The sequence below is a fragment of the Hyla sarda genome, chromosome 13 (assembly GCF_029499605.1).
Source record: "Hyla sarda isolate aHylSar1 chromosome 13, aHylSar1.hap1, whole genome shotgun sequence".
Classification (NCBI taxonomy): domain Eukaryota; kingdom Metazoa; phylum Chordata; class Amphibia; order Anura; family Hylidae; genus Hyla; species Hyla sarda.
In genome coordinates, this window is record NC_079201.1 from 3,783 (window position 1) to 75,871 (window position 72,089).

The window sequence follows — 72,089 nt, forward strand, 5'->3', positions numbered from 1 at the left end:
TAATGTGTGATGTATAATGTGTGATATATAATGTGTGATGTGTATAACGTGTGATGTGTATAATGTGTGATGTGTATAACGTGTGATGTGTATAATGTGTGATGTGTATAATGTGTGATGTGTATAATGTGTGATGTGTATAATGTGTGATGTATAATGTGTGATATGTATAATGTGTGATATGTATAATGAGTGATATATAATGTGTGATATATAATGTGTGATGTATAATGTGTGATATATAATGTGTGATGTATAATGTGTGATGTATAATGTGTGATATATAATGTGTGATATATAATGTGTGATGTATAATGTGTGATATATAATGTGTGATGTGTATAACGTGTGATATGTATAACGTGTGATGTGTATAACGTGTGATGTGTATAATGTGTGATGTGTATAATGTGTGATGTGTATAATGTGTGATGTGTATAACGTGTGATGTGTATAATGTGTGATGTGTATAATGTGTGATGTGTATAACGTGTGATGTGTATAACGTGTGATGTGTATAACGTGTGATGTGTATAATGTGTGATGTATAATGTGTGATATATAATGTGTGATGTGTATAATGTGTGATGTGTATAATGTGTGATGTGTATAATGTGTGATATGTATAATGAGTGATATATAATGTGTGATATGTATGATATAAGGAGCTGCTGATGGGTGGTGAACCATGGATGGAGGCACATGTGTGATAGAGAAGATATCCATCATACATATCACAGATCATACATATCAAATATATAATACATCATACATATCACAGATCATACATATCAAATATATAATACATCATACATATCACAGATCATACATATCAAATATATAATACATCATACATATCACAGATCACACATATCAAATATATAATACATCATACATATCACAGATCACACATATCAAATATATAATACATCATACATATCACACATATCAAATATATAATACATCATACATATCACACATATCAAATATATAATACATCATACATATCACACATATCAAATATATTATACATCATACATATCACACATATCAAATATATAATACATCATACATATCACAGATCATACATATCAAATATATTATACATCATACATATCACAGATCATACATATCAAATATATTATACATCATACATATCATACATAGCAAATATATAATACATCATACATATCAAATATATAATACATCATACATATCACAGATCACACATATCAAATATATTATACATCATACATATCAAATATATAATACATCATACATATCACAGATCACACATATCAAATATATTATACATCATACATATCACACATATCAAATATATAATACATCATACATATCACAGATCACACATATCAAATATATAATACATCATACATATCACAGATCATACATATCAAATATATAATACATCATACATATCACAGATCACACATATCAAATATATAATACATCATACATATCACAGATCACACATATCAAATATATTATACATCATACATATCACAGATCATACATATCAAATATATTATACATCATACATATCATACATAGCAAATATATAATACATCATACATATCAAATATATAATACATCATACATATCACAGATCACACATATCAAATATATTATACATCATACATATCAAATATATAATACATCATACATATCACAGATCACACATATCAAATATATTATACATCATACATATCACACATATCAAATATATAATACATCATACATATCACAGATCACACATATCAAATATATAATACATCATACATATCACAGATCACACATATCAAATATATTATACATCATACATATCACAGATCATACATATCAAATATATTATACATCATACATATCACACATATCAAATATATAATACATCATACATATCACAGATCACACATATCAAATATATAATACATATCACAGATCACACATATCAAATATATTATACATCATACATATCAAATATATAATACATCATACATATCAAATATATAATTCATCATACATATCACACATATCAAATATATAATACATCATACATATCACATATCAAATATATAATACATCATACATATCACATATCACACATATCAAATATATAATACATCATACATATCACATATCACACATATCAAATATATAATACATCATACATATCAAATATATAATACATCATACATATCACACATATCAAATATATTATACATCATACATATCACAGATCACACATATCAAATATATAATACATCATACATATCACAGATCACACATCAAATATATTATACATCATACATATCACACATATCAAATATATTATACATCATACATATCAAATATATTATACATCATACATATCAAATATATAATACATCATACATATCAAATATATAATACATCATACATATCAAATATATAATACATCATACATATCAAATATATAATACATCATACATATCACATATATAATACATCATACATATCACAGATCACACATATCAAATATATAATACATCATACATATCAAATATATAATACATCATACATATCACATATCACACATATCAAATATATAATACATCATACATATCAAATATATAATACATCATACATATCACACATATCAAATATATTATACATCATACATATCACAGATCACACATATCAAATATATAATACATCATACATATCACAGATCACACATCAAATATATTATACATCATACATATCACACATATCAAATATATTATACATCATACATATCAAATATATTATACATCATACATATCAAATATATAATACATCATACATATCAAATATATAATACATCATACATATCAAATATATAATACATCATACATATCAAATATATAATACATCATACATATCACATATATAATACATCATACATATCACAGATCACACATATCAAATATATAATACATCATACATATCACATATATCGAATATATAATACATCATACATATCACAGATCACACATATCAAATATATAATACATCATACATATCAAATATATAATACATCATACATATCACAGATCATACATATCAAATATATAATACATATCACAGATCACAGATCACACATATCAAATATATTATACATCATACATATCACACATATCAAATATATAATACATCATACATATCACACATATCAAATATATTATACATCATACATATCACAGATCACACATATCAAATATATAATACATCATACATATCACAGATCACACATATCAAATATATAATACATCATACATATCACACATATCAAATATATTATACATCATACATATCACAGATCACACATATCAAATATATAATACATATCACAGATCACAGATCACACATATCAAATATATTATACATCATACATATCACACATATCGAATATATAATACATCATACATATCACACATATCAAATATATAATACATCATACATATCACAGATCACACATATCAAATATATAATACATATCACAGATCACAGATCACACATATCAAATATATTATACATCATACATATCACACATATCAAATATATTATACATCATACATATCACACATATCAAATATATAATACATCATACATATCACACATATCAAATATATTATACATCATACATATGTGGTATGGCAGGGTGTGCGGTGCAGGGCAGATGTTGTTACCCTAGGGGTAGATGGCATTAACCCCTTGTATTTGTGGGCTAAGCACGGGGGGCAATAAAGACTCTGTCGCCAAGTTACGGACAACGGCAGCTTCACTGAGGGTAGACAGATGGTAAAGTCTATACAGTTCAGCCAGGGCCCAAGGAGGTGACCAGTGACTCAGAGACCTTAAGGGCTTGCTGGGACTTGTAGTAGGACTGGACAATTGAATGCAGACCACGCTGACAGATGACAGGGACTGACTTGACTTGACTCATTAGGCAGTGACTTTATCTTACTTGACTTGATGGCGGCTGCAGGACTGGACTATGGGGTCTCCAACACTCTGGACACACACACTAGACAAGACTGCACTGGACCTCAGCAGAAGAGAGAGAAGCTCCACCCAGGGCTTATATGGGGGAGACCAGCAGGGAGCCCATAGGTCATTATATGGGGGAGACCTGCAGGGAGCTCATAGGTCATTATATGGGGAGACCAGCAGGAGCCCATAGGTCATTATATGGGGGAGACCTGCAGGGAGCCCATAGGTAATTATATGGGGGGAGACCTGCAGGAGCCCATAGGTCATTATATGGGTGAGACCTGCAGGGAGCTCATAGGTCATTATATGGGGGGACTAGCAGGGAGCCCATAGGTCATTATATGGGGGGACTAGCAGGGAGCCCATAGGTCATTATATGGGGAGACCAGCAGGGAGCCCATAGGTCATTATATGGGGGGACTAGCAGGGAGCCCATAGGTCATTATATGGGGGAGACCAGCAGGACCCCATAGGTCATTATATGGGGGAAACAAGAAGGAGCCCATAGGTCATTATATGGGGGAGACCAGCAGGGAGCCCACAGGTCATTATATGGGGGAGACCAGCAGGAGCCCATAGGTCATTATATGGGGGAGACTAGCATGGAGCCCATAGGTCATTATATGGGGGAGACTAGCAGGAGCCCATAGGTCTTTATATGGAAGAGACCAGCAGGGAGCCCATAGGTAATTAATATGGGGGAGACCTGCAGGGAGCCCATAAGTCATTATATGGGGGAGACCTGCAGGGAGCCCATAAGTCATTATATGGGGGAGACCTGCAGGGAGCTCATAGGTCATTCTATGGGGGGACTAGCAGGGAGCCCATAGGTCATTATATGGGGAGACCTGCAGGGAGCCCATAGGTCATTATATGGGGGGGACTAGCAGGGAGCCCATAGGTCATTATATGGGGGAGACCAGCAGGAAGCCCATAGGTCATTATATGGGGGAGACCAGCAGGGAGCCCATAGGTCATTATATGGGGGAGACCTGCAGGAGCCCATAGGTCATTATATGGGGGAGACCTGCAGGGAGCACACAGGTCATTATATGGGGGAGACTAGCAGGGAGCCCATAGGTCATTATATGGGGGAGACCAGCAGGGAGCCCATAGGTCATTATATGGGGGAGACTAGCAGGAGCCCATAGGTCTTTATATGGAAGAGACCAGCAGGGAGCCCATAGGTAATTAATATGGGGGAGACCTGCATGGAGCCCATAGGTCATTATATGGGGGAGACCTGCAGGGAGCCCAAAGGTCATTTTATGGGGGAGACCTGCAGGGAGCCCATAGGTCATTATATGGGGGGAGACCTGCAGGGAGCCCAAAGGTCATTTTATGGGGGAGACCAGCAGGGAGCCCATAGGTCATTATATGGGGGAGACCTGCAGGGAGCCCATAGGTCATTATATGGGGGAGACCTGCAGGGAGCCCAAAGGTCATTTTATGGGGGAGACCTGCAGGGAGCCCATAGGTCATTATATGGGGGAGACCTGCAGGGAGCCCAAAGGTCATTTTATGGGGGAGACCTGCAGGGAGCCCATAGGTCATTATATGGGGGAGACCTGCAGGGAGCCCAAAGGTCATTTTATGGGGGAGACCTGCAGGGAGCCCATAGGTCATTATATGGGGGAGACCAGCAGGGAGCCCATAGGTCATTATATGGGGGAGACCTGCAGGGAGCCCATAGGTCATTATATGGGGGAGACCTGCAGGGAGCCTATAGGTCATTTTATGGGGGAGACCTGCAGGGAGCCCATAGGTCATTATAAGGGGGAGACCAGCAGGGAGCCCATAGGTCATTATATGGGGGAGACCAGCAGGAGCCCATAAGTAATTATATGGGGGAGACTAGCAGGGAGCCCATAGGTCATTATATGGGGGAGACCAGCAGGTAGCCCACAGGTCATTATATGGGGGAGACCTGCAGGGAGCCCATAGGTCATTATATGGGGGAGACCTGCACGGAGGCATGGTGACTGTCCATACATGCTCTTTAAACATGTGGGGTTTGACTTTGTAATTGCTTTCTGTAAACACTCAAGACAACAATATACATATCAATATATATAGATTCACGGATTGGGCTGCTGGAGGCTATCTACCCAATGCCTTTGCTGCTGGGGCCCTTCGGTTCTCAACTCTTCTCCCCAGAACTTAATATACGTTGTTACCCTATACAACAGTTTATTTATCAATTCTGTTGCTCTAAGTGCATTATCTAGATATCAGGGCCACCCTCTGGCCAGTAGAATACCCTGTACACGTGGACAGCAGAGAAACATTGGACATTAACTCTATATATTTAGTACTTTTGGACTGGGACGAGAAATAATGTTACAGTCCTATCTTAACTATTTGCATATGTGTGGACTACTTTTACCATATGTGACCTGACTATGTGTGGTACATAACTTACATTACATTATAAGTTAATCTTCGTACCTGGCAGGAATTTGTCCTTGTATCAACCGTTGGGGCCTACGCAACACCCATTCGAGGTAATCTGGAACTCTTGCGTCTTCGGGAACCCTTGGAGCCTCTGAAGCTGCAGCTAACTCTTCCTTGACGAATTCAAGAGCAGGTATTGGTGCAGGGCTGGCAGGATCCATAGTTGCTGGCATCTGCTCTGGAGAGGCTGGAGAATATAGGCCGCAGCCAATGGTGACAAGACTGGGACTGGTGTGGAGACTAGTGTTGGTTGAAGTGGCCTTGGGGTTGGTAAGATACAGAAGATCGCAGGCTGCTTCGGTCTTGTGTACTCCAAAGTGTCTCGACTGATCATGGTAGGTGTTGAGGACCATCGCTGCGTCTCTTCGGAGAACCAGAATCTGATGAAGTCGATCACCAGACACCGGATCCAAAGAATTTCGGCACAACAGGCTGTTGTGCACAAACAGTGGCTTCCTCTGTCGCCACAGACGTTTCAGCTCATAGTCACACTGGGCCCGGCGTAGACGGGTTGGTACCTTTTTCGCCAGAAGGTAGTCGAACAGATCCCCCATGACTGGACTTTCATCTTGAAGAGTCTTCCAGGTGTACAGTTCTTCTTTAACCCTTTTGGACCTTCAGGGCGGTCACAACATTCTGGTTCACGAACCATTGATAAAATGGGGGCATCTCCACGTCCTCCCACACGTCTTCAACAGGTGGTTCTTCAACGGGGGTCATCCAAGACGGTACATCGGCATTGACATTCAACTTGCTTCTGCACTTGATGGTGAAACTGTAATTGGCTAATCTTGAAGCCCAACGTTGTTTGATGGCACCCAACTTGGCAGTGTTCAGGTGTGCCAATGGGTTATTATCCGTGTAGACAGCATGGCAGCTAAGTAGTCTTGAACTTTTCGGTCACGGCCCACACCAGGGCAAGAAGTTCTAACTTAAATGAGCTGTAATTTGCATCATTCATCTCTGCTCCTCGCAGGTTACGACTGGCATAGGCAACGAATCGCTCTTGCCCTTCCTGGACTTGGGACAAGACAGCTCCCAGACCTTCGAAACTGGCATCGGTATGTAACCGGAACGGCTGACTGTAGTCTGGGTACACCAGGATGGATGGTTCTGTCAGAAGACATTTAAGACCTCTGAACGCTGTCTCTTGCTCTTCAATAGATACTCTTCCACTGTAGTTCTCCTTTGCCGTATTCCGTAAGAGAGCTGTGAGGGATTCTGCAATCTGGGTGAAGTGGGGAATGAGGCAGCGGTAGTAGCTGGTAAGTCCCCGGAAACTTCTGATGTCTTTTACCGTGCGCGGGGTAGGCCAGTCCTTGACAACTTCCACCTATTCAGGATTGGGCTGGACTCCCTCAGTGCTGACAACAAGACCGAGGTAGTATACCTGGGGTTTGAGCAAGTGACACTTTGATGGTTTGATCTTAAGTCCATGCTGGATCAGGACTTGGAAGACGTCTGACAGATGACTGAGGTGTTCCAGGTAGGACTTGGAATACACGATAACATCGTCCAGGTACAATAGGACACTTTGAAAATTTAGATGACCCAGGCTCCTTTCCATCAGATGCTGACCCCTCCCCCGCTCCTATCCCTATTAACTATTCTAACCCCTCCCCCGCTCCTATCCCTATTAACTATTTTAAACCCCTTCCTTCGCTCCACCCCCAGGTACATTAATAAGTCCCCCCTCTCTATCTACACTATCTTCCACCTCTATTTATTTATTTTTTTAAGAGCCGAGGCAAGTGCTCTATATCACCCAAAGTGCAAACGTGTCACTAAAAAAAAACGTGCACAAAGGATGCGGTCAATCACTAAGCTCTTCTCCAACAGGAGAGAGGCCCCCCAACAAACCTACCCTTTACCTCCGGGCCAAAAGGCACCTGCAAGGATCCAGGTTCGATGCCCCTTTTTGCCGAAGCTACTAAGGGACCGAAAATGCTCCTGGCTTCAACTAGGCGTTAACCAAGGTATCAGCCAAGGAGCCGTATACTGATGGCCTCTTGATCGAAGCCAAGATGCCCAGGGGTTGCAGGGAGGTGAGGAACCTAATGGCCACTCACACCTCCCCTAGACCGCCAGGAGGGACATCCATAAGGGCTACCGCATCCTGACAATCCTGTGTACAAAGAAAAACACGAAAAGTGGCACAGTGACATACAAAAAAAAAATAAAAATAAGTGAATGTGTGCAGATATACTGCCCGGTCATCCGGCCGGATCTATAAAAATTTCCCCGATCCTCAGAAGGCCGGGATACCAAGGGTGAGTGCCAAAGGTGAAGAGTAATGGTGCAGTGCTTTCACTCAGTTAGTTATAACAGCCAGTGAGTTTCGGCACCTCAGGGTCACCACTCCCCGAGGCACAGATGTACCTCGGCTCTACACCCCTCTACCTCATGGCGAAACCCCGAGGGAACAGGTCACATCAGGACAGCCGTTGAGCTGGTTACGTGGCACAGCGCCCCCCTCCCCTTTGAGGTGCAGCCCGTCCCTACGGTAGAGCCGGTATCTGACAGCGAAGTCAGCCCAGTTCTCCATGAACCCAAACCCTTCCTTCCTACACCAGCTTCTGAGCCCCTTGTTTACCTCCCTGATCTCCCGCTGCCTCTCTGGTGCGGCTCGTGGTACTGGTAATATTTCAGATATTACCTTGGAGGTCCTTGCCTTAAGCTTGTGGCCTAAGTCCATGAAATCATTTTTAAGGACACTCCACCTACCTCTTACTTTGTCATTGATGCCAATATGTACCATGACTGCTGGGTCCTCTCCAGCCCCGCCCAACAACCTGTCAACCCGATCCGTGATGTGCCGAACTCGAGCGCCAGGAAGACAACACACTGTTTGGGGATCCCAGTCTTTGTGACAGATCACACTGTCTGTCCCCCTAATAATTTAGTCCCCCCCACTACCAGTACCTGTCTGTGTCTTATATGACATGGTTTGGTCCCTGTGTCTTATATGACATGGTTTGGTCCCTGTGTCTTATATGACATGGTTTGGTCCCTGTGTCTTATATGACATGGTTTGGTCCCTGTGTCTTATATGACATGGTTTGGTCCCTGTGTCTTATATGACATGGTTTGGTCCCTGTGTCTTATATGACATGGTTTGGTCCCTGTGTCTTATATGACATGGTTTGGTCCCTGTGTCTTATATGACATGGTTTGGTCCCTGTGTCTTATATGACATGGTTTGGTCCCTGTGTCTTATATGACATGGTTTGGTCCCTGTGTCTTATATGACATGGTTTGGTCCCTGTGTCTTATATGACATGGTTTGGTCCCTGTGTCTTATATGACATGGTTTGGTCCCTGTGTCTTATATGACATGGTTTGGTCCCTGTGTCCTTATATGACATGGTTTTGGTCCCTGTGTCTTATATGACATGGTTTGGGTAGTTGGGTCTTATATGAAATGGTTTGGTCCTCCACTTTAGTTAGGTGTCACTGTGGTGGCAGCTCAGTCATACATGGTACTGTAGCTGGTGGTCTGGTCTTGTACTATTGTACAGAGGTGGTTGCATGGTGTTATACAGAGGAGCACCACCACCATCACTCACCAGTGTTCTGGGCCGATAATATTTACTGCAATTACATAAACTGCATCAGTCTTACCAGTTTCCTGTCCACCCTCAGTTCATCAACCCTCATGGGTCTATTCCCCCCATCATAGACTGGTCTATTCCCCCCATCATAGACTGGTCTATTCCCCCCATCATACACTGGTCTATTCCCCCCATCATACACTGGTCTATTCCTCCCATCATACACTGGTCTATTCCTCCCATCATACACTGGTCTATTCCCCCCCATCATAGACTGGTCTATTCCCCCCAATCATACACTGGTCTATTCTCCCCAATCATACACTGGTCTATTCCCCCCACATACACTGGTCTATTCCCCCCCATCATACACTGGTCTATTCCTCCCATCATACACTGGTCTATTCCCCCCCCATCATACACTGGTCTATTCCCCCCCATCATACACTGGTCCTATTCCTCCCCATCATACACTGGTCTATTCCCTCCCATCATACACTGGTCTATTCCCCCGAATCATACACTGGTCTATTCCACCCCATCATAGACTGGTCTATTCCCCCCCATCATACACTGGTCTATTCCCCCCAATCATACACTGGTCTATTCCCCCATCATACACGGGTCTATTCCCCCAATCATACACGGGTCTATTCCCCCCCAATCATACACTGGTCTATTCCCCCCATCATAGACTGGTCTATTCCCCCCCATCATACACTGGTCTATTCCCCCCATCATAGACTGGTCTATTCCCCCCATCATAGACTGGTCTATTCCCCCCATCATACACTGGTCTATTCCCCCCATCATACACTGGTCTATTCCCCCCATCATACACTGGTCTATTCCCCCCATCATACACTGGTCTATTCCCCCAATCATACACTGGTCTATTCCCCCCAATCATACACTGGTCTATTCCCCCCCAATCATACACTGGTCTATTCCCCCAATCATACACTGGTCTATTCCCCCAAATCATACACTGGTCTATTCCCGCCAATCATACACTGGTCTATTCCCCCCAATCATACACTACACTGGTCTATTCCCCCCAATCATACACTGGTCTATTCCCCCCAATCATACACTGGTCTATTCCCGCCAATCATACACTGGTCTATTCCCCCCAATCATACACTGGTCTATTCCCATCATACAAGTATAAGACGCAGTTCACACCTTTCTATTGTGGACTTCCAGTAACATCCTCCATGTCTTATCCAGGTCTGTACAAAGGAAACTGCTTCAGGATCAATCACTTTCCAGAGGACAACGACTACGACCATGACAGCTCCGAATATTTGCTGCGTAAGTACCGCCCGGCTATTATATCAGTGATATCATACAGGGGGCGGGGCTGTGATCACATGTCATTATATTATTATTATATTATATCAGTGATGTCATACAGGAGGCAGGGGTGTGATCACATGTCATTATATTATTATTATATTATATCAGTGATGTCATACAGGAGGCGGGGCTGTGATCACATGTCGTTATATTACTATTATATTATATCAGTGATGTCATACAGGGGGCGGGGCTGTGATCACGTCATTATAATACTATTATATAATATCAGTGATGTCATACAGGGGGCGGGGCTGTGATCACATGTCATTATATTACTATTATATTATATCAGTGATGTCATAGAGGGGGCGGGGCTGTGATCACATGTCATTATATTACTATTATATTATATCAGTGATGTCATATAGGAGGCAGGGCTGTGATCACATGTCATTATATTACTATTATATTATATCAGTGATATACAGGAGGCGGGGCTGTGATCACATGTCATTATATTATTATTATATTATATCAGTGATGTCATACAGGAGGCGGGGCTGTGATCACGTCATTATATTACTATTATATTATATCAGTGATGTCATGCAGGGGGCGGGGCTGTGATCACATGTCATTATATTACTATTATATTATATCAGTGATGTCATACAGGGGGCGGGGCTGTCATCACATGTCATTATATTTCTATGATGTTATATCAGTGATGTCATGCAGGGGGCGGGGCTGTGATCCCATGTCATTATATTTCACTAAATTCCGGTTATACATTCACGTCATGAATTAACCCTATGTGGTGTGGTTTCGGAATCTCATATGCAATGGATTTCTATTGTTGTTGGAGAAGATTGTGACGGGTTTGTTCTGTTGCATTTGGAATTGTGAATCGTCCCTTGTTTGGTTGCGGCTCTGACATCTACCATTCCTCTATGGACCACACCCCTTCCCCACAGATGGTCCCCCATGATTTCTTGATTATATTGTACCTGTTCCAGACACAGCGCCCCCCTTTGGTGTCCCAGGTTCAGTCTGGGCGGCCTCCATTTTGGACACAGTGGTGGCTGTAGCTGAGACCTCATAGATGATAGAAAAACCATTGTCTAGAAGTGTAGGGACCCCGTCTGCTCTGACTGTTCCTATATACACAATATTCTACATCATTTAGTGCCCCCCCTCCAGAGATCTCCTGCTACACATGAAATGAACATAAAAAACATGAAAGGCTTACTGGCTGTCAGGAAAAAGAAAGTAGTCACCACCCCCCCCCCCCCCCCCCCGCCTAATTACTTTCCCCCGCAGACAGGAAGCAGCACAAAAGGAAGGAAACAGCAGCGCAGCAATGAAGGGGTTACACTAAGCACTGAACTGCTGCTGATTGAAAGACAAGGCAGCAGACTTCATGGGGGGCAGCAGACTACAGGGGGCAGCAGACTACATAAGAGGCAGCAGACTACATGGGGGGGCAGCTTTACAGACCTGGCCCCTTGTACCCCACCATTTACACTCACATCAACCTGATTGTTCTCAACATTGGCCTTCGTCTCCCATCTACCTGCTCATCAGCCCCTCTGCGCCCTCCGGAGCTCCTCTTCTCTCTTTTATTCTGTCCCTGTCCCCCAGGGCCATGCAGTCCCCCCCAGTACAGACTCCAGGGCCTCCATATAGCACTCAGTGGGTCTGATTGTTACAAGGAGCTGACACTCTACCCCCTCCGGGATGCGGCGGCCATCCTTGCCGTGTACATTTTCCGCCCTGGTGATCGGCGCTCCTCATAGATTGAAGCTGATGTTACGTGACGGCCCCAGAGCCGTAACCCTCGAATCACTGAATCCCTGCCGGGCGCCTGTCACTCTCAGTCAGGGGGTGATGAGCAATTACAGCGCACTGGGCTGCGCAGCCGCAGTGTTTACTTGTGTCCATACAGATTAACCCCCATGTAAAGTAATGCACGCAGTTGTTCAGATGCTGTGATGTCTTCTGTATATATACTAACCATGATGGGGGCCCAGTCCCGTCCCTGCAGCTACGACCCCTAATACTCTCCCCATTACATCCCCCACAGGTATTGTTCGCGCCTCCAGTGTCTTCCCAATCATCAGCACCATCTTACTGCTTCTGGGAGGACTGTGTGTTGGGGCAGGACGCATCTATAACCGGAGGAATAACATCATCCTGAGCGCCGGAATACTCTTCGTGGCAGCCGGTGAGTACCATTATATTCTGTACCACGTGACCTAGTTGGCAGATAAGTTTTATGCTCTCATTGCAGTTGTTGAGCCCTGGAGAGCCTCCGCCATGGAGCACCGATCTCTCTTACTTCCTACATATCATGTTTGCCAGCACGCTAGAAGAAGAAAACTTGCCACTCAAGGTAGGTGAAATATAGGTGAATTTTTATTGCTAATAACAATTTACTTATATTTCACCTACCTTGAGTGCCAAGTTTTCTTCTTCTATCTTGACAAGACGGTTTGGGAACCTACTTGTGCACCAAGAAATTGGATAGTGTCATATTTCTCTCTTTGTATGTTTGCCAGCACTACACATACCTGAACTTTCTTTCCTTATCAATCACAGCCCAGCACCCAGTCCTCTCTGCTATGCCATGACATAGTGGGGGAAAGGGGGAGGATTTCTACAGTGCACTACTATAGCGGTTATGGGGAAAAAGGGGTTACTGATAGGTTTGCAAGGTGATATGTGAGCAGGAAGGGAAAGAAACTACAGCAGCACAGCAAGGAAAGTGTTAAACTAAGCACTGAACTGCTGCTGATTACGATGATTTATAGTGTTTCCCAAGCAGGGAGCCTCAAGTTTTTGCAAAACTACAAATCCCAGCATGCCCAACAGGCTTCTACTGTCAGAGCTTGCTTGGAGTTGTAGTTTTGAAATAGCTGGAGGCCACATGATTGGAGCTCCCAGTTTTAGAAGCTCCGCTCATTGCTCTCACCTCCACCCAAAATTGCATTTAATAGGGTACAGCTATAGTCAGGGACCCCCACTCATCTACATGGTCTCCTGGAGTCTGAAATAGTCCAAACCACCTCCAGTTGCAGAACCTGTTACAGTCCTACCCCCAATGCTTTAAACTGCAGCTCCGCTCAATTTTTTATCCTCTCTTCACAGGTCTAAGCAACATCATTGGGATCATCGTCTATATATCCAGCAATGCCGGGGACCCAAGTGACAAAAAGGATGAGGATAAGAAGAACCTCTACAGCTACGGGTGGTCCTTCTATTTTGGGGCGCTGTCCCTTTATCGTAGCAGAATCCATAGGGGTCCTGGCCGTAAATATCTATATAGAACGGAACAAAGAGATCAGATTTAAGTCCAAGAGGGAATTCATCCGGAGCTCCATTTCCCCGTATGCCAGGATGCCAAGCTACAGGTATCGGAGGAGACGCTCCCGCTCCAGCTCTAGGTCTACTGAGGCGTCTCCGTCCCGGGAAGTGTCTCCAGCCACCATCAAATATGCCAGCACCATCCCCATGGCGGACATATCAATGTACACTCTTACCAGGGAACCCCTGAAGATCACCACAGCGGCTAGCTTTAACCCGGATCAGGACGCTAACTTCATGCAGGTCCACAACTGCTTCCAGAAAGAACTGAAGGAAGGGCTGCAGATCAGCATGGTCAACCGGAGGACCACCCCAGTGTGACCATGGATATAACCTGTGGGTTGGGGGGGGGGGGGGGTGAGAGGATAGCCATGGTGGGTGGGCCATGAGGCAGCTATACATGGATGATGACAGAGGGAGATTGGATTTCACATACATGATGTACGAAGTGGCACAACCATGGGGTAGACAATCGCCCCACACTGTGTAACATTCTACCTCCCCCCCCCCCCCCCCCCCCCCAACTATACCGTATTGCACTTGGGTCAGATGTAAGCAGGGAAGGTCCAGGAGGAGCAAAAGCCTGTGGAAATTTCCTATGGTACCCAGAAAAAAGGAAAAGAAATCTCAAAAGGAAAAAGTGGTGCCACCATGGGGTAGAGGATCAGACCACACCTCTTCTGTGTAACATTTCCCCCTAACTATACATTATTGCACTTGGTTTTTTAGGTCATATATAGGCAGGGAAAGTCCAGGAGGAGCAAAAACGGTCAGAAGTTTCCTAACATTTCCAAAAGAATAAAGCGTTTGTATCGAGAACCCCAAAATTACATGGAAAATAATGGTCCATGTTATCCAGGAAAGGATAGCCATGGTGGGTGGAGCATGAATCCATTATATGTACATGATTATACAATACACCATATATCTTCTGTATAAAGCAAAGGGGAAAAAGTGGCACCGCGATGGGATAAACGATCGCCCCACACCTCTTCTGTGTAACGGTTTACCCTTTCCCCCCCCACACCAGGCCAGGTATAGGCAGGGAAGGTCCAGGAGGAACAAGAACAGGTGAAAATTTTCTAAATCCCCCTAAATCAGGCATAGGCAACCTTGGGCACTGCAGATGTTTTGGACTACATGTCCCATGATGCTTTGGAAGCATTTTGGCTGTAAAAGCATCATGGAAGATGTAGTCCACAACATCTGCAGTGTCGAAGGTTGCCCATGCCTGCCCTAAATTGTTCTGCTAAATGAGTGATTTGTAACGAAAAACCCCAAAAACTTCAGGTCAGATATGGAGAATTTATTTATGTCTTAAAGGCCTTTTATTATTATTGGATGAGCGTCTGGTGAGACACTGGAAGTCTGGCAAGAAGGTGGCACCGACCCTCCACGTTGCGTACAAAACTGTTGTAGGGGCAAAATGTCTACAGGAAAGGGTGTGAATAGTTTTGCAGCCGTGTTTTTTTATCCTGTACAGGTCACGTTAGATGGTCACATGATCCACTAGAATCAACGATAATGCAGATGGAGAGACACAGCTTTGAACGGGAGCTGCATGCACACAACGAGAGATCACTTCATTTCAGCTAAATGTGAACTTAAGTATTCATACCCCTTCAAGTCATCTTCATTCTTCATGATTGGAGAACAGACCACTATTGATGCTTTACCTGCAGCCTCCAGACCCTGGTATTCAGGATTACAGAACCATTGCAAAGTGTCACCACGACTATCAGTGTCACCCTAAAATAAGCCCCTCACCTGGTAGGGCTCTCATGGGCATGACTGACATGTTGGCCGTGACCCTACAAGGTTGGAGGAACTACCCGTATGGTTAACTAATACTTCAATAGGTATCAGGCCGGGGGTTTTATAGTGGTCCGGCGTCCCGTCCATGCCTTAAAGGGGTACTCATCCCCAAAACTTCTTATCCCCTATCCAAAGGATAGGGGATAAGATGTCTGATTGCAGGGGTCCCACCACTGGGACCCCCTGCGCTCTCCGTGCAGCACCTGGCGTTATAAACAATGGGGTTTTATTTACTAACGTCATCCCGACTCTTTTTTGTCGTGTTTCGCGCCCAAATTGTGTCGCACGTCCCTTGCAACACAATTTGCGACCAAAAAAAAAAAAAAAAAATCCTCCATTTTACAAGAAAAATCCTAAAGGGGGGGCGTGGCCGTGGTCCCGACAAAAGGGGTGTGGCCCCGCCAGTTTTGAAAAATCCCAACATATTTACTAAGGTTTCCACAGAAAATGTGGTGGATTTAAGCTGAGGAGAACCGGACAGATCAGAACAGGTGTAAAAAAAAGCAAAACGTAGGGAAAAGTGCAAAATGTAGGGAAACCTTAGTAAATACCGTGGAAAATACCTGTCGGGAATCAAAACCCACAAAGAAACCTACACAACACTCTTAGTAAATAAACCCCAATATGTTTAAAATGATGGGTTCTTGCAGCGGGGGTCGTGATGTCACACCACGCCCCCTCCATTCATGTCTATGGGAGGGGGCGTGACGGCCAGATTTTGGATCCTCACCACCCAACCAACTCCAGGGTCTCCATCATCAGTGTTAGCCAGATGATGGGTTTGGACCAACAATGAGAAGTTTTGCTTGTGAAACTCAGGAACCCCACCACCACCACCCTAGGTCATGTGATACTTTGTAGCCTCCATTTGGTAGATACGTCCTACACTGTGATTTTCTAAAAACTTAGTGAAACGATTAAAAGTGGCTGTGAAACCCCAGAAGTGTCCTCCATGATGTTCTAGATCTATGGGACACCCCAGACGTGTCCAGCATGATGTCCTAGATCTATAGGACACCCCAGACGTGTCCAGAATGATGCCCTAGATCTATAGGACACCCCAGACGTGTCCTCCATGATGTTCTAGATCTATGGGACACCCCAGACGTGTCCAGCATGATGTCCTAGATCTATAGGACACCCCAGACGTGTCCAGAATGATGTCCTAGATCTATAGGACACCCCAGAAGTGTCCTCCATGATGTCCTAGATCTATAGGACACCCCAGACGTGTCCAGAATGATGTCCTAGATCTATAGGACACCCCAGACGTGTCCAGAATGATGTCCTAGATCTATAGGACACCCAGACATGTCCAGAATGATGTCCTAGATCTATAGGACACCCCAGAATTGTCCTCCATGATGTCCTAGATGTATATGACACCCCAGAAGTGTCCTCCATGATGTCCTAGATCCATAGAACACCCCAGAAGTGTCCTCCATAATGTCCTAGATGTATAGGATACCCAAGAAGTGTCATCCATGATGTCCTATATCCACAGGACACCCCAGAAGTGTTTTCCATGATGTCATACATCCATAGAACATCCAAGAAGTGTCATCTATGATGTCCTAGATCTATAGGACACCCAGACGTGTCCAGAATGATGTTCTAGATCTATAGGACACCCCAGAAGTGTCCTCCATGATGTCCTATATCCACAGGACACCCCAGAAGTGTCCTCCATGATGTCCTATATCCATAGGACACCCCAGAAGTGTCCTCCATGATGTCCTAGATCCATAGGACACCCCAGAAGTGTCCTCCATAATGTCCTACATCCATAGGACACCCCAGAAGTGTCCTCCATGATGTCCTTGATCCATAGGACACCCCAGAAGTGTCCTCCATAATGTCCTTGATCTATATGACACCCCAGAAGTGTCCTCCATGATGTCCTAGACCCATAGGACACCCCAGAAGTGTCCTCCGTGATGTCCTAGATCCATATGACACCCCAGAAGTGTCCTCCATGATGTCCTAGATCCATATGACACCCCAGAAGTGTCCTCAATGATGTCCTAGATCCATATGACACCCCAGAAGTGTCCTCCATAATGTCCTTGATCCATATGACACCCCAGAAGTGTCCTCCATGATGTCCTAGATCCATAGAATACCCAGGAAGTGTCCTCCATGATGTCCTTTATCTATATGACACCCCAGAAGTGTCCTCCATGATGTCCTAGATCCATAGGACACCCCAGAAGTGTCCTCCATAATGTCCTTGATCTATATGACACCCCAGAAGTGTCCTCCATAATGTCCTTGATCTCTATGACACCCCAGAAGTGTCCTCCATGATGTCCTAGACCCATAGGACACCCCAGAAGTGTCCTCCATGATGTCCTAGATCCATGACACCCCAGAAGTGTCCTCAATGATGTCCTAGATCCATATGACACCCCAGAAGTGTCCTCCATAATGTCCTTGATCCATATGACACCCCAGAAGTGTCCTCCATGATGTCCTAGATCCATAGGACACCCCAGAAGTGTCCTCCATGATGTCCTAGATCCATATGACACCCCAGAAGTGTCCTCCATAATGTCCTAGATCCATAGGACACCCCAGAAGTGTCCTCCATGATGTCCTAGATCCATATGACACCCCAGAAGTGTCCTCCATGATGTCCTAGTTCCATATGACACCTCAGAAGTGTCCTCCATAATGTGCTAGATCCATAGGAAACCTCAGTACAGGAGAAGAGAAGAACCATCTGTGCCTCTGCCTACAGAGTGGAGGTGGTGGACATCACATATAGACCATGGAGAAGCTGCAGAGGACATTGGTCTGGATCTCGGGAGTCTGTAGGAACATTCCTCGTATTCTGGTTCTGCGGGGGTCAGGTCCATGATGCCTCCAGTTAAGAAGTGCTTCCTAATACCCGGCCCCTACCTCGCAGACCCAGACGGCTCCAGAAGGGTTAACACCGCAATATGTCTCCACATAGACCTGTGATCATGTTTTTCCTAAAATGTGTTTTTTGTAAAAGAATATTTCCCAAATCTGTGCATCCAGACAATGGTTATTTACTGCATCTGTATCAAAGCCGGGCATGTGTGATACTATCTGCTGAGCTGTGTATCTAATCCTATTATGTGTGATACAGTCTGCTGAGCAGTGTATCTAAGCCGGGCATGTGTGGAACTGTCTGCTGAGCTCTGTATCTAATCCTATTATGTGTGATACAGTCTGCTGAGCAGGGTATCTAAGCCGGGCATGTGAGGAACTGTCTGCTGAGCTCTGTATCTAATAGTAATATGCTCTGTATCTAATTCTATTATATTTGGTACTGTCTGCTGAGCTCTGTATCTAAGCCGGTCATGTGTGGTACTGTCTGCTGAGGTCTGTATCTAAGCCGGGCATGTGTGGTACTGTCGGCTGAGCTGTGTATCTAAGCCGGGCATGTGTGGTACTGTCGGCTGAGCTGTTTATCTAATCCCCTATTGTATCACTGATTGGTGTAAGTTGTGTCATGTGACATTCAGTGACATCATTGTGCTGTGTGATGACATCACTGCCGCCTGATCCCGTCCGGGTGAGCTTGAGGTGAGTTTTGGGTCCTCACAGCTGTTCCCTGGAGGGGGAGGGGGTTACTCAGACTCTCGGCCTCCGGGAAGATGTCATCAGATTACAAGAGGAATGTGGCGAAGACACGACTGCAACCTCATCATACACAGCTGCTGCAGAACCTCATAATACACACCCCAGCTGCTGCAGAACCTCATAATACACACCCCAGCTGCTGCAGAACCTCATAATACACACCCCAGCTGCTGCAGAACCTCATAATACACACCCCAGCTGCTGCAAAACCTCATAATATACAATCAGCTGCTGCAGAACCTCATAATACACACCCCAGCTGCTGCAGAACCTCATACTAATATACAATCAGCTGCTGCAGAACCTTATAATATACAATCAGCTGCTGCAGAACCTCATAATACACACCCCAACTGCTGCAGAACCTCATACTAATATACAATCAGCTGCTGCAGAACCTTATAATATACAATCAGCTGCTGCAGAACCTCATAATACACACCCCAGCTGCTGCAGAACCTCATAATACACACCCCTGCTGCTGCAGAACCTCATGATAATATACAATCAGCTGCTGCAGAACCTTATAATATACAATCAGCTGCTGCAGAACCTTATAATATACAATCAGCTGCTGCAGAACCTCATAATACACACCACAGCTGCTGCAGAACCTCATACTAATATACGATCAGCTGCTGCAGAACCTCATAATACACACCCCTGCTGCTGCAGAAACTCATGATATACAATCAGCTGCTGCAGAACCTTATAATATACAATCAGCTGCTGCAGAACCTCATAATACACACCCCTGCTGCTGCAGAACCTCATACTAATATACAATCAGCTGCTGCAGAACCTTATAATATACAATCAGCTGCTGCAGAACCTCATAATATACAATCAGCTGCTGCAGAACCTCATAATACACACCCCAGCTGCTGCAGAACCTCATGATAACATACAACCAGTTGCTGCAGAACCTCATAATACACACCCCTGCTGCTGCAGAACCTCATGATAATATACAATCAGCTGCTGCAGAACCTTATAATATACAATCAGCTGCTGCAGAACCTCATAATATACAATCAGCTGCTGCAGAACCTCATAATACACACCCCAGCTGCTGCAGAACCTCATAATACACACCCCAGCTGCTGCAGACCCTCATGATAATATACCCAGCAGCTGAGGTCATGTATTCCCTTGTAGATGTGTCATGTGACGCCCATAGTGCCCACCATACACCCACTTCATACTCATGTGGCGCCCAGGATTTTATCTGATCTGTGGGTGCGGTGACACCTTATACCCAGTCACCTGACATGAGTCATATCTACAGGAGGGAGCGGGGGCCAAGATTATCCTATACATGGGCAGGGGCCTCAGTAGACGGGGGTCCCTGACTGCAGGTCCAGGCACACCAGGGGGACCCCCAATATCCCCATACACAGGCCGAACAACGAACCCCCGTATAGACGGCCATAACTTAATCTACAGACACTCCACAGAAATGGCGCCACCCCGCTCCTCAGGTTGTGTCTGGAATTGCAGCTTATTGAAGCGAGCAGAGCTGTAATACCACACACAACCTGAAGACAGGGGCGGCGCTGATTCAGGCAGGATATTATTGCGCCATTTCTGTGGGGTGGCTGCAACCCTATGGGTGCCTGTACTTTGGGTGGTGGGCTCCTGAATGGGTTCACTGTTCAGCTGGTGTATGGAAATATTGGGGGGGGGGGCATCATTTTTTTCTTCATTGCGTCTTTATTTTATTTTTTATTAAAATTTCATGTTTTTTCTTTACTTTTTCCGGAATATTATTTTTTTTTCTTGAATCCTTTTCTACTTCATATTTTTTTTTGTTTTGTTGCTATTTTTGTTTTGTGTTTTTTGTTTTGGTTTTCTGGAATTTAGTTTTTCTTTTTCGTGTGTTTTTTTTTTAGCCACAAACAGGGGGCGTTGGCGCGCGGGGGGGAAGCCATAATGTAAATTATTTAAACTTTAGAGAAGCGAGGGGTCCGGCATTAATAGAACTTCCCAGCGTCCCCCGCTCCCCGTGTAACCGACACTGACAGACCCCGACAGCTGCGGCCGCCCGGCCCCTTCTCCAATCTCAGCCGCCACCTCCCAGACACCAGAGCCCAGGAGGCGACAGGACGAAGAGGACGAGACCCCCGGAGCAGAGACCCCTGCGGACCCCACCATGAAGGAGCTGAAGGCCCTGAAGATCCGCGTCACCTTCTGCATCATCCTGGTCGGGGTGTCCCTCATGTTGGCCGCCGTGATGAGCGACCACTGGGCCGTCATGACCCCCATGGTGGACGACTACGACGAGCCCTGCGAGATGGCGCACTTCGGCCTGTGGCGGCTGTGCACCAAGAAGATCTTCGTGGAAGGGATCGACGTGGTCAGCAAACCCTGCGGACCCCTCAGTTCACCGGGAGGTAGGTGGCCGGGGGGGGCGGCGAAGGGCCGCACACTGACCGCCATGGTCAACAGAGAATCCCCATTGGGCTTCCAACTGTAACATTGTGTCCACTTGGTCTCCACGGCAACACTGGATACATTGTATAGTACATCGCACTTCTACTGGATTCTGATTGGTCACTGCAGGGAATGTGCTCAGTTTTTTTTTTATAGTGTAGTTGCAAAACTACAACTCCCAGCATGCCCGGACAGCCGTTGGCTGTCCGGGCATGCTGGGAGTTGTAGTTTCGCAACATCTGGAGGTCCAGTCACTGACCCAGGATCAGGACAGGCCCAATCACTGCTGAGCATTCGTTACAGTTGTATCCACTTATTCGTCACAATGTGCCAGCGCAGGTATGGTCTAGATTGGATACAATAGGATGGGGTCAGGACGGGTTCCTTCTATTCACTGACAGGAAGCAGAAACTAGGTACATGAGTAATGGACGCAGCACAATGCCCAGTATAACTTCCTAAACGTCAGCCCCCCCCCGAAAAACCAATAGAGAAGGTCTGGTGCAATGTGGCCCCGGCCCAGCTGCTGGGAGCGCTCAGAACTCCTGTCCACCTGCCAGACCCCGGGGGAGGGGAGCCCACCTATACACTGCACAGTACAACTACTGGATATACATACACTGCACAGTACAACTACTGTACATACAGACACTGCACAGTACAACTACTGTACATACAGACACTGCACAGTACAACTACTGTACATACATACACTGCACAGTACAACTACTGTACATACATACACTGCACAGTACAACTACTGTACATACATACACTGCACAGTACAACTACTGTACATACATACATACACTGCACAGTACAACTACTGGATATACAGACACTGCACAGTACAACTACTGTACATACATACACTGCACAGTACAACTACTGTACATACATACACTGCACAGTACAACTACTGTACATACATACACTGCACAGTACAACTACTGTACATACATACACTGCACAGTACAACTACTGTACATATACTGCACAGTACAACTACTGTATATACATACACTGCACAGTACAACTACTGTACATACATACACTGCACAGTACAACTACTGGATATACAGACACTGCACAGTACAACTACTGTACATACATACACTGCACAGTACAACTACTGTACATACATACACTGCACAGTACAACTACTGTACATACATACACTGCACAGTACAACTACTGTACATACATACACTGCACAGTACAACTACTGTACATACATACACTGCACAGTACAACTACTGTACATATACTGCACAGTACAACTACTGTATATACATACACTGCACAGTACAACTACTGTACATACATACACTGCACAGTACAACTACTGTACATACATACACTGCACAGTACAACTACTGGATATACAGACACTGCACAGTACAACTACTGTACATACATACACTGCACAGTACAACTACTGTACATATACTGCACAGTACAACTACTGTATATACATACACTGCACAGTACAACTACTGTACATACATACACTGCACAGTACAACTACTGTACATACATACACTGCACAGTACAACTACTGGATATACAGACACTGCACAGTACAACTGCTGTACATACATACACTGCACAGTACAACTGCTGTACATACATACACTGCACAGTACAACTACTGTACATACATACACTGCACAGTACAACTACTGTACATACATACACTGCACAGTACAACTACTGTACATACATACACTGCACAGTACAACTACTGTACATATACTGCACAGTACAACTACTGTATATACATACACTGCACAGTACAACTACTGTACATACATACACTGCACAGTACAACTACTGTACATACATACACTGCACAGTACAACTACTGGATATACAGACACTGCACAGTACAACTACTGTACATACATACACTGCACAGTACAACTACTGTACATACATACACTGCACAGTACAACTACTGTACATACATACACTGCACAGTACAACTACTGTACATACATACACTGCACAGTACAACTACTGTACATATACTGCACAGTACAACTACTGTATATACATACACTGCACAGTACAACTACTGTACATACATACACTGCACAGTACAACTACTGTACATACATACACTGCACAGTACAACTACTGTACATACATACACTGCACAGTACAACCACTGTACATACATACACTGCACAGTACAACTACTGGATATACAGACACTGCACAGTACAACTACTGTACATATACTGCACAGTACAACTACTGTACATACATACACTGCACAGTACAACTACTGTACATATACTGCACAGTACAACTACTGTATATACATACACTGCACAGTACAACTACTGTACATATACTGCACAGTACAACTACTGTATATACATACACTGCACAGTACAACTACTGTACATACATACACTGCACAGTACAACTACTGTATATACATACACTGCACAGTACAACTACTGTACATACATACACTGCACAGTACAACTGCTGTACATACATACACTGCACAGTACAACTACTGTACATACATACACTGCACAGTACAACTACTGTACATACATACACTGCACAGTACAACTACTGTACATACATACACTGCACAGTACAACTACTGTACATATACTGCACAGTACAACTACTGTATATACATACACTGCACAGTACAACTACTGTACATACATACACTGCACAGTACAACTACTGTACATACATACACTGCACAGTACAACTACTGGATATACAGACACTGCACAGTACAACTACTGTACATACATACACTGCACAGTACAACTACTGTACATACATACACTGCACAGTACAACTACTGTACATACATACACTGCACAGTACAACTACTGTACATACATACACTGCACAGTACAACTACTGTACATATACTGCACAGTACAACTACTGTATATACATACACTGCACAGTACAACTACTGTACATACATACACTGCACAGTACAACTACTGTACATACATACACTGCACAGTACAACTACTGGATATACAGACACTGCACAGTACAACTACTGTACATACATACACTGCACAGTACAACTACTGTACATATACTGCACAGTACAACTACTGTATATACATACACTGCACAGTACAACTACTGTACATACATACACTGCACAGTACAACTACTGTACATACATACACTGCACAGTACAACTACTGGATATACAGACACTGCACAGTACAACTACTGTACATACATACACTGCACAGTACAACCACTGTACATACATACACTGCACAGTACAACTACTGGATATACAGACACTGCACAGTACAACTACTGTACATATACTGCACAGTACAACTACTGTACATACATACACTGCACAGTACAACTACTGTACATATACTGCACAGTACAACTACTGTATATACATACACTGCACAGTACAACTACTGTACATACATACACTGCACAGTACAACTACTGTATATACATACACTGCACAGTACAACTACTGTACATACATACACTGCACAGTACAACTACTGTATATACATACACTGCACAGTAAAACTACTGTATATACAGACACTGCACAGTACAACCACTGTACATACATACACTGCACAGTACAACTACTGTATATACATACACTGCACAGTAAAACTACTGTATATACAGACACTGCACAGTACAACCACTGTACATACATACACTGCACAGTACAACTACCATACATACGGACACTGCACAGTACTACTTCTATATACACGGCTGCTACACAGCATCACTTCTGTATGTACAAACAAGACATAGCATACACTGCACAGTAGCACTTCTCTGGCCCTGTATACACTGCACAGTAGCACTTCTCTGGCCCTGTATACACTGCACAGTAGCACTTCTCTGGCCCTGTATTCACTGCACAGTAGCACTTCTCTGGCCCTGTATACACTGCTCAGTAGCACTTCTCTGGCCCTGTATACACTGCACAGTAGCACTTTCTCTATCCCTGTATACACTGCACAGTAGCACTTCTCTGGCTCTGTATACACTGCACAGTAGCACTTCTCTGGCCCTGTATACACTGCACAGTAGCACTTCTCTGGCCCTGTATACACTGCACAGTAGCACTTCTCTGGCCCTGTATACACTGCACAGTAGCACTTCTCTGGCCCTGTATACACTGCTCAGTAGCACTTCTCTGGCCCTGTATACACTGCACAGTAGCACTTTCTCTATCCCTGTATACACTGCACAGTAGCACTTCTCTGGCCCTGTATACACTGCTCAGTAGCACTTCTCTGGCCCTGTATACACTGCACAGTAGCACTTCTCTGGCCCTGTATACACTGCACAGTAGCACTTCTCTATCCCTGTATACACTGCACAGTAGCACTTCTCTGGTCCTGTATACACTGCACAGTAGCACTTCTCTGGTCCTGTATACACTGCACAGTAGCACTTCTCTGGCTCTGTATACACTGCACAGTAACACTTCTCTGGCTCTGTATACACTGCACAGTAGCAATTCTCTATCCCTGTATACACTGCACAGTAGCACTTCTCTGGCCCTGTATACAATGCACAGTAGCAATTCTCTATCCCTGTAAACACTGCACAGTAGCACTTCTTTTGCCCTGTATACACTGCTCAGTAGCACTTCTCTATCCCTGTATACACTGCACAGCAGCACTTCTCTGGCCCTGTATACACTGCTCAGTAGCACTTATCTGGCCCTGTATACACTGCACAGTAGCACTTCTCTGGTCCTGTATACACTGCACAGTAGCACTTCTCTGGTCCTGTATACACTGCACAGTAGCACATCTCTGGCTCTGTATACACTGCACAGTAACACTTCTCTGGCTCTGTATACACTGCACAGTAGCAATTCTCTATCCCTGTATACACTGCACAGTAGCACTTCTCTGGCCCTGTATACAATGCAGAGTAGCAATTCTCTATCCCTGTATACACTGCACAGTAGCACTTCTCTGGTCCTGTATACACTGCACAGTAGCACATCTCTGGCTCTGTATACACTGCACAGTAACACTTCTCTGGCTCTGTATACACTGCACAGTAGCAATTCTCTATCCCTGTATACACTGCACAGTAGCACTTCTCTGGCCCTGTATACACTGCACAGTAACACTTCTCTGGCCCTGTATACACTGCACAGTAGCACTTCTCTGGCCCTGTATACAATGCACAGTAGCAATTCTCTATCCCTGTATACACTGCACAGTAGCACTTCTCTGGCCCTGTATACACTGCACAGTAGCACTTCTCTGACCCTGTATACACTGCACAGTAGCACTTCTCTGGCCCTGTATACACTGCACAGTAGCACTTCTCTGGCCCTGTATACACTGCACAGTAGCACTTCTCTGGTCCTGTATACACTGCACAGTAGCACTTCTCTGGTCCTGTATACACTGCACAGTAGCACTTCTCTGGCCCTGTATACACTGCACAGTAGCACTTCTCTGGCCCTGTATACACTGCTCAGTAGCACTTCTCTGGCCCTGTATACACTGCACAGTAGCACTTTCTCTATCCCTGTATACACTGCACAGTAGCACTTCTCTGGCCCTGTATACACTGCTCAGTAGCACTTCTCTGGCCCTGTATACACTGCACAGTAGCACTTCTCTGGCCCTGTATACACTGCACAGTAGCACTTCTCTATCCCTGTATACACTGCACAGTAGCAATTCTCTATCCCTGTATACACTGCACAGTAGCACTTCTCTGGCCCTGTATACACTGCACAGTAGCACTTCTCTGACCCTGTATACACTGCACAGTAGCACTTCTCTGGCCCTGTATACACTGCACAGTAGCACTTCTCTGGCCCTGTATACACTGCACAGTAGCACTTCTCTGGCCCTGTATACACTGCACAGTAGCACTTCTCTGGCCCTGTATACACTGCACAGTAGCACTTCTCTGGTCCTGTATACACTGCACAGTAGCACTTCTCTGGTCCTGTATACACTGCACAGTAGCACTTCTCTGGTCCTGTATACACTGCACAGTACTACTATCATGATCTTTAGAACATCTTTTTTGAATTGGTCCTAAATTCTGCACCGAATCCTCCTGGGGACACAAAGCTCAAAACCCCCAGCTCATCAGATACACCAGGGGGCGCTCCGGTGACACAGCAGGGCAAATAGTATAATTACTGTGAGGTCACAGGGTGAGAGTTATATAGTGGAGGAGCAGGGTCCACAGCAGTACAGAGTATATCAGGAGAGGAGTGTACTGATCATGTGGAGGTCACAGGGTGAGGGTTATATAGTGGAGGAGCAGGGTCCACAGCAGTACAGAGTATTTCAGGAGAGGAGTGTACTGATCATGTGGAGGTCACAGGGTGAGAGTTATATAGTGGAGGAGCAGGGTCCACAGCAGTACAGAGTATTTCAGGAGAGGAGTGTGCTGATCATGTGGAGGTCACAGGGTGAGAGTTATATAGTGGAGGAGCAGGGTCCACAGCAGTACAGAGTATATCAGGAGAGGAGTGTACTGATCATATGGGTGAGAGTTATACTCTGTACTGCTGTGGACCCTGCTCCTCCACTATATCACTCTTACCCTGTGACCTCCACATGATCAGTACACTCCTCTCCTGAAATACTCTGTACTGCTGTGGACCCTGCTCCTCCACTATATATCAGGAGAGGAGTGTTCTGATCATGTGGAGGTCACAGGGGGAGTGTTATATAGTGGAGGAGCAGGATCCACAGCAGTACAGAGTATTTCAGGAGAGGAGTGTACTGATCATATGGAGGTCACAGGGTGAGAGTGATATAGTGGAGGAGCAGGATCCACAGCAGTACAGAGTATTTCAGGAGAAGAGTGTACTGATCATGTGGGAGGTCACAGGGTGAGAGTTATATAGTGGAGGAGCAGGGTCCACAGCAGTACAGAGTATTTCAGGAGAGGAGTGTACTGATCATGTGGAGGTCACAGGGTAAGAGTGATATAGTGGAGGAGCAGGGTCCACAGCAGTACAGAGTATTTCAGGAGAGGAGTGTACTGATCATGTGGAGATCACAGGAGTGAGAGTTATATAGTGGAGGAGCAGGGTCCACAGCAGTACAGAGTATTTCAGGAGAGGAGTGTACTGATCATATGGAAGTCACAGGATGAGAGTTATATAGTGGAGGAGCAGTGTCCACAGCAGTACAGAGTATACAGGAGAGGAGTGTGCTGATCATGTGGGAGGTCACAGGGTGAGAGTTATATAGTGGAGGGGCAGGGTCCACAGCAGTACAGAGTATTTCAGGAGAGGAGTGTACTGATCATATGGAAGTCACAGGATGAGAGTTATATAGTGGAGGGGCAGGGTCCACAGCAGTACAGAGTATACAGGAGAGGAGTGTACTAATCATGTGGAGGTCACAGGGTGAGAGTTATATAGTGGAGGGGCAGGGTCCACAGCAGTACAGAGTATTTCAGGAGAGGAGTGTACTGATCATGTGGAGGTCACAGGGTGAGAGTTATATAGTGGAGGAGCAGGGTCCACAGCAGTACAGAGTATAGAGGAGAGGAGTGTACTGATCATGTGGAGGTCACAGGGTGAGGGTTATATAGTGGAGGAGCAGGGTCCACAGCAGTACAGAGTATTTCAGGAGAGTAGTGTACTGATCATGTGGAGGTCACAGGGTGAGAGTTATATAGTAGAGGAGCAGGGTCCACAGCAGTACAGAGTATTTCAGGACAGGTGACGATCAGTAAATCCTGATTTTGGTGATGGACGCCCTAGGAATAATAATTTTATGCCTCCATATAAATTCCGGCCATTGCTCCCTGGCACGCTGTGCTCATTAACCCCGTAATGTGAGATGTCTCACACAATGCGCCCATCATTCTATCAGGACTGTGAGTGGCACCTGGCGTTCTGTATAGGATCACTTACACGGCTCCGCCCCCACACGGGTGACTTGGGCCATGGGGTGGTCACATGACCTCGTGCGACCCCTGACACCTGTTGTGTAGTGTAAGACCCCCATCATCCAGGGAAGGGACCCCCAGCCCTGAGAGCTGCAGCTGCCAGAGGAGCAGAATTTATTGCAGCTCTAATAATAATCCCATAAAACGTGGCACGCCACGACTGTGACTGACAGCGACAGAGCGGGGACCCCCAGCCCCCCGACCCCGCTATACACTGAGGGTTATATATAACACATGATAGCTGGGCCACACCACTGGTTACCTCGCTATTGTCCTCTGTTGTCAGCCACCATGATCACACGAATGGTGAAGGGGGATCTGGTCACATGATCAGGAGTGAACACCATAGGTGGAGCAAGTACCCCCCCCCCCTGTTGCAGGCAGGTGCTGCTATATACATAAGGGTTTCCCAGCCTCCAGTGCAGGAGCTCAGGTGTTGTAAATGGTAGAAGCAGAGCCGTCCTTTATAGGGGTTATCAAGGTTTTTTTTTTTTAAATAGGCGCTTTCTCCAAAACAACAGTGTTACAACCCGGTGCCATTTAATGGAACCAGGGCGCCTCCAGCTGTTAAAAAACTACAACTCCCAGCATTCCAGGACAGCAACAGACCATGATGCTTTGCAGTTGTATATATCTTTAAGGCTTAGACCAGTATTTCTCTACCAGGGGGTCTCCAGATTTAGCAAAACCACAACTCCCAGAATGCCAGAAGTTGTACTTTTGCAACAGCTGGGGGTACCTTGGTTGGGAAACCCCGCTGTAGAGGATGAAAAGGTAGCTTACATTAAACAGGCAGTTGCCGGACTACAACTCCCAGCATGCCCGGACAGCATTTGGCTGTTTTGACATGCTGGGAGTTGTAGTTTTGCAACAGCTGGAGGCATACTGGTAGAGAAACACTGGTCTAAGCCCTGACTATAGCTACAGCTGCAAAGCATCATGGTCTCCAATTCATCAATAGTGTTTTACTGATGGTGTAATGCACCAGTTCAGCCACCGGGGGTGCACTTCCATTGCCCGAGTTAGTGTGGACACCGAGGGGAAGAGTTCGCCCATCACAACCCCCCCCCCCCCCGTCAGCGACAACAGCCGGGTGTAAGACAATACCCTGCTAATGAATGGGGATTTGTCCTGATAACATAATGATAATAATGGAGGGGGTCTGGACATGTCGGAATGTGACCAGTCAGCAAATGGGGGGAACCGGCTCCACATTATGTTACCAGAATTCTTATGGGGGGGGCCTTCAGGACTTGGAGATCCCCCCCCCATATTAAGTCCCGCCCATTTATACGGTTTCTATCCGCCATAGAGGCGTTCAGGTGGCCGCGGGTCGATGGCGAAGGTTTAAGACGCCGTTTCTGCCCCTTTAACCTCCTCACATCCCAGTCATGTTGTCATCTGCTCGTTGAAAAAGCTAAAAATATTGCGAGGAGGCGAATCCGAGGGGGAGGGGTGACGTGATGGGATGCGACAGCTCGTGTTTTCTGCGGCCCCGGAATCCTGCAATAGCAGTAATGAAGCAGAAAACCTGCAGGAAATGTGTGAGGATCCGGCAGCTGCTGGGAGCGGTGAGAGTGGCGGTCTGCGCCGTAATACCAGGGACTATTTATACTCACCGCGTAGGAAATTAATCGCTGGACAGATTCCGATCTGGTTTTCATCCCAATATATAAAAAAAAAAGAAGAGAAAAAGCATTAAATCATCGAAGAATTGTGTCAATAATGTATCCACACAAGCAGCAACATTCAACCTAATACAATATAAATCCTGTACTTACCACAAGCTGGAGCAGGGGGCGCTGTGCAGGATGATTCTCCATGCACCACCTCCCTTTGGCCTCTAGTTGTTGCAGTTTCTCTCACCCACAATGCAGCTGGTCAGTCAGTGACTGACTCGTCTTCCTCCAGCTGTCGCAGAACTACAACTCCAAGCATGCCCGGACATTAGTTGTGTGTTCACAAGTTTTCCCTTGGTCCGAACAGCAGCACAATAAGGGGGGGGGGGGGATTCTTAGGACATAAGACCATCCCCTGCAGGTATATACCCGCCCCTTACAGGTATAAACCTGTCCCCTACAGTGTACTGTATACCCACCACTACAGTATATACCCGCCTCTATAGGTATATACACCCAGTTTCTTGCCCTTGGGTCAGCAGGACACACACCATCTCCCCACTTTCTTTTTACCGACCTTCTTTATTCCATTCCCTTACTCCCCGCAGCAGCACAATGATGGGGGGATGGGTGTCTTACTGTGCTGGGGAGAGTAAGGGAAGCTGTAATGTGATGCTGAGATACTTCATGTCAGACTGAGATACTTCTTGTGAGGCTGAGATACTTCCCGTGATACGGAGCCTCTACTTTCTCTTCCAGATGTTAACTGCTCGTACTTCAAGCATTTCACGTCTGGAGAAAACACTGAGATTGTGCAGGTCACCACCCAGAAAGGTAAGTGTGTGTGGGTCTGTGGTACACGGGGTGAGTGTCTGTGGGTCTGGAGTACACGGGGTGAGTATCTGAGGGTCTGCGGTACACTAAGTGAGTGTCTGAAGGTCTGGGGTACACGGGGTGAGTGTCTGTGGGTCTGGGTTACACGGGGTGAGTGTGGGTCTGGGGTACACGGGGTGAGTATCTGAGGGTCTGGGTTACACGGTGTTAGTGTCTGGGGTACACGGTGCGAGTGTCTGAGGGTCTGGAGTACATGGAGTGAGTGTCTAAGGGTCTGGGGTACACTAAGTGAGTGTCTGAAGGTCTGGGGTACACGGGGTGAGTGTCCGTGGGTCTGGGGTACACGGGGTGAGTGTCTGAGTCTGGGGTACACGGGGTGAGTATCTGAGGTACAAGGGGTGAGTGTCTGTGGGTCTGGGGTACACGGGGTGAGTATCTGAGGGTCTGGGGTACAAGGGTGAGTGTCTGTGGGTCTGGGGTACAAGGGGTGAGTGTCTGGGGTACAAGGGGTGAGTATCTGAGGGTCTGGGGTACAAGGGGTGAGTGTCTGTGGGTCTGGGGTACACGGGGTGAGTATCTGTGGGTCTGGGGTACAAGGGGTGAGTGTCTGTGGGTCTGGGGTACACGGGGCGAGTGTCTGTGGGTCTGGGGTACACAGGGTGAGTATCTGAGGGTCTGGGGTACACGGGGTGAGTGTCTGTGGGTCTGGGGTACAAGGGGTGAGTGTCTGTGGGTCTGGGGTACAAGGGGTGAGTATCTGAGGGTCTGGGGTACACGGAGTGAGTGTCTGTGGGTCTGGGGTACAAGGGGTGAGTGTCTGTGGGTCTGGGGTACACGGGGTAAGTATCTGTGGGTCTGGGGTACACGGGGCGAGTGTCTGTGGGTCTGGGGTACACAGGGTGAGTATCTGAGGGTCTGGGGTACACGGGGTGTGTCTGTGGGTCTGGGGTACACGGGGTGAGTGTCTGTGGGTCTGGGGTACAAGGGGTGAGTGTCTGTGGGTCTGGGGTACAAGGGGTGAGTGTCTGTGGGTCTTGGATACACGGGGTGAGTGTCTGCGGGTCTGGGGTACAAGGGGTGAGTGTCTGTGGGTCTGGGGTACACGGGGTGAGTGTCTGCGGGTTTGGGGTACACGGGGTGAGTGTCTGTGGGTCTTGGATACACGGGGTGAGTGTCTGCGGGTCTGGGGTACACGGGGTGAGTGTCTGCGGGTCTGGGGTACACGGGGTGAGTGTCTGTGGGTCTGGGGTACACGGGGTGAGTGTCTGTGGGTCTGGGGTACACGGGGTGAGTTTCTGGTTTAGTCTATAACATACAATTAGGGTCCGGAGCAGGTAAAGGTGACATGATGGGGCATGTAGGAGGGGCAACTACTGAGGGGCTGGGGCAGAACCAGGGGACATTATTGGGCAAAATGGCAGTAAGTGAATATAACAGTGAGGGGTGGGGCCCTCTAGTGGTGGACACTGAGAATTGCGCTGTGTTCCTCCCGGCAGAGTACAGTATCTCCGCAGCAGCCATCGCCATCATCGGGGTGGGCTTCATGGCCATGGGCACCGTCTGCACCCTCCTCGCCTTCAACGACAAGCTGGACTACCTGCTGAAACCCGCCGGACTCTTCTACATGTTCTCAGGTGAGTCCAGCCCCGCCCCCTGCAGGGTCACACCCCCACACCTCATTATATAGACATATAGTCTGCAGAGTATTACACCCCATTATATATAGACATATAGGCTGCAGAGTATTACACCCCATTATATACAGACATATAGGCTGCAGAGTATTACACCCCATTATATATAGACATATAGTCTACAGAGTATTACACCCCATTATATACAGACATATAGCCTGCAGAGTATTACACCCCATTATATACAGACATATAGCCTGCAGAGTATTACACCCCATTATATACAGACATATATCCTGCAGATTATTACACCTCTGAAATCTATACAGATCTGCAGAACATCGCTCTGTCCTCTCTACCTCCTGATAGTGATATATTCAGCAGATTATTACACCTCTGACCTATCTGCAGATCTGCAGAACATCGCTCTGTCCTCTCCTCCTGATACATAATGATATATCCTGCAGATTATTACACCTCTGACCTCTCTACAGATCTGCAGAACATCACTCTGTCCTCTCTACCCAGTAGTGATATATCCTGCAGATTATTACACCGGTTGTGATCTTTCAGGGCTGTGTATGATCATCTCGGCGGAGGTCATCCGTCAGTCGGTGCACCGGATGATTGACAGTAAGGAGACGGTGTGGATTGAGTATTACTACTCCTGGTCGTTCGGCTGCGCCTGCGCGGCCTTCGTGCTGCTCTTCATCTGCGGGATCGCCCTGGTGCTCATCTCTCTTCCCCGGATGCCCAGGAACCCATGGGAGACTTGTATGGACGCGGAGCCGGAGATGTGAGAAGCCCCGCCCCCTGGATGATATAAGGGGAGGAGCTATGGGTGTGAAGGATGTTGTGAAACCCAGAGGACACACCTCCTCCTCACATATCTTCTCACTATAGATGATTTTTTTTACTGTATATAAAGATTGAACCTGATGGACGCCTCCCCCCTCAGCCACATGACGCCAGGGACAACTCCCATCATCCCTGCAGACCGCCTATAGGGCTCTATACAGACAATGACTTCAGCCGGCGCAGATGACAGATCCCCAGGGACTATCTTTTCTGAGGACCATAAATGCCCAGGATTTTTAAAGTGACCCTGCCCAAATCTCCGCAGACACTGACCCCAGGAGGGCGACACTGAGCCAATATAACAAGTGTCCTACAGTAGACTGCCCCCTCAAATATAGTGACAGACCCCTCCCATCTACTAGAAAATGCTACAGGCCCCTCCCACCTAAAGGAAAACACAACAAGCCCCTCCCTATTAGAAAATAAGACAGGTCCCTCCGAAGTGCCAGAAAATACTACATACCCCTCCAAACTTTAAGAAAAATAAAATACTACAAGCCCTCCCAACTAAAAATTAATAAATACTACAGCCCCCTCCACCTACTAGAAAATACTACAGTCTCCTCCCACCAACTTACAAACAAAATACTACAGAACCCTCCCACCTACAAGAAAGCTTAACAGGCCCCTCCCACCTACTAGAAAGCATAACAGGCCCCTCCCACCTACTAGAAAGCTTAACAGGCCCCTCCCACCTACTAGAAAGCATAACAGGCCCCTGCCCCTTATAGGCAAAAAGCCCCGGATGCCCCTCCCAACTGTAACACAACCTGATCATGCCCCTCCCATTTATAGGCCGACAGCCCAGGATGCCCCTCCCATTTATAGGCAGACAGCCCAGGATGCCCCTCCCATTTATAGGCAGACAGCCCAGGATGCCCCTCCCATTTATAGGCAGACAGCCCAGGATGCCCCTCCCATTTATAGGCAGACACACTTAGTGCACTAATGAGAAGTCTTATGAGGAATGAATAGTAAAGGGATGACTTGTGCCTGTATGTAGCAGGTGGGTCTGTCGGCGCCCCCCGCTGGTGTAATATTAACCCTCTCATAATCTTCATTAAACACTTGATGCTTTTGGAACTACTTCTTGTTGTGTCTATGGACCTTAGAGAAAACCATCACCTCCAGGAGAGGCCAAGACTACAGTAGCCTACCTCTCCACTACATAGACCTGTATTCTAATCTGCTGTACAGTAGACTGCCTCTCCACTACATAGACCAGTATTATCTGCTGTACAGTAGACTGCCTCTCCACTACATAGACCTGTATTCTTATCTGCTGTACAGTAGACTGCCTCTCCACTACATAGACCAGTATTATCTGCCGTACAGTAGACTACCTCTCCACTACAAAGACCTGTATTCTAATCTGCTGTACAGTAGACTGCCTCTCCACTACATAGACCTGTATTATCTGCTGTACAGTAGACTGCCTCTCCACTACATAGACCAGTATTATCTGCTGTACAGTAGACTGCCTCTCCACTACATAGACCAGTATTATCTGCTGTACAGTAGACTGCCTCTCCATTACAAAGACCTGTATTCTAATCTGCTGTACAGTAGACTGCCTCTCCACTACATAGACCTGTTTTATCTGCTGTACAGTAGACTGCCTCTCCACTACATAGACCAATATTATCTGCTGTACAGTAGACTGCCTCTCCACTACATAGACCAGTATTATCTGCTGTACAGTAGACTGCCTCTCCACTACATAGACCAGTATTATCTGCCGTATAGTAGACTGCCTCTCCCCTACATAGACCTGTATTCTTATCTGCTGTACAGTAGACTGCCTCTCCACTACATAGACCTGTATTCTTATCTGCTGTACAGTAGACTGCCTCTCCACTACATAGACCAGTATTATCTGCCGTACAGTAGACTGCCTCTCCACTACATAGACCAGTATTATTTGCTGTACAGTAGACTGCCTCTCCACTACATAGACCAGTATTCTTATCTGCTGTACAGTAAACTGCCTCTCCACTACATAGACCAGTATTATCTGCTGTACAGTAGACTGCCTCTCCTCTACATAGACCTGTATTCTAATCTGCTGTACAGTAGACTGCCTCTCCACTACATAGACATGTATTATCTGCTGTACAGTAGACTGCCTCTCCACTACATAGACCAGTATTATCTGCTGTACAGTAGACTGCCTCTCCTCTACATAGACCTGTATTCTTATCTGCTGTACAGTAGACTGCCTCTCCTCTACATAGACCTGTATTCTAATCTGCTGTACAGTAGACTGCCTCTCCACTACATAGACCAGTATTATCTGTTGTACAGTAGACTGCCTCTCCACTACATAGACCAGTATTATCTGCCGTACAGTAGACTGCCTCTCCCCTACATAGACCTGTATTCTTATCTGCTGTAAAGTAGACTGCCTCTCCACTACATAGACCAGTATTCTTATCTGCTGTACAGTAAACTGCCTCTCCACTACATAGACCAGTATTATCTGCTGTACAGTAGACTGCCTCTCCTCTACATAGACCTGTATTCTAATCTGCTGTACAGTAGACTGCCTCTCCACTACATAGACCTGTATTATCTGCTGTACAGTAGACTGCCTCTCCACTACATAGACCAGTATTATCTGTACAGTAGACTGCCTCTCCCCTACATAGACCAGTATTATCTGCTGTACAGTAGACTGCCTCTCCACTACATAGACCAGTATTATCTGCTGTACAGTAGACTGCCTCTCCCCTACATAGACCTGTATTCTTATCTGCTGTACAGTAGACTGCCTCTCCACTACATAGACCTGTATTCTTATCTGCTGTACAGTAGACTGCCTCTCCACTACATAGACCAGTATTATCTGCCGTACAGTAGACTGCCTCTCCACTACATAGACCAGTATTATTTGCTGTACAGTAGACTGCCTCTCCACTACATAGACCAGTATTCTTATCTGCTGTACAGTAAACTGCCTCTCCACTACATAGACCAGTATTATCTGCCGTACAGTAGACTGCCTCTCCACTACATAGACCAGTATTATCTGCTGTACAGTAGACTGCCTCTCCTCTACATAGACCTGTATTCTAATCTGCTGTACAGTAGACTGCCTCTCCACTACATAGACCAGTATTATCTGCTGTACAGTAGACTGCCTCTCCACTACATAGACCAGTATTATCTGCTGTACAGTAGACTGCCTCTCTACTACATAGACCAGTATTATCTGCTGTACAGTAGACTGCCTCTCCCCTACATAGACCAGTATTATCTGCTGTACAGTAGACTGCCTCTCCACTACCCTGGGGTAAGACCCCAACGGATACATTAATTTGTGAGAGGAGAATATCCATTTAACCGAACCATGAAGAGCAACGGAAAACCTACCATCATCCACATCAGCTTTTAATCCCCCCCCCCACCCCCAGTGGCAATAAATAAGTGATTAACATAACCCCCAATGATCAGCTGATTAGCATCCCCTTTATTATGTCACACACAACTGGTAGTGGCTGTGCTTGGTATTACAGATTAGTCCTAATAAAGTTGCAGTACCACTCACGGCCACTAGTGTGGCGCTACCCCTGCTCAGCCACTACCCATCAACCCCAGGGGGTTTCACTCTACATTACTTACCCCACACCAGGGACGGCTCTTCAGACACCCACCCGGATCCCTGGACACCACGCACAAGGTAAATCTGACCCTGAAGCTGCGCAAATAAAACCGCACAGTAATTTCTTGAATAATGTCACATTTTAATGTAAACATCAAATAATGTACCAAAATGTGTACTGGAAAAAAAAAAAAAAAAGAAAAAAAAATGGAAGCGAAACAATAAATTTAAAAAATATTTTTTTTTGATAATTTTTTTCTCTATTTTTTTTAATTTCATATTTTTTTTCCCCAATATCATTGAAGGCGGGGACGAGGAGGAGGAGGAGGTCAAAGCCGGATTACAAACATTAAAGCATGCATAGTGAAAAGAAACAAGAATCTTTACCAAATCCACACTGTTTGCTTCTTGTAAAATAGATATTAAATCTACTGGGCACCAACAGACCTAAAAACATTTTTATTCTTGTCATTCATGATCCGGTTACAAAAAGAAAAAAAAAAATTCTATCAAATCATCGCAACCAACACGCAAAGAGTCTGACATCGCTGGCCAGAAAAAGAAAACTGCAAAACTGATTTTTTTTTTTATATTTTAAGTTACATATTTTTTATTTCTTAAATTTTTTAATTTTTTTTTTTTAGTATGTTATATTTAGACTTTTTTCTGATTTTTTTTAACCTGTTTTCACACATTAAAAATGTGGACACATTATTCGGTACTGAAATCGGTGTTGTACGCCTATGTATCGCCTCGCAGAGGTATGCGTAGAGAGTAACAAACCCAAGCTAAGAGTACAAAAGAAAAAATAAATGAAATATTACAAAAAAAAAAAAAAATAGTAGTTTCTTTTTTTATTTTTTATTTTTTTTGCATCCAATTACTGTGTACAGGCAAAGTACATGCTAAAAAAAAAAAAAAAAAAAAATACAATAATAATAAAAAAAAAAATATATTTCGTATTTATCGCATAGGCCTTCCCCCTCCAATTTTTTTTTTTCCCTCTCAGATTAAAACTATTTGCTATACAATTTGCAGCTTGGTACCATCTGAAAAAATTAAAAAATGTTTCCAATAAATGTACAAATCCCATGATAAGGGAACGCAGCCTCTTTTATCACCATCTCTTATGACACAGGCTCCGCCCACTGCGGCTGTGCAAACACAGGAAAAAAAAATAAAAAATCCCAGTCAAAATTTTGTAGTTCGAGGCTAAAGAGCTTCTGTATTTATTTTCTAAAAAGGTCTCCCACATTGCTGACAAAACTAAAATTAATGGATGTTTTAGTAAGAAAAAAACAAAATAGTAAAACAAAATAAAAAAAACAAAAAAAATTATCTATAGCGAAAACCATTGAATGCATTAATTAATAGACTTTTTACAATAACTGGCTATTTCTGCTACAGAAACCCAGTATTGGATGCCAATGTCAATTGAATAAATGTAAAGACTACTTACATTTTATTTTCTCTTTAAATACAACTTTGACAAAATTTTAATATTTTTTTTTTCTTTTATTTATTTATTTTTTCTTTTTTTTTTGGGGGACTTTTTAATAATTATTTTTTTTATTTAAGTTTTTTTTCTTTCTGTAATTTTTTTTTTCCTTTAAAGATATATAGCCGAAGCTGATAAATGTAATGCAACATTTATGACACGTAAAAAAACTTGTTATACGTAAAACGGTCATAAGCCTGCCTCACTGTAAAATTTTGGGGGAAATAAACAAACCTTTCCTTTTTTAAAATTTTTTTTTTTTTTTTTTTAGTAGGGAGAGGTTTTTTTTTTTTTTTTCTCTGTAACAATTTTGCAGATTTAGCTGTACAGCTACAAACTGTTACTGGCGGATGTATATTCAAATTACTTAAATATACATTCGCATCATTTACATTTTTTTAATTTTTTTTTGACGTGTTTGCACCGATGTCTGTGTGTCCGCGACAAAGTATAATTTTGCAGAAAACATGCGATGATCGCTACCATCATTTTTGTAAAAATTGATTTTTCAGATTATAAATTAAAAATAATTTATATCGTAAATACGGAATAATCTGGATCATTGAGACTGAATCTGATTGCAAGATGGAAATTCTGAGTGCGCACAACGGCCGAAGATGCAAAGACAAAGGCGCAAAAACACTTTCTTTTTTTATGCACACACATAGAATAAAAATAAAACAAAAAAATAGGCAATATAGCTTAAAATTACAGTGAGGCTATAGTTTACTCAATAACCAAAGCTAAAACAGGGTTTTTCTACAAAATAACAAAAAAAAAAAATTATATATATATAAAAACAAAAACACAAAAAGGCAAAAAGTGAGGGGCGGGGTCTACTTAAAATAGGAATAGAAGCCATTGTTACCTGATGAACTCCCTAAGCTAAGTTCCTGAAATAAAGACAAGGGGTCGCTATTCTTTTTTGCCTGTTCGGGTGGGGGCTTGGGTTTAGGTGGGGCCCGCAGGGCACTAGCGTAAGACATGGTGGGCTTGTTGGCGCCAGCGTTCTGTGGGGCGGATCCGGTTCCGTTGGGTTCTACAATCTGTTTGTTGGGCATGAGGGGTGGGAACTGGCCCAGATGCTGCAGAACGTTGTAGTTGAAGGAGTTGGACATCTGCAGGTTCTCCGCCTTGAGATGGTCCTCAGGGGGTTTCACCATTTTCTGCGGAGCAACTAAAACCGAGAGAAGTCAATGATCAATATCAGAAAACGCAAGGTGAGATGAGTAGGATGGAATTTTTTATTTAAAAAAGTCATGATGTGAGGAATTTTTACTTTTTGAAAATTCAACTAAAATTTCCAACATTTTATCCATTTAAAAAAAGGAGTCTGAATTTTTAACAATTAATAGCACAAGGACGAAGTTTAAAATCTATAGGTGTTAACGTTTTGTTAAAAGAATAAACCTTTCTTTTAATTAAAAATACAAAATTGAACCCATGATTGGAAGAAGAATGTGAACTCTTTGAAATTTCAAACTGAAATTTCTAACATTTTATCAATTAAAAAAAAAATAAAAAAAAAGTCGATTTTTAATTTTTACAGCCCAATAATTAAGTTTAAAATCTAAATAAATTTTTTTTGTTCAAAAATAAACTTTTCTTTTTTTTACATTAATAGAAATTTAGAACTCATGATAGGAAGTATGTTAACTTTTTAAAACTCCAACTCTATTTTCTAACATTTTATCAAATAAAAAATAAAAATAAATGTGAGTATTAATAAAAAAAAAAAAATAAACAAGTTAAGAGCCCAATAATAAAAAGTTAAAAATCTATATAGTTTTTTTTATTAAAGAGTAAACTTTTTTTTTAATTAAAATTATAAAAATTTTGAAGTCATGATGGGAAAGTTAACTTTTTGAAAATTTCAACTCAAATTTCTAAACTATTATCAAAAAAAAAAAAAGAAAAAAGAAATTGAGTTTGAATTTTAAAGCGAGAGTTAACAGCCCAATAATGAAGTTTAAAATCTATGTAACAGTGATCGTAAACTGTTGGCTGTCCAGGCATGCTGGGAGTTGAAGTTTTGCAACATCTGAAGGGCCACAGTTTGAAACCACTGCTATATAAAAAGAAAAAAAAAAACTTTAAAGAAAAAAAATCACTTTTTTTAATATATAAATAAAAAATCCTAAAACTGTTTGATAATTTTTAAAAAGTAAAATTTAAAAACAAAAATGTTTAATATTTGTTAAAACTTTTTTTTGTTTAACTGTAAATTTGTAAGTTTGATAAAAAATAGTTGGAAGTTACTTTTGCACCCCCCCCCCCCCCAATTAAAGGGGTACACCAGCCTTAATACTTCTTATCTGATAAGATGTCTGATCTGATCCAGCTGCTGGGGACCCCCGCAATCTCTCATTGTGCACGCACCTTTGCGAGCTCTCCACAGGGTCACACGGGGGCGGAGTCTTGACGTCACGATACTCCGGCCCCGTGGTCGTCACATTACACACTCTAAGCCTCCAGCGCTGCAGAAAGCTCAAAAAGGTGGGTGCGCAATTACAGATTGCGTGGGTTCCCCGCGATCAGACATCTTATCCACTATCCTGTATTAGGGCCATAGTACCCCATTAAAAAACAACAAACAGATATGCCCTTAACCCCCATTGTAAGGTGATAAACCCGAAATGGAATAACCCCACCCCCTAGTATAACTCAAACCAAACGTAAAACCACGGCGGGCTGACGTACCTAACATGTCCCGGGGCGCTCCTGGTGGGTTGGCGCCATTGCACGGAATGTTCTGATACGGGACTGAGGAGGCGGCATTGACCCAGAGCTCGGGGGATGAATAGTTATATGAGGGGGGTTTGTTGGGGTCTTGGATTTCTTTACACTGACCGAGGGGTTCTTGACAAGCGGCTAATTCTTCTGAACCTGGGTGCGCCGAGCTGGCAGAGATTCTTCTTTGGTACAGCGGCCGGCCGGGTCCTCTTGGTTCATACTAAATAAGGAAAGAAATTTACATTTTTATTTTTGAAAAAAAAACAACATTGGCTGAGGAATAAAATAAAACACAAATCAGCTCTATTGTCACCATCCCTGAGAATTACCCTGAATTTTAGTCAAAAGTTTAGAACTATTCATACCCCAGAACAGTAGTGACAATCGGTAGGAACTGGGCATCTGGGGATCAGGCAGGCGAGTACAGGCATTTTCTCCAAAAATATTTATTTACTTATTTTTTATTACAGCCTGACCATAAAACAGAGAAATGCTGGATTAACCGTAAATAAAGAAAATAAATAAAAAAAAAGGTAGATGTATAAAAAAACAAGAACATTTTTATAAAGAAATAAACTAAATATAAAAATAAACTAAAAAACTTAAATATATATGTGTGTAGAGGTTTAAAACAACTAAAAATGTATAAAAAATAATAAAATAAAAAGGTGGAACATAAGAAAAGTAAAATAAAAGTAAAACTAATATGAAATAAAACAGAAGTAAAAATATAAAGAAAAAAATAAAGAAAAATTTACTTAAATTAAAAAAAAAAAACTTATACATTTTTTCAGTATTTAGTTTTTATCTTTTTTTTTTTTTTTTTTTACTTCTTACTTATTGTACTTTTTAATTCTATTCCATAGAAAAAGTTATATAATACACACTATGTATCTACAGTCATGGCCGTAAATGTTGTCCCCCCTGAAATGTTTCTATATAATGAAGTATTTCTCACAGGAAAGGATTGCAGGAACACAGGTTTTACTATACACATGTTTATTCCCTTTGTATATATATATATATATATATATATAGATCTCCTCTCCTCTGTGTATATATATATATATAGATCTCCTCTCCTCTGTATATATATATTGCAGGAACACAGGTTTTACTATACACATGTTTATTCCCTTTGTGTATATATATATATATATATAGATCTCCTCTCCTCTGTATATATATATATATATATATATATATATATATATATATATATATAGATCTCCTCTCCTCTGTATATATATATATTGCAGTAACACAGGTTTTACTATACACATGTTTATTCCCTTTGTGTATATATATATATATATATAGATCTCCTCTCCTCTGTATATATATATATATATATATATAGATCTCCTCTCCTCTGTATATATATATATATATATATATATATATATATATATATATATATATATATATATAGATCTGCTCTCCTCTGTATATATATATATATATATATATATATATATATATATATATATATAGATCTCCTCTCCTCTGTATATATATATATTGCAGTAACACAGGTTTTGCTATACACATGTTTATTCCCTTTGTGTATATATATATATATATATATATATATATATATATATATATAGATCTCCTCTCCTCTGTATATATATATTGCAGTAACACAGGTTTTGCTATACACATGTTTATTCCCTTTGTGTATATATATATATATATATATAGATCTCCTCTCCTCTGTGTATATATATATATATATATATATATATATATATATATAGATCTCCTCTCCTCTGTATATATATATATTGCAGTAACACAGGTTTTGCTATACACATGTTTATTCCCTTTGTGTATATATATATAGAGATCTCCTCTCCTCTGTATATATATATATATATATATATATATAGATCTCCTCTCCTCTGTATATATATATATTGCAGTAACACAGGTTTTGCTATACACATGTTTATTCCCTTTGTGTATATATATATATATATAGATCTCCTCTCCTCTGTGTATATATATATATATATATATATATATATATATATATATATAGATCTCCTCTCCTCTGTATATATATATATTGCAGTAACACAGGTTTTGCTATACACATGTTTATTCCCTTTGTATATATATATAGATCTCCTCTCCTCTGTATATATATATTGCAGTAACACAGGTTTTGCTATACACATGTTTATTCCCTTTGTATATATATATAGATCTCCTCTCCTCTGTATATATGTGTATATATATATATATATATATATATATATATATATATATATATATATTGCAGTAACACATATTTATTCCCTTTGTGTGTATTGGAACTAAACCAAAAAAGGAGGAAAAAAAGCTAATTGGACAAAATGTCACCAAACTCCAAAAATGGGCCGGACAAAATTATTGGCCCCTTTCAATATTGTGGATAAATAAGATTGTTTCAAGCATGTGATGTTCCTTTATACTCACCTGGGGCAAGTAACAGGTGTGGGCAATATAAAAATCACACCTGACAGCAGATAAAAAGGAGAGAAGTTCACTTAGTCTTTGCATTGTGTGTCTGTGTGTGTCACACTAAGCATGGACAACAGAAAGAGGAGAAGAGAACTGTCTGAGGACTTGGGAACCAAAATTGGGGGAAAATATCAACAATCTCCAGGTTACAAGTCCATCTCCAGAGATCTAGATTTGCCTTTGTCCCCAGTGCGCAACATTATCAAGAAGTTTACACCCCATGGCACTGTAGATAATCTCCCTGGGCGTGGACGGAACTGAAAAATTGATGAAAAGTGTCAATGCAGGATAGTCCAGATGGTGGATAAGCAGCCCCAAACAAGTTCCAAAGATATTCAAGCTGTCCTGCAGGCTCAGGGAGCATCAGTGTCAGCGCGAACTATTCGTCCACATTTATATGAAATGAAACGCTATGGAGGAGACCCAGGAGGACCCCACTATGGAGGAGACCCAGGAGGACCCCACTATGGAGGAGACCCAGGAGGACCCCACTATGGAGGAGACCCAGGAGGACCCCACTATGGAGGAGACCCAGGAGGACCCCACTATAGAGGAGACCCAGGAGGGACCCTGCTATGGAGGAGACCCAGGAGGGACCCTGCTATGGAGGAGACCCAGGAGGACCCCACTATGGAGGAGACCCAGGAGGACCCCACTATGGAGGAGACCCAGGAGGACCCCACTATGGAGGAGACCCAGGAGGACCCCACTATGGAGGAGACCCAGGAGGACCTCACTATGGAGGAGACCCAGGAGGACCCACTGCTGATACAGAGACATAAAAAGAAAGAGACTACATTTTACCAAAATGAACTTGAGTAACCAAAATCCTTCTGAGAAAACATCTTGTGGACAGATGAGACCAAGATAGAGCTTTTTGGTAAAGCAAATCATTCTACTGTTTACCGAAAACGGAATGAGGCCTACAAAGAAAAGAACACGGTACCTACAGTGACATATGGTGGAGGTCAATGATGTTTTGGGTTGTTTTGCTGCCTCTGGCACTGGGGGCCTTGAATGTGTACAAGACATCATGAAATCTGAGGATTCCCAATGGATTTTGGGTCACACTGTACAGCCCAGTGTCAGAAAGCTGGGTTTGTGTCCGAGATCTTGGGTCTTCCAGCAGGACAATGACCCCAAACATACGTCAAAAAGCCCCAGAAATGGCTGACAACAAAGCGCTGGAGAGTTCTGAAGTGTCAGCAATGAGTCCAGATCTAAATCCCATTGATCACCTGTGGAGAGATCTTATAATTACTGCTGGGAAAAGGCGCCGTCCAATAAGAGACCGGGAGCAGTTTGTAAAGGAAGAGTGGTCCAACATTCCGGCTGAGAGGTGTAAGAAGCTTATTGATGGTTATAGAAAGAGTGGTCCAACATTCCGGCTGAGAGGTGTAAGAAGCTTATTGATGGTTATAGGAAGAGTGGTCCAACATTCCGGCTGAGAGGTGTAAGAAGCTTATTGATGGTTATAGGAAGAGTGGTCCAACATTCCGGCTAAGAGGTGTAAGAAGCTTATTGATGGTTATAAGAAGACACTGATTTCACTTATATTTCCCAAAGGGTGTGCAATCAAATATTAAGTTAAGGGTGCCAGTAATTTTGTCCAGACCATTTTTGGAGTTTGGTGACATTATGTCCAATTTGCTTTTGTTCCAATAGACACAAAGGGAATAAACATGTGTTACTGCAATCCTTTTCTGTGAGAAATACTTCATTTTCTTGAAAATTTTCAGGGGTGCCAACATTTACGGCCATGACTGTAGACAGACACACTATTTCTCATAAATCCCAGCAGTACTGCATCATATATACAGGGGTGTGGAAAAAAAAAAAGAATACTTGTCCAAGGGACTAAAGCGGAACACAACCCACTTGTCCTGGTAGAAAAATGATAAAATATTCAGTAAATAGGGTCTTTATTAGTTTCTGCACTTTGTTTTTTCCTCCTCGTCCTATAACAGCCATAACTCTTATTTTTCCATCTACAGACCCATATGAGGCTTGTTTTTTGTGGGGCCAATTATACTTTGTAATGACACCTTTCATTTTTCCATAACTTATGCTCTGAAACAAAAATTTTAATTTGTGAGGTGAAATAGAAAAAAAAGCAAATTTGGGGTTTTTTGATTTTTCGCCATTCAACTTGTGGTCAAACTTACATATTATTTGATTAGTTTCTGCCATATTTTTATAATAATAATAATAATTCATAATAATAATTATTTATTTACTTTTTAAATAAAAAAAATCCCAGACACCTATAATATTTTTATTTTTCCGTACACTGGGCCGTATGATGGCTCATTTTTTGGGGGGGCCGTAGTATGCTGCTTGTATCGGTACCATCTTGGTATTGATCGGAACTTTTGAACACTTTTGTTTACTAAATTTTTTCTGGCATATGATGTTATACGAATACGCAATTCTGTGATTTAAACATTTTTTTTAATGTTCACGCCATTTACCGTACGGGATATAAAATGCTAGTTTTTAATAGTTCGACAATTACTCACACGCCAATACCAAATATGTTTATTTTTATTATGTTTACATATTTTTATATGGAAAAGGGGGGTGATATGAACTTTTAATATGGAAGGGGTTAATGGGTGTTTTTAAACTTTTATTAAACTTTTTTTTATTTATTTTTTAAGCACACTTTTTTAGGAGGAATCATTTAGATTCCTCATACAGATCAATGCAGTTCTATTGAACTCCATTGATCTGTTTTCATTTGGTTGAGGCTCAATCAAATGCAGATCTATGGGGACAGCCATGGATGCAGAGGTAAGCCCTCCAGCTACCTCCACAGAGGATCGCCCCCCCGCTATCGTGCTGTGGGACGGGTGGTTGCAATCCACCCCACTAGACCACCAGGGATGGTTAAAAGATCCTTTTAGACACTGCTGTCAACTTTGACAGTGGTGATCTAAAGGGCTAATAGCCGCCCGCTGCGATCGCCGCATGCCGGGCTATAACCGGCGGCCCCCAGCTACTGAAATCAGGCAGGAGCCGCCGAGTATCGAGCATGCTTGAGTCAGAAGCCTGTTCCATACACCCTGAGCACTGCATGAGGTGCAGACTTGCGTCCCATGCAAGTATGCGTCCGCTCATGCACCTTAGTTGGTTTGGCCTTGCTTGCCTGATACAGGGCTAAATCGATGAAAAATTCACCTGCCCGGCACCCGGAACTTCATGTCCTGGGCATCGGGCGATAGGATTTCCACATCACTGATAGATATATGTATATATATATATATCTATATATATATATATATATATATATATATATACATATATCTATATATATATATATATATATATCTATACACTATATCTCATATATCCCCTCAGTGTAGACACAGATCGTGGGTGACGTTACCGCAAAGTCAGCCATTTAGCAGCTTAGATACTAGTGCACATCTCTGCAGGGATTAAGCCTTAAAGGTGACGTAATATTGGGGGGGGGGGGGGGGGGTACAGCACAGGGAGCACAGGGCGACAGTGCCCACCTCCAGCGCACAGACCCTAATCTCTGTCTTCCATTACCGTATGTATGACACTAAGTCCCACTTTGATCTTGACTTTCAAAGGCAGAAGATTAGCGGAGCCGCAGCTCACCCCCCTCCACAGACATGGCGGACGTAGCGGTCAATAACCAAACATTCTGTATAATATCGGGGCAGACAGGAGAAGAGAAGGTCAGAGAGGAGAAGAGAAGGGCAGAGGGGAGAAGAGAAGGGCAGAGAGGAGAGAAGGTCAGAGAGGAGAAGAGAAGGGCAGAGGGGAGAAGAGAAGGTTAGAGGGGAGAAGAGAAGGGCAGAGAGGAGAAGAGAAGGGCAGAGAGGAGAGGAGAAGGGCAGAGAGGAGAGGAGAAGGGCAGAGAGGAGAGGAGAAGGGCAGAGAGGAGAGGAGAAGGGCAGAGAGGAGAGGAGAAGGGCAGAGAGGAGAGGAGAAGGGCAGAGAGGAGAGGAGAAGGGCAGAGAGGAGAGGAGAAGGGCAGAGAGGAGAGGAGAAGGGCAGAGGGGAGAAGAGAAGGTCAGAGAGGAGAAGAGAAGGTCAGAGAGGAGAAGAGAAGGGCAGAGAGGAGAAGAGAAGGGCAGAGAGGAGAGGAGAAGGGCAGAGAGGAGAGGAGAAGGGCAGAGAGGAGAAGAGAAGGGCAGAGGGGAGAAGAGAAGAGCAGAGGGGAGAAGAGAAGAGCAGAGAGGAGAAGGGCAGAGAGGAGAAGAGAAGGGCAGAGAGGAGAAGAGAAGGTCAGAGAGGAGAAGAGAAGGGCAGAGAGGAGAAGAGAAGGTCAGAGAGGAGAATAGAAGGTCAGAGAGGAGAATAGAAGGTCAGAGAGGAAAAGAGAAGGTCAGAGGGGAAAAGAGAAGGGAAGAGAAGGGAAGAGAGGAGAAGAGAAGGGAAGAGAGGAGAAGAGAAGGGAAGAGAGGAGAAGAGAAGGTCAGAGAGGAGAAGAGAAGGGCAGAGAGGAGAAGGGCAGAGAGGAGAAGAGAAGGGCAGAGAGGAGAAGAGAAGGTCAGAGAGGAGAAGAGAAGGGCAGAGAGGAGAAGAGAAGGTCAGAGAGGAGAATAGAAGGTCAGAGAGGAGAATAGAAGGTCAGAGAGGAAAAGAGAAGGTCAGAGGGGAGAAGAGAAGGGAAGAGAAGGGAAGAGAGGAGAAGAGAAGGGAAGAGAGGAGAAGAGAAGGGAAGAGAGGAGAAGAGAAGGTCAGAGAGGAGAAGAGAAGGTCAGAGAGGAGAAGAGAAGGTCAGAGAGGAGAAGAGAAGGTCAGAGAGGAGAAGAGAAGGTCAGAGAGGAGAAGAGAAGGTCAGAGAGGAGAAGAGAAGGTCAGAGAGGAGAAGAGAAGGTCAGAGAGGAGAAGAGAAGGTCAGAGAGGAGAAGAGAAGGGCAGAGAGGAGAAGAGAAGGTCAGAGAGGAGAAGAGAAGGTCAGAGAGGAGAAGAGAAGGTCAGAGAGGAGAAGAGAAGGTCAGAGAGGAGAAGAGAAGGTCAGAGAGGAGAAGAGAAGGGCAGAGAAGGGCCGAAAGGAGAAGAGAAGGGCAGAGAAGAAAAGAGAAGGTCAGAGAGGAGAAGAGAAGGGCCGAAAGGAGAAGAGAAGGTCAGAGATGAGAAGAGAAGGTCAGAGAGGAGAAGAGAAGGGCCGAAAGGAGAAGAGAAGGTCAGAGAGGAGAAGAGAAGGTCAGAGAGCAGAAGAGAAGGTCAGAGAGGAGAAGAGAAGGTCAGAGAGGAGAAGAGAAGGTCAGAGGAGAGAAGAGAAGGGCAGAGAGGAGACATTATACATCCCCGGGTGACCAGGGACTGAGCACTGTACATAACACCGGGTGACCAGGGACTGAGCACTGTACATAACACCGGGTGACCAGGGACTGAGCACTGTACATAACACCGGGTGACCAGGGACTGAGCACTGTACATAATACCGGGTGACCAGGGACTGAGCACTGTACACATAACACCGGGTGACCAGGGACTGAGCACTGTACACATAACACCGGGTGACTAGGGACTGAGCACTGTACATAACACCGGGTGACCAGGGACTGAGCACTGTACATAATACCGGGTGACCAGGGACTGAGCACTGTACATAACACCGGGTGACTAGGGACTGAGCACTGTACATAATACCGGGTGACCAGGGACTGAGCACTGTACATAATACCGGGTGACCAGGAACTGAGCACTGTACATAACACCGGGTGACCAGGGACTGAGCACTGTACATAATACCGGGTGACCAGGGACTGAGCACTGTACATAACACCGGGTGACCAGGGACTGAGCACTGTACATAATACCGGGTGACCAGGGACTGAGCACTGTACATAACACCGGGTGACCAGGGACTGAGCACTGTACATAACACCGGGTGACCAGGGACTGAGCACTGTACACATAACACCGGGTGACCAGGGACTGAGCACTGTACACAACACCGGGTGACCAGGGACTGAGCACTGTACATAACACCGGGTGACCAGGGACTGAGCACTGTACATAATACCGGGTGACCAGGGACTGAGCACTGTACATAACACCGGGTGACCAGGGACTGAGCACTGTACATAATACCGGGTGACCAGGGACTGAGCACTGTACATAATACCGGGTGACCAGGGACTGAGCACTGTACATAATACCGGGTGACTAGGGACTGAGCACTGTACATAACACCGGGTGACCAGGGACTGAGCACTGTACACATAACACCGGGTGACCAGGGACTGAGCACTGTACACATAACACCGGGTGACCAGGGACTGAGCACTGTACATAACACCGGGTGACTAGGGACTGAGCACTGTACATAACACCGGGTGACCAGGGACTGAGCACTGTACATAATACCGGGTGACCAGGGACTGAGCACTGTACATAACACCGGGTGACTAGGGACTGAGCACTGTACATAACACCGGGTGACCAGGGACTGAGCACTGTACATAATACCGGGTGACCAGGGACTGAGCACTGTACATAACACCGGGTGACCAGGGACTGAGCACTGTACATAATACCGGGTGTCCAGGGACTGAGCACTGTACATAACACCGGGTGACCAGGGACTGAGCACTGTACATAATACCGGGTGACCAGGGACTGAGCACTGTACATAACACCGGGTGACCAGGGACTGAGCACTGTACATAACACCGGGTGACCAGGGACTGAGCACTGTACACATAACACCGGGTGACCAGGGACTGAGCACTGTACACAACACCGGGTGACCAGGGACTGAGCACTGTACATAACACCGGGTGACCAGGGACTGAGCACTGTACATAACACCGGGTGACCAGGGACTGAGCACTGTACATAACACCGGGTGACCAGGGACTGAGCACTGTACATAACACCGGATGACCAGGGACTGAGCACTGTACATAACACCGGGTGACCAGGGACTGAGCACTGTACATAACACTGGGTGACCAGGGACTGAGCACTGTACATAATACCGGGTGACCAGGGACTGAGCACTGTACATAATACCGGGTGACCAGGGACTGAGCACTGTACATAACACTGGGTGACCAGGGACTGAGCACTGTTTATAGCACTGGGTAATTCTGGGCACTCTCAGTATATAACATATGAACCCCCACATGTCCCCATTGGTCACTTACCTCTTCTAGATTGTGGAGTGAAGAGGCGGAGACTGCGCGGGAGGCGGTGGGGTGAAATGTTTCCTGCCCAGTGGGGGGCTGGTGGTTCTGTACATGGATGAAGGGGTTATGCGGGGGTCTGTGCTGTAGAGGGGGCATACCGTAATGAAAGCCCTGCCCCATTAATGGATTCTGCTGCAGGTTGGCGTAGGCCCAGGACCCATCGTGTTGCAGGTATTTCATTGGTGGAGGGGGCGTCATGTGTTCTGAGGGCATGGTATAGGGGCTGTTGTACACGTTGGCCACGTGCTGCGGGAAGGCGGGGTTGTTACTTATGTCCATGTCTCGGCTGTTGTCGCTGAAGTTGGGGAAGTGTCCGCTGTGGTTGGAGGAGGGGGAAGCGAGTGCTGGTGGGCTCCGGGGCTGCACCTGTCTGTACTGTAACAATCTGGACTGGGGAGGGGGCATCTCAGGGACATCTCGACTATCGCCGCCCTGCTGCTCGTGCTGAGAAAGTTCCCGAAGAAACTCCTGGAACCTGGAGGAAGAGAAACACCCTGAGTGAACACCGCCATCATCTGCTGATTAACCTGTGAGGCGCTGAACTGCAGATAGAAATCCAAAACCAAAATCTAGTTACACATAACTTCGGGGCATTAAAGGGATACTCCGGAGAATTATTATTTTTTTAAATCAACTGGTGCCAAAAAGTTCTACAAATTTGTAACTTACTCCTATGTATATATCTTTATCCTTCCAGTACTGTTCAGCTGCTGTATGCTCCACAGGAAGTTGTGTAGTTCTTTCCAGTCTGACCACAGTGCTCTTTGCTGACACAACTGTCCATGTCAAGAACTGTCCAGAGCAGGAGAGGTTTTCTATGGGGATTTGCTCCAGTTACTCAGGACAGTTCTTGACATGGACAGAGGTGGCAGCAGAGAGCACTGCGGTCAAACTGGAAAGAACTACACAACTTCCTGTGAAGCATACTGCAGCTGATAAGTACTGGAAGGATTAAGATTTTTATATAGAAGTAATTTACAAATCCGTGTAACTTTTTGCCACCAGGTAAGGTTGAAATTTTTTTATTCCTCTGGACTAACCCTTTAAATCTATTTTAACCCCTTAGTGGCAGAATTTTTGAGCTTTCAGGGAGATATCCCACAATTATTATGATTATATAAGGAGATAAGGTGTTAATGAATTCACACAGAGAGCTGCCCTAATAGGTGTAAAGCATTGGCGGGCCTGGACGTCTCTGTTAGGCCTCCATAGCAAACAATGGCACCATCACATTAAAGGGGTGCTCCACCCAAAGGATAGGGGATAAGATGTCCGTGGGAGTCTCGTCGCTGGGGTGCGTCCCTGCGACATCCGGGTGCAGTGCTGGAGGCTTGTGAAGTCACGGTCACGCCCGCTCGTGACATCGTGGCCATGCCCCCTCAATGCAAGTCTATGGGAGGGGGTGTGGCCGTGACGTCACAAGCCTCCGCCCCGCATCGCCAGTCATCCGGCACAGAGCCAAGTTCACTCTGTGCACCGGATGTCTGGGGTGCCGCAGCCTAGATCGCGAAGGTCCCCAGTGCTTTGGATAAGAGATAAGATGTCTAGGGGCGGAGTACCCCTTTAAGGCTATCTTCACACAGTGGAATTCTGCCAAAAATTCCACCAAAATTTACTGCCCATTTAATTTGATGGGATTCCGCTGTCCAATGCATATAGCGGGATACTTCCGCCACGGAAATTCTGCATTCCACAAAATTTAAAATTCTTTAACCCCTTAATGACAACAGATGTATCTTTAAATCCACTGCCAGCTCTTGCTGTATGAAGCGCATTCAGGAGCGGAGCACACTACATTCCCGGTTGCTATGAGTAACCAGGATCCATGGCTAATGCAGAACATCACCGATTGGGCCGCAGCTTGACATTAACCCTTGAGATGCCACAATCAAAGTTAATTGCAGGATTTAAAATGGGAAAATTCCATTGCTGGTAGCTCAGTGTAGCTGATCAGGACACTCGCGCCAAAATCACTCCAACGCTCCAGTCAGCCATGGAAGCCAATATTAAAAAACATGAATTAACCCTTCCCTACAAAAAACTTCCATAATTATAATTTTTTTTAAATATATATAAAAATGTAATAAAAAAATAAACATGTGGTATCACCGTGTACACAAATGTCCAAAATATAAAAATATAACATTAAACCGCACAGTCAATGGCGAATGAGTTAAAAAAAAGAAAATACACCAGAAAATAATTTATAAAAAGTAATCAAAAAAGGTCCAACAGAACAAAAAACGGAGCCAATAAAAACTACAGATAACGGCGCAAAAAATGAGCCTCATACAGCCGCGAATATGGAAGAATAATCGAGTTATGGTAGTCAGGAGGAGACACTTTACAACATACCAGCGTTCGTACAATAAGCTATCATTTTTTAGTAGTAAAATAAAACAAAATCCATATAATCCGAGCATCGTTTTAATCGTACGGACCCACGGAATAAAGAGGAGTCATGGTTACCGAAAAGTGCACTGGGTAGAAACAGAAGCCCCAAAAAATGCCAAAATGGCATTTTTTTTTTCAATTTCGCCCCACAAATTTATTTATATTTTTTGTTTTAAAGTAGATTTGGTGATGTCATTACAAATTTAAGGGTTAAAGATTTTTAGGAAGTGAGGAGATAAAAAAAAGTAATCCCTGTGTCGATAAGGGGTTAAATTTTGCAGAATTGCAGACAGAATCCCACTGAAGTCAATGAAGCTTGGAATCACTTAGATGCAGTGGTCACAATTAATCGTGGCATCTAAAGGGTTAAACTCTCTCCTATCTCAGCAGGATCAGGGCACAGTGACCATGTGATCGGCCCGTCCTAATCCTAACGGGCTGAAGGGCCCTAAAGACAAGTACCTGTGCCCCCCAACATACCGGGAATAGGTGATCTCCGGCTCCTCCTCTCCGCTATTTGGGATCTTCCAGTTAGGCCGGATGAGCTGCTGCTGGGCCAGACCCATTGCTTGTAGATGGGGGTGGTGCGGGTAGGTTAGGTTGGCCTGGCTCAGGTAGGCGTTATGCTCGTTCCATTGCTGTATCCTGGTCTGCTGCTGCCTCAGCGTCTCCAGCGCCACGTTATTGTGTAGACGATCTGCAACCGATGACAGGAAACACTATAGTATCTATCAGGAACGCACAATGTTACGCGGGGGAGGGGTGAAGAATGTGACTGAGGGGGGGGGGGGTGACATGGGGGGCGGCATATGTTACATGGGGGGGCGAATGTTACATGGAGGGGGAGTGAGTGACATGGGGGGCGGCGAATGTGATGTGTGGGGGGGTGGAAAATGTGACATGGGGGGGGGGGGCAAACGTGACGTGGGGGAACGTGACGTGGAGGGGGGGGGGGGGGGCAAACGTGCCGTGGGGGGAAGGGGGAACGTGCCGTGGGGGGAAGGGGGAAGGGGGAATGTGCCGTGGGGGGAAGGGGGAACGTACCGTGGGGGGGAAGGGGGAACGTGCCGTGGGGGGGAAGGGGGAACGTGCCGTGGGGGGGAAGGGGGAACGTGCCGTGGGGGGGAAGGGGGAACGTGCCGTGGGGGGGAAGGGGGAACGTGCCGTGGGGGAAGGGGGAACGTGCCGTGGGGGAAGGGGGAACGTGCCGTGGGGGAAGGGGGAACGCGCCGTGGGGGAAGGGGGAACGCGCCGTGGGGGAAGGGGGAACGCGCCGTGGGGGAAGGGGGAACGCGCCGTGGGGGAAGGGGGAACGCGCCGTGGGGGAAGGGGGAACGCGCCGTGGGGGAAGGGGGAACGCGCCGTGGGGGAAGGGGGAACGCGCCGTGGGGGAAGGGGGAACGCGCCGTGGGGGAAGGGGGAACGCGACGTGGGGGAAGGGGAACGCGACGTGGGGGAAGGGGAACGCGACGTGGGGGAAGGGGAACGCGACGTGGGGGAAGGGGAACGCGACGTGGGGGAAGGGGAACGCGACGTGGGGGAAGGGGAACGCGACGTGGGGGAAGGGGAACGCGACGTGGGGGAAGGGGAACGCGACGTGGGGGAAGGGGAACGTGACATGAAATAGGGGGTGTTAAATAGGGGGACATGTGAAATGGGGGATAGAAGTTAAATGGGGGGGGATTTCACCAATTGTTATATTACAATATTTACCTATATATTCACGATCACATCCTATCCCCTGGTGTGTGTATATCCTCCCCCATATATATTCACAATCACATCCTATCCCCTGGTGTGTGTATATCCTCCCCCATATATATTCACACTCACATCCTATCCCCTGGTGTGTGTATACCCTCCCCATATATATTCACAATCACATCCTATCCCCTGGTGTGTGTATATCCTCCCCCATATATATTCACAATCACATCCTATCCCCTGGTGTGTGTATATCCTCCCCATATATATTCACAATCACATCCTATCCCCTGGTGTGTGTATATCCTCCCCCATATATATTCACAATCACATCCTATCCCCTGGTGTGTGTATACCCTCCCCATATATATTCACAATCACATCTTATCCCCTGGTGTGTATATCCTCCCCCATATATATTCACAATCACATCCTATCCCCTGGTGTGTGTATACCCTCCCCATATATATTCACAATCGCATCTTATCCCCTGGTGTGTGTATATCCTCCCCCATATATATATTCACAATCACATCCTATCCCCTGGTGTGTGTATATCCTCCCCCATATATATTCACAATCACATCCTATCCCCTGGTGTGTGTATACCCTCCCCATATATATTCACACTCACATCCTATCCCCTGGTGTGTGTATACCCTCCCCATATATATTCACAATCACATCCTATCCCCTGGTGTGTGTATATCCTCCCCCATTTATTTTCACAATCACATCCTATCCCCTGGTGTGTGTATATCCTGCCCCATATATATTCACAATCACATCCTATCCCCTGGTGTGTGTATATCCTCCCCCATATATATTCACAATCACATCCTATCCCCTGGTGTGTGTATACCCTCCCCATATATATTCACACTCACATCCTATCCCCTGGTGTGTGTATACCCTCCCCATATATATTCACAATCACATCCTATCCCCTGGTGTGTGTATATCCTCCCCCATTTATTTTCACAATCACATCCTATCCCCTGGTGTGTGTATATCCTGCCCCATATATATTCACAATCACATCCTATCCCCTGGTGTGTGTATATCCTTCCCATATATATTCACACACACATCCTATCCCCTGGTGTGTGTATATCCTCCCCATATATATTCACAATCACATCCTATCCCCTGGTGTGTGTGTGTATATATGTCATCAGATTCTATCCCCTCCCCCCTGACTACTCACCTAGAGCCTCCCCGGCGCTCATGGCCTGAGGCCCGTCCTCCATGTAGGTGTTGAGGTGCGATGACAATAACTGACTATTATGGGTGACAGAGCGCAGCGGGTTATTGACGTCCTGCAGAATGGTCTGTGGCGGCGGTGGCGGCTGCTCCGGGATCATCCCGTCCACACTGGGCGATGGCGGCCGGTGGGGGATGGGGTTATTGAAGAAGGACTGGCTGGGGTTGGCCTGGAAGGCGGGGGACAGCTGTGAGGCCTGCGGGGGAGGCTGCTGCATTAGATGGTTATGCTGCGGGATGACGGGCCCCTGCGGGGGAGGGGGGATCTGGTTCTGCAGATCAGACAGATGGTTCTGCTGGGACAGGAGGTTCTGCTGCTGCTGGAGGGTGAACTGCGGCCGCTGGAGGGGGGACACGTGTGGGAAGTGACGGCTTGGCATGGGGTACTGCGGGTGCGGGGGCGTCAGGTGGATGTTCATCGGCCTCTGATTGGGATTATCTTTGCGGTGATATTTCGGGGTGGGGAAGGCCAGGTTGGCTCGGGACTCCGGACTCCGCGTTTGTGCATTTGGGTCCAAGTCAACCTGGAAAACATAAGAATATCAATCAGTTCCCGATCCCTCATGATCAAACTCTGTATGGGGGTGGGGTGAGAGGACACGGGGCGTGCACGCCTATAAAACCCCGCCCCTCCACAGTCACATGATGCACAGGACATTACCGCTTTGCAGTCCAGGGGCTTCTTCTCGGGGGTCCGCAGCTTATTCATCTCAGCGGATGGATTGTTCTCGCTTTTACCTGGAGCGGAGGATGGGGAGGACATGTTATATAGAGGATCCCTGTGACTGGCACTGTATACGGGGGCTCCCTGTGACTGGCACTGTATACGGGGGTTTCCTGTGACTGGCACTGTATATAGGGGGTTTCCTGTGACTGGCACTGTATATAGGGGGGTTTCCTGTGACTAGCACTGTATATAGGGGTTTCCTGTGACTAGCAGTGTATATAGGGGGGTTTCCTGTGACTAGCAGTGTATATAGGGGGGTTTCCTGTGATTAGCACTGTATATAGGGGGGTTTCCTGTGACTGGCACTGTATATAGGGGGGTTTCCTGTGACTGGCACTGTATAAAGGGGGGTTTCCTGTGACTAGCACTGTATATAGGGGGGTTTCCTGTGATTAGCACTGTATATAGGGGGGTTTCCTGTGATTAGCACTGTATATAGGGGGGTTTCCTGTGATTAGCACTGTATATAGGGGGGTTTCCTGTGACTAGCACTGTATATAGGAGGTTTCCTGTGATTAGCACTGTATATAGGGGGGTTTCCTGTGATTAGCACTGTATATAGGAGGTTTCCTGTGACTAGCACTGTATATAGGGGGGTTTCCTGTGACTAGCACTGTATATAGGGGGGTTTCCTGTGACTAGCACTGTATATAGGGGGGTTTCCTGTGACTAGCAGTGTATATAGGGGGGTTTCCTGTGACTAGCACTGTATATAGGGGGGTTTCCTGTGACTGGCAGTGTATATAGGGGGTTTCCTGTGACTGGCAGTGTATATAGGGGGTTTCCTGTGACTGGCACTGTATATAGGGGGGTTTCCTGTGACTGGCACTGTATATAGGGGGGTTTCCTGTGACTAGCACTGTATATAGGGGGGTTTCCTGTGACTAGCACTGTATATAGGTGGGTTTCCTGTGACTAGCACTGTATATAGGGGGGTTTCCTGTGACTAGCAGTGTATATAGGGGGGTTTCCTGTGACTAGCACTGTATATAGGGGGGTTTCCTGTGACTAGCACTGTATATAGGGGGGGTTTCCTGTGACTAGCACTGTATATAGGGGGGTTTCCTGTGACTAGCACTGTATATAGGGGGTTTCCTGTGACTAGCACTGTATATAGGGGGTTTCCTGTGACTAGCACTGTATATTAGGGGGGTTTCCTGTGACTAGCACTGTATATAGGGGGGTTTCCTGTGACTAGCACTGTATATAGGGGGGGTTTCCTGTGACTAGCACTGTATATAGGGGGATTCCTGTGACTAGCACTGTATATAGGGGGGTTTCCTGTGACTAGCACTGTATATAGGGGGATTCCTGTGACTAGCACTGTATATAGGGGGGCTTCCTGTGATTAGCACTGTATATAGGGGGGTTTCTGTGATTAGCACTGTATATAGGGGGGTTTCTGTGATTAGCACTGTATATAGGAGGTTTCCTGTGATTAGCACTGTATATAGGGGGGTTTCCTGTGATTAGCACTGTATAGGGGGTTTCCTGTGATTAGCACTGTATATAGGAGGTTTCCTGTGACTAGCACTGTATATAGGGGTTTTTTCTGTGATTAGCACTGTATATAGGGGGGTTTCCTGTGACTAGCACTGTATATAGGGGGATTCCTGTGACTAGCACTGTATATAGGGGGGTTTCCTGTGACTAGCACTGTATATAGGGGGGTTTCCTGTGATTAGCAGTGTATATAGGGGGGTTTCCTGTGACTAGCACTGTATATAGGGGGGTTTCCTGTGACTAGCACTGTATATAGGGGGGTTTCCTGTGACTAGCACTGTATATAGGGGGGTTTCCTGTGACTAGCACTGTATATAGAGGTTTCCTGTGACTAGCACTGTATATAGGGGGGTTTCCTGTGACTAGCACTGTATATAGGAGGTTTCCTGTGACTAGCACTGTATATAGGGGGGTTTCCTGTGACTAGCAGTGTATATAGGGGGTTTCCTGTGACTATCACTGTATATAGGAGGTTTCCTGTGACTAGCACTGTATATAGGGGGGTTTCCTGTGACTAGCACTGTATATAGGAGGTTTCCTGTGACTAGCACTGTATATAGGGGGGTTTCCTGTGACTAGCACTGTATATAGGAGGTTTCCTGTGACTAGCACTGTATATAGGGGGGTTTCCTGTGATTAGCACTGTATATAGGGAGGTTTCCTGTGACTAGCACTGTATATAGGGGGGGTTTCCTGTGACTAGCACTGTATATAGGGGGGTTTCCTGTGATTAGCACTGTATATAGGGGGGTTTCCTGTGATTAGCACTGTATATAGGAGGTTTCCTGTGATTAGCACTGTATATAGGGGGGTTTCCTGTGACTAGCACTGTATATAGGGAGGTTTCCTGTGACTAGCAACTGTATATAGGGGGGTTTCCTGTGACTAGCACTGTATATAGGGGGGTTTCCTGTGACTAGCACTGTATATAGGGGGGTTTCCTGTGACTAGCACTGTATATAGGAGGTTTCCTGTGATTAGCACTGTTAGGGGGGGGTTTCCTGTGACTAGCACTGTATATAGGGGGATTCCTGTGACTAGCACTGTATATAGGGGGGTTTCCTGTGACTAGCACTGTATATAGGGGGATTCCTGTGACTAGCACTGTATATAGGGGGGTTTCCTGTGATTAGCACTGTATATAGGGGGGTTTCCTGTGATTAGCACTGTATATAGGGGGGTTTCCTGTGATTAGCACTGTATATAGGAGGTTTCCTGTGATTAGCACTGTATATAGGGGGGTTTCCTGTGATTAGCACTGTATATAGGGGGGTTTCCTGTGATTAGCACTGTATATAGGAGGTTTCCTGTGACTAGCACTGTATATAGGGGTTTTTTCTGTGATTAGCACTGTATATAGGGGGGTTTCCTGTGACTAGCACTGTATATAGGGGGGTTTCCTGTGACTAGCACTGTATATAGGGGGGTTTCCTGTGACTAGCACTGTATATAGGGGGGTTTCCTGTGACTAGCACTGTATATAGGAAGGTTTCCTGTGACTAGCACTGTATATAGGGGGGTTTCCTGTGATTAGCACTGTATATAGGGAGGTTTCCTGTGATTAGCACTGTATATAGGGGGGTTTCCTCTGACTAGCACTGTATATAGGGGGGTTTCCTGTGACTAGCACTGTATATAGGGGGGTTTCCTGTGACTAGCACTGTATATAGGGGGGTTTCCCTGTGACTAGCACTGTATATAGGGGGGTTTCCTGTGACTAGCACTGTATATAGGGGGGTTTCCTGTGATTAGCACTGTAATATAGGGGGGTTTCCTGTGATTAGCACTGTATATAGGGGGGTTTCCTGTGATTAGCACTGTATATAGGAGGTTTCCTGTGATTAGCACTGTATATAGGGGGGTTTCCTGTGATTAGCACTGTATATAGGAGGTTTCCTGTGATTAGCACTGTATATAGGGGGGTTTCCTGTGACTAGCACTGTATATAGGGGTTTCCTGTGACTAGCACTGTATATAGAGGTTTCCTGTGACTAGCACTGTATATAGGGGGGTTTCCTGTGATTAGCACTGTATATAGGGGGTTTCCTGTGACTAGTACTGTATATAGGGGTTTCCTGTGACTAGCACTGTATATAGGGGGGGTTTCCTGTGATTAGCACTGTATATAGGGGGATTCCTGTGACTAGCACTGTATATAGGGGGGTTTCCTGTGACTAGCACTGTATATAGGGGGGTTTCCTGTGACTAGCACTGTATATAGGGGGGTTTCCTGTGACTAGCACTGTATATAGGGGGGTTTCCTGTGACTAGCACTGTATATAGGGAGGTTTCCTGTGACTAGCACTGTATATAGGGGGATTCCTGTGACTAGCACTGTATATAGGGGGTTTCCTGTGACTAGCACTGTATATAGGGGGGTTTCCTGTGACTAGCACTGTATATAGGGGGGTTTCCTGTGATTAGCACTGTATATAGGGAGGTTTCCTGTGACTAGCACTGTATATAGGGGGGGTTTCCTGTGACTAGCACTGTATATAGGGAGGTTTCCTGTGACTAGCACTGTATATAGGGGGTTTCCTGTGACTAGCACTGTATATAGGGGGGGTTTCCTGTGACTAGCACTGTATATAGGGGGATTCCCTGTGACTAGCACTGTATATAGGGGGGTTTTCCTGTGACTAGCACTGTATATAGGGGGGTTTCCTGTGACTAGCACTGTATATAGGGGGGTTTCCTGTGACTAGCACTGTATATAGGGGGGTTTCCTGTGACTAGCACTGTATATAGGGGGGTTTCCTGTGACTAGCACTGTATATAGGGGGGGTTTCCTGTGATTAGCACTGTATATAGGGGGGTTTCCTGTGACTAGCACTGTATATAGGGGGGTTTCCTGTGACTAGCACTGTATATAGGGGGGTTTCCTGTGACTAGCACTGTATATAGGGGTTTCCTGTGACTAGCACTGTATATAGGGGTTTCCTGTGACTAGCACTGTATATAGGGGGGTTTCCTGTGACTAGCACTGTATATAGGAGATTTCCTGTGACTAGCACTGTATATGGGGGGTTTTCTGTGATTAGCAGTGTATATAGGGGGGTTTCCTCTGACTAGCACTGTATATAGGGGGGGTTTCCTGTGACTGGCAGTGTATATAGGGGGGTTTCCTGTGACTGGCACTGTATATAGGGGGGTTTTCCTGTGACTGGCACTGTATATAGGGGGGTTTCCTGTGACTAGCACTGTATATAGGGGGGTTTCCTGTGATTAGCACTGTATATAGGGGGGTTTCCTGTGATTAGCACTGTATATAGGGGGGGTTTCTTGTGATTAGCACTGTATATAGGGGGGTTTCCTGTGACTAGCACTGTATATAGGGGTTTCCTGTGATTAGCACTGTATATAGGGGGTTTCCTGTGACTAGCACTGTATATAGGGGGTTTCCTGTGACTAGCACTGTATATAGGGGGGTTTCCTGTGATTAGCACTGTATATAGGGGGGTTTCCTGTGATTAGCACTGTATATAGGGGGGTTTCCTGTGACTAGCACTGTATATAGGGGTTTCCTGTGATTAGCACTGTATATAGGGGGTTTCCTGTGACTAGCACTGTATATAGGGGGTTTCCCTGTGACTAGCACTGTATATAGGGGGGTTCCCTGTGACTAGCACTGTATATAGGGGGGTTTCCTGTGACTAGCACTGTATATAGGGGGTTTCCTGTGACTAGCACTGTATATAGGGGGGTTTCCTGTGATTAGCACTGTATATAGGGGGGTTTCCTGTGATTAGCACTGTATATAGGGGGGTTTCCTGTGACTAGCACTGTATATAGGGGGGGTTTCCTGTGACTAGCACTGTATATAGGGGGGTTTCCTGTGACTAGCACTGTATATAGGGGGGTTTCCTGTGACTAGCACTGTATATAGGAGGTTTCCTGTGACTAGCACTGTATATAGGAGGTTTCCTGTGACTAGCACTGTATATAGGGGGGTTTCCTGTGACTAGCAGTGTATATAGGGGGGTTTCCTGTGACGAGCACTGTATATAGGGGGGTTTCCTGTGATTAGCACTGTATATAGGGGGGGTTTCCTGTGACTAGCACTATATAGGGGGGTTTCCTGTGATAAGCACTGTATATAGGGAGGTTTCCTGTGACTAGCACTGTATATAGGGGGGTTTCCTGTGACTAGCACTGTATATAGGGGGGTTTCCTGTGACTAGCACTGTATATAGGGGGGTTTCCTGTGACTAGCACTGTATATAGGGGGGTTTCCTGTGACTAGCACTGTATATAGGGGGGTTTCCTGTGACTAGCACTGTATATAGGGGGGTTTCCTGTGACTGGCACTGTATATAGGGGGTTTCCTGTGACTGGCACTGTATATAGGGTGGTTTCCTGTGACTAGCACTGTATATAGGGGTTTCCTGTGACTAGCACTGTATATAGGGGTTTCCTGTGATTTGCACTGTATATAGGGGGTTTCCTGTGACTGGCACTGTATATAGGGGGGTTTCCTGTGATTAGCACTGTATATAGGGGGGTTTCCTGTGATTAGCACTGTATATAGAGGTTTCCTGTGACTAGCACTGTATATAGGGGGTTTCCTTTGATTAGCACTGTATATAGGGGGGTTTCCTGTGATTAGCACTGTATATAGGGGGGTTTCCTGTGATTAGCACTGTATATAGGGGTTTCCTGTGACTAGCACTGTATATAGGGGGGTTTCCTGTGATTAGCACTGTATATAGGGGGGTTTCCTGTGACTAGCACTGTATATAGGGGGTTTCCTGTGACTAGCACTGTATATAGGGGTTTCCTGTGATTAGCACTGTATATAGGGGGGTTTCCTGTGACTAGCACTGTATATAGGGGTTTCCTGTGATTAGCACTGTATATAGGAGGTTTCCTGTGACTAGCACTGTATATAGGAGGTTTCCTGTGACTAGCACTGTATATAGGGGTTTCCTGTGACTAGCACTGTATATAGGGGGGTTTCCTGTGATTAGCACTGTATATAGGGGGGTTTCCTGTGATTAGAACTGTATATAGGGAGGTTTCCTGTGATTAGCACTGTATATAGGGGGGTTTCCTCTGACTAGCACTGTATATAGGGGGTTTCCTGTGACTAGCACTGTATATAGGGAGGTTTCCTGTGACTAGCACTGTATATAGGGGGTTTCCTGTGACTAGCACTGTATATAGGGGGTTTCCTGTGACTAGCACTGTATATAGGGGGGTTTCCTGTGATTAGCACTGTATATAGGGGTTTCCTGTGACTAGCACTGTATATAGGGGTTTCCTGTGATTAGCACTGTATATAGGGGGTTTCCTGTGATTAGCACTGTATATAGGGGGTTTCCTGTGACTAGCACTGTATATAGGGGGTTTCCTGTGACTAGCACTGTATATAGGGGGGTTTCCTGTGACTAGCACTGTATATAGGGGTTTCCTGTGACTAGCACTGTATATAGGGGGGTTTCCTGTGACTAGCACTGTATATAGGGGGGTTTCCTGTGACTAGCACTGTATATAGGGGGGTTTCCTGTGACTAGCACTGTATATAGGGGGGTTTCCTGTGACTAGCACTGTATATAGGGGTTTCCTGTGACTAGCACTGTATATAGGGGGGTTTCCTGTGACTAGCACTGTATATAGGGGGGTTTCCTGTGATTAGCACTGTATATAGGAGGGTTTCCTGTGACTAGCACTGTATAAAGGGGGGTTTCCTGTGACTAGCACTGTATATAGGGGTTTCCTGTGATTAGCACTGTATATAGGGGTTTCCTGTGACTAGCACTGTATATAGGGGGGTTTCCTGTGACTAGCACTGTATATAGGGGGGTTTCCTGTGACTAGCACTGTATATAGGGGGATTCCTGTGACTAGCACTGTATATAGGGGGGTTTCCTGTGACTAGCACTGTATATAGGGGGTTTCCTGTGATTAGCACTGTATATAGGGGGGTTTCCTGTGACTAGCACTGTATATAGGGGGGTTTCCTGTGATTAGCACTGTATATAGGGGGGTTTCCTGTGACTAGCACTGTATATAGGGGTTTCCTGTGACTAGCAGTGTATATAGGGGGGTTTCCTGTGACTAGCACTGTATATAGGGGGATTTCTGTGACTAGCACTGTATATAGGGGGGTTTCCTGTGACTAGCACTGTATATAGGGGGGTTTCCTGTGACTAGCACTGTATATAGGGGGGTTTCCTGTGACTAGCACTGTATATAGGGGGATTCCTGTGACTAGCACTGTATATAGGGGGGTTTCCTGTGACTAGCACTGTATATAGGGGGGTTTCCTGTGACTGGCACTGTATATAGGGGGGTTTCCTGTGATTAGCACTGTATATAGGGGGGTTTCCTGTGATTAGCACTGTATATAGAGGTTTCCTGTGACTAGCACTGTATATAGGGGGGTTTCCTTTGATTAGCACTGTATATAGGGGGGTTTCCTGTGATTAGCACTGTATATAGGGGGGTTTCCTGTGATTAGCACTGTATATAGGGGGGTTTCCTGTGACTAGCACTGTATATAGGGGTTTCCTGTGATTAGCACTGTATATAGGGGGGTTTCCTGTGATTAGCACTGTATATAGGGGGGTTTCCTGTGACTAGCACTGTATATAGGGGTTTTTCTGTGATTAGCACTGTATATAGGGGGGTTTCCTGTGACTAGCACTGTATATAGGGGGGTTTCCTGTGACTAGCACTGTATATAGGGGTTTCCTGTGACTAGCACTGTATATAGGGGGGTTTCCTGTGACTAGCAGTGTATATAGGGGGGTTTCCTGTGACTAGCACTGTATATAGGAGGTTTCCTGTGACTAGCACTGTATATAGGGGGTTTCCTGTGACTAGCAGTGTATATAGGGGGGTTTCCTGTGACTAGCACTGTATATAGGGGGGTTTCCTGTGACTAGCACTGTATATAGGGGGGTTTCCTGTGACTAGCACTGTATATAGGGGGTTTCCTGTGACTAGCACTGTATATAGGGGGGTTTCCTGTGACTAGCACTGTATATAGGGGGGTTTCCTGTGACTAGCACTGTATATAGGGGGGTTTCCTGTGACTAGCACTGTATATAGGGGGGTTTCCTGTGACTAGCACTGTATATAGGAGGTTTCCTGTGATTTGCACTGTATATAGGGGGGTTCCCTGTGACTAGCACTGTATATAGGGGGGTTCCCTGTGACTAGCACTGTATATAGGGGGGTTCCCTGTGACTAGCACTGTATATAGGGGGGTTTCCTGTGACTAGCACTGTATATAGGGGGGTTCCCTGTGACTAGCACTGTATACGGCTCCCAGAGTCCAGGGCAGAGATTTGTGCTGCTGCTGTGGGTTGTGTATACTACCACAATGTAACAAATCTTCAGCTTTACCCACCATTGCGGCTGAGCTCGTGTTGCTCTTTCTCGGTGTGTGGGATCTGTTGGCCGATGTTGACTGGTGAATGGTGGCCGAGCCCAAATGGGATGGGAGATCCGCGGCCGTGGCCCTGGAGAAGGTTCACGTTATAGGCCATGGCTGGGTGCGTCATGAGTCGGGGGTCCACAGAGAACCGACCCTGATAGTTGGGGGGCCACGGAACCTGGAAAGAGAGGACGAGGTCACTGAGGAAGTGAAGAGCGTATGGAAGGCAAAGGTGCCCCCCACCCGCCATGATGGAAGAGGCCACTAAGCATGTGAGGAGCACACACTTCTACATAAGGCAATAGTCACCTCCAGAGCTGCACTCACTATTCTGCTGTGACATCATGTCTATCCTCCAGAGCTGCACTCACTATTCTGTTGTTACATCATGTCTTATCCTCCAGAGCTGCACTCACTATTCTGCTGTTACATCATGTCTTATCCTCCAGAGCTGCACTCACTATTCTGCTGTTACATCACGTCTTATCCTCCAGAGCTGCACTCACTATTCTGCTGTTACATCATGTCTTATCCTCCAGAGCTGCACTCACTACTCTGCTGTTACATTATGTCTTATCCTCCAGAGCTGCACTCACTATTCTGCTGTTACATTATGTCTTATCCTCCAGAGCTGCGCTCACTATTCTGCTGTTACATTATGTCTTATCCTCCAGAGCTGCGCACACTATTCTGCTGGTACACACAATGCAGCTCTGGATGTGACTTTTGTGATAACGCTCCAGAGCCCCCTCCGTCTCTGATCTTCGGTGCGCGGTGTTTGCTGGCGGCGGTGCGGTGGTGAGGAGTCAGTGACAGGACACATCACATCTAATCAGAGCACAGGATGCAGCGGCGCGCACTCACCAGAGAGGGGCACCGCGCACACTGTAACCAATAGACCCCCCCCTCTGATCCTGCAGTCGGGGTGATACTCACAGGTAAAGGCACAGACATGACCATGTTGCCCCCGTAGACGGCGGGTACGTAGAGGATACTGGTGCCAGTGTGGGGGTCTATCCTCTGCACAGGGCTGGGGGATTTGCCCATGTTGGTGTGTGGACCCATGGGAGGGGTGTACGCCCGGATGGGATTGCCAATGAGTACTGATGGATTGGGCTGAACTGCAGGAAACAAAAACATCAGAGTCAGCCTGAAACTGCAGCTAATCCCCCATGCTTTACACTGCTGACATTTTCCGGAGCACCCCTTTAAGGCGTCGGCTGTGTAGAGGAGTCACATGTACTGCACGCTCTGCCCATCCCCCATGCTTTACACTGCTGACATTTTCCGGAGCACCCCTTTAAGGCGTCTGCTGTCTAGAGGAGTCACATGTACTGCACGCTCTGCCCATCCCCCATGCTTTACACTGCTGACATTTTCCGGAGCACCCCTTTAAGGCGTCGGCTGTGTAGAGGAGTCACATGTACTGCACGCTCTGCCCATCCTCCATGCTTTACACTGCTGACATTTTCCGGAGCACCCCTTTAAGGCGTCAGCTGTGTAGAGGAGTCACATGTACCACACACTCTGCCCATCCTCCATGCTTTACACTGCTGACATTTTCCGGAGTACCCCTTTAAGGCGTCGGCTGTGTAGAGGAGTCGCATGTACTGCACGCTCTGCCCATCCCCCATGCTTTACACTGCTGACATTTTCCGGAGCACCCCTTTAAGGCGTTGGCTGTGTAGAGGAGTCGCATGTACTGCACGCTCTGCCCATCCCCCATGCTTTACACTGCTGACATTTTCTGGAGCACCCCTTTAAGGCGTCGGCTGTGTAGAGGAGTCACATGTACTGCACGCTCTGCCCATCCCCCATGCTTTACACTGCTGACATTTTCCGGAGCACCCCTTTAAGGCGTTGGCTGTGTAGAGGAGTCGCATGTACTGCACGCTCTGCCCATCCCCCATGCTTTACACTGCTGACATTTTCCGGAGCACCCCTTTAAGGCGTCGGCTGTGTAGAGGAGTCACATGTACGGCACGCTCTGCCCATCCCCCATGCTTTACACTGCTGACATTTTCCAGTGTACCCCTTTAAGGCGTCGGCTGTGTAGAGGAGTCACATGTACTGCACTCTCTGCCCATCCCCCATGCTTTACACTGCTGACATTTTCCGGTGTACCCCTTTAAGGCGTCGGCTGTGTAGAGGAGTCACATGTACTGCACGCTCTGCCCATCCCCCATGCTTTACACTGCTGACATTTTCCGGAGCACCCCTTTAAGGCGTCGGCTGTGTAGAGAAGTCACATGTACAGCACGCTCTGCCCATCCCCCATGCTTTACACTGCTGACATTTTCCGGAGCACCCCTTTAAGACGTCGGCTGTGTAGAGGAGTCACACGTACTGCACTCTCTGCCCATCCCCTATGCTTTACACTGCTGACATTTTCCGGAGCACCCCTTTAAGGCGTCGGCTGTGTAGAGGAGTCACATGTACTGCACGCTCTGCCCATCCCCCATGCTTTACACTGCTGACATTTTCCGGAGCACCCCTTTAAGGCGTCGGCTGTGTAGAGGAGTCACACGTACTGCACTCTCTGCCCATCCCCCATGCTTTACACTGCTGACATTTTCCGGAGCACCCCTTTAAGGCGTCGGCTGTGTAGAGGAGTCACATGTACTGCACGCTCTGCCCATCCCCCATGCTTTACACTGCTGACATTTTCCGGAGCACCCCTTTAAGGCGTCGGCTGTGTAGAGGAGTCACACGTACTGCACGCTCTGCCCATCCCCCATGCTTTACACTGCTGACATTTTCCGGAGCACCCCTTTAAGGCGTCGGCTGTGTAGAGGAGTCACACGTACTGCACGCTCTGCCCATCCCCCATGCTTTACACTGCTGACATTTTCCGGAGCACCCCTTTAAGGCGTCGGCTGTGTAGAGGAGTCACATGTACTGCACTCTCTGCCCATCCTCCATACTTTACACTGCTGACATTTTCCGGAGCACCCCTTTAAGGCGTCGGCTGTGTAGAGGAGTCACATGTACTGCACGCTCTGCCCATCCCCCATGCTTTACACTGCTGACATTTTCCGGAGCACCCCTTTAAGGCGTCGGCTGTGTAGAGGAGTCACACGTACTGCACGCTCTGCCCATCCCCCATGCTTTACACTGCTGACATTTTCCGGAGCACCCCTTTAAGGCGTCGGCTGTGTAGAGGAGTCACATGTACTGCACGCTCTGCCCATCCCCCATGCTTTACACTGCTGACATTTTCCGGAGCACCCCTTTAAGGTGTCGGCTGTGTAGAGGAGTCACATGTACTGCACGCTCTGCCCATCCTCCATACTTTACACTGCTGACATTTTCCGGAGCACCCCTTTAAGGCGTCGGCTGTGTAGAGGAGTCACACGTACTGCACTCTCTGCCCATCCCCCATGCTTTACACTGCTGACATTTTCCGGAGCACCCCTTTAAGGCGTCGGCTGTGTAGAGGAGTCACATGTACTGCACGCTCTGCCCATCCTCCATACTTTACACTGCTGACATTTTCCGGAGCACCCCTTTAAGGCGTCGGCTGTGTAGAGGAGTCACACGTACTGCACTCTCTGCCCATCCCCCATGCTTTACACTGCTGACATTTTCCGGAGCACCCCTTTAAGGCGTCGGCTGTGTAGAGGAGTCACACGTACTGCACTCTCTGCCCATCCCCCATGCTTTACACTGCTGACATTTTCCGGAGCACCCCTTTAAGACGTCGGCTGTGTAGAGGAGTCACATGTACTGCACGCTCTGCCCATCCTCCATGCTTTACACTGCTGACATTTTCCGGAGCACCCCTTTAAGGCGTCGGCTGTGTAGAGGAGTCACACGTACTGCACTCTCTGCCCATCCCCCATGCTTTACACTGCTGACATTTTCTGGAGCACCCCTTTAAGACGTCGGCTGTGTAGAGGAGTCACATGTACTGCACGCTCTGCCCATCCTCCATGCTTTACACTGCTGACATTTTCTGGAGCACCCCTTTAAGACGTCGGCTGTGTAGAGGAGTCACACGTACTGCACGCTCTGCCCATCCTCCATGCTTTACACTGCTGACATTTTCCGGAGCAGCCCTTTAAGGCGTCGGCTGTGTAGAGGAGTCACACGTACTGCACTCTCTGCCCATCCTCCATACTTTACACTGCCGCTCATCAC

General features: G+C 45.5%; 3 protein-coding genes across 3 annotated transcripts in view; 2 read left to right on the forward strand and 1 right to left on the reverse strand.

The window, feature by feature from the left end:
- Positions 1 to 6,540: 6,540 nt before the first annotated feature.
- On the forward strand, positions 6,541 to 17,671 carry CACNG4 (calcium voltage-gated channel auxiliary subunit gamma 4; the record flags this gene model as incomplete). Its single annotated transcript, XM_056549907.1, is given in 5 exon segments — positions 6,541 to 6,619; positions 11,268 to 11,351; positions 13,423 to 13,563; positions 14,487 to 14,614; positions 14,616 to 17,671. Coding segments are annotated over 5 exon segments (840 nt in total), but the record flags the coding sequence as incomplete, so codon positions are not given.
- Positions 17,672 to 22,281: 4,610 nt separating this feature from the next.
- On the forward strand, positions 22,282 to 36,163 carry CACNG1 (calcium voltage-gated channel auxiliary subunit gamma 1). The gene is made up of 4 exons (XM_056550237.1): positions 22,282 to 22,522; positions 32,893 to 32,967; positions 34,464 to 34,601; positions 35,175 to 36,163. Exons 1-4 carry the CDS (start codon positions 22,282 to 22,284, stop codon positions 35,399 to 35,401), a joined length of 681 nt encoding a protein of 226 aa, XP_056406212.1. The 3' UTR covers positions 35,402 to 36,163.
- Positions 36,164 to 39,234: 3,071 nt separating this feature from the next.
- The window catches only part of HELZ (helicase with zinc finger), a 111,172-nt gene continuing 78,317 nt past the window's right edge, over positions 39,235 to 72,089 (reverse strand). The window contains exons 19-26 of the mRNA XM_056550346.1: positions 68,886 to 69,070; positions 67,923 to 68,127; positions 59,000 to 59,076; positions 58,283 to 58,862; positions 55,852 to 56,068; positions 52,936 to 53,452; positions 43,259 to 43,511; positions 39,235 to 41,735 (exon numbers count right to left, since the gene is read on the reverse strand). Of these exons, the coding sequence (XP_056406321.1) occupies positions 41,395 to 41,735; positions 43,259 to 43,511; positions 52,936 to 53,452; positions 55,852 to 56,068; positions 58,283 to 58,862; positions 59,000 to 59,076; positions 67,923 to 68,127; positions 68,886 to 69,070 (2,375 nt within the window). The 3' untranslated portion in view covers positions 39,235 to 41,394. The remainder of the gene's footprint in view (positions 41,736 to 43,258; positions 43,512 to 52,935; positions 53,453 to 55,851; positions 56,069 to 58,282; positions 58,863 to 58,999; positions 59,077 to 67,922; positions 68,128 to 68,885; positions 69,071 to 72,089) is intronic.

What these genes read in the sequence shown, in the direction of transcription:
- CACNG1 (XM_056550237.1), top strand. Translation starts at nt 22,282, where the DNA reads ATGAAGGAGCTGAAGGCCCTGAAGATCCGCGTCACCTTCTGCATCATC. An exon ending in GCAGGTCACCACCCAGAAAG is followed by an intron (nt 32,968 to 34,463) that starts GTAAGTGTGTGT and finishes TCCTCCCGGCAG; the next exon opens with AGTACAGTATCTCCGCAGCA. An exon ending in ACTCTTCTACATGTTCTCAG is followed by an intron (nt 34,602 to 35,174) that starts GTGAGTCCAGCC and finishes GTGATCTTTCAG; the next exon opens with GGCTGTGTATGATCATCTCG.